This window comes from Coenobita brevimanus, unplaced genomic scaffold (genome assembly GCF_032717465.1).
Source record: "Coenobita brevimanus isolate Jiangsu-jjx unplaced genomic scaffold, ASM3271746v2 jjx.HiC_scaffold_1228, whole genome shotgun sequence".
NCBI lineage: Eukaryota > Metazoa > Arthropoda > Malacostraca > Decapoda > Coenobitidae > Coenobita > Coenobita brevimanus.
Window position 1 is genome coordinate 579 of NW_027642043.1, and position 72,089 is coordinate 72,667.

General features: G+C 42.1%; 1 protein-coding gene and 1 pseudogene across 1 annotated transcript; one reads left to right on the plus strand and one right to left on the minus strand.

Annotated features, from left to right (window-relative positions):
* The first annotated feature begins 9,290 nt into the window (after window positions 1-9,290).
* Window positions 9,291-20,100, plus strand: LOC145389531 (zinc finger MYM-type protein 1-like). Its single transcript, XM_080264804.1, has 2 exons — window positions 9,291-9,345; window positions 18,164-20,100. The coding sequence occupies exons 1-2, from the start codon at window positions 9,291-9,293 to the stop codon at window positions 20,098-20,100; spliced, it is 1,992 nt and encodes a 663-aa protein (XP_080120930.1).
* Window positions 20,101-30,048: 9,948 nt separating this feature from the next.
* LOC145389532 (small ribosomal subunit protein uS10m-like) lies at window positions 30,049-50,006 on the minus strand (annotated as a pseudogene).
* Window positions 50,007-72,089: the final 22,083 nt, after the last annotated feature.

Below are 72,089 nucleotides of genomic sequence, written 5' to 3' on the forward strand. Positions count from 1 at the left end.
TGCAAACAACAGTACAGGGAGTTTCCAAACGCTACACTCTCTCACCAGGGCCACTCCAACATCCACTACCCTACCTTGTACCTCTTTTATTACCCCATCCATGTACAGATTGAACAACCATGGAGACATGACACATCCCTGTTTCAATCCAATATTCAAAGAGAAAAATTCACTTAGTTCACCATCCACATGCACTGCAGCCTTAGCACCATCATACATACTCTTCACAGCATTCAACAACTTCCCATCTACTCCAAATATTCTTAATACTTTCCACAATCCTTGTCTATCCACCCTGTCATATGCTTTCTCCAAATCCATGAAAGCCGCATACAACTTCTTTCTCTTCTCTAGAAACTTTTCCACTAAAGATCTACGAATGAGTATCTGATCTACACAACCTCTTCCCTTCCTAAAGCCTCCCTGTTCTTCTCCAACTAATTTCTCTGTTCTTTCTCTAACTCTGTCAATAAGTATCCTACCATACACTTTTCCTATTATACTAAGAAGACAAATGCCCCTATGATTACCACACTTCTTTTTCCCCTTTACCTTCATACAAGGGAATAATTATACCTGACTTCTAATCCTCCGGGACTCTACCTTCCTCCCAGGCCAATCTGCACATCTTCCACATCCATTCTACTACTATCTCTCCCCCATGCTTCAGCATTTCACCACACACTCCACCAATTCCTGGGGCTTTCCCCAATTTAACTTTCTTCATTGCTTCCACAACTTCTATCCTACTGATTTCTTCCTGTCTTCTCACCTCCCTCCTTTTCCCAGCCATTCCCCAGCCACTTATACTCGCATTACTTCCATCCTGTATGTTCAACAATTCCTTAAAGTGTTCTCTCCATCTGCTCACTTTTTCTCCCTTCTCCACTAGTAATTTACCATTTTTATCTTTCACTCCCCTGCTAACCTCACTTCCACCCTGTCTTACTCTCTTCACCTCTTACCAGAAAATTTTCTTAACAGTCCCTCCACTTTACACTCAAATTCCTCATCCACTCTCTTCTTACTCTCTCTTACTAATCTTTTCACTTCTCTCTTTCTTTCTACATATAACTCTCTCTTCCGCCTCTCAACTTCTTCCACGCCCCTATTTCTCATCCATTCATTGTATCCTTTCTTCTTTTGTGCCACAGCCTGTCTCACCTCTTCAGTCCACCACACTGTTCCTTACACCCCCCTCCGTTTTCTCTTCCCAATTCATATATGCCCAATCGTTCTTCCACTTCTCTCTTATACTCTGTCTTTTTCTCGTCCTCTTGTAACCTTTCCACTCTCCTTGCAACTACTCCTTCCTCTCGTCTTTCCCTTCTTCTATTTCTCCATCTTACTTGGATCCTAATTCTGGCCACCAAGTAGTGGTCAGAAAGTCCACTCCCCCAACCTCTATAAGCTCTTGCATCCATTACACATCTTGGCATCCTTTCATCCACACACACATAATCAATCATTGCCTACCTTTCATGCAGTTCACCATATATATATATATATATATATATATATATAGCTTCAATGAATGCCAGAAAGGTCTCCCTGGAGCGGAATAAAATTCCCTGGAGTAAGGCAGAATTATATACAACATTATATACTATACACTGACAGCAATAATATGATTCAAAAATGCATCACACTGAATGCAACGATTAAAGTGAACAACCCAGCACTTGATGCATCAGTGCCATGACCTGTGGTGTTTCACATATACTGTATAGCCTGTGGGATGGAGCTGAGAATTTCCCAGGACTCAATTATGACTACATAATAGCTATCTGAGTGAGGGAGAAATGGCATAGACTCAATTCTGTATGGAGGAAAAAGAAAGAAGAGTGAGTGAAGGAACAACACACAGAGGCAGTAAAGGCAATTGGACAAGACACCTGGAGGAGTAACAAGGAGTGTGAAAAAGCCAGGAGGAGTACCAAGCATTGGGAAAAAGTTACTCCAATGTACACCAATTTAGGACATACAACTTAGGGTTAAGGCAAAGCTTTCACAGCCCAGAACATTTAACCTTCAAACTGATGATGTATTTTGTATTGTTTTTGTGATGGACAGTAATGCAGCTTTTATCAACCCCATCACTGCTACACAACTACCCAAAGCTGCATGAAATTGTCCAATACTAACATACCCTGTAAAACACATATAACACTGGTTTCAAGGATTAATATTAAGATAGTGACCTGCTGCCTTGCCACAGTTTTACATGATGGAGAGAGAGAGAGAGAGAGAAGGGGCAAGGGGGGCCTGTCCCATTTCCACCTTCAGATCACAGGGGTGTGATATTCTGCAACCTTATTCTTGATCATTCAAGGGTAGGGAGACAGACCAATGTCCCTGGCAACATCTGTATAGAACTACCCCTTGACACCCATGAAGTCATGTGTCGATGTATGTTTCTTAGCAATGCGATACATTGCTATAATGATGAACAATAAGTCAGACACATATTTGGGATAACGACGGCAAAATGGTCACAAACTCACCAGAACGATGACTCCCAGTAAGGTGACTGAGCCAAGATGGTTGCCCATTTGCTGTGGTCATCTGCCTTTCATTCAATTTTGTGTGTGTATGGCCAATGAAATGCCACTGCTATCACAATATAGCAGTGCAAGTAACAAATGGTGCAGTGTGCAATTTTAAACACTGTATACTATTTTTGTTTGACATACTGAAACTTGGGATTTGGAATCATGTGTGGCAACGACAATGCCCCTGGTGGAAAGGGTGGTGCTACTCAGGGGTGCCAAGGGCAAACGGAATGTTTTTATAGATTTTTTATTTGACAGTCAAGGGCACCCTCCCTAACCACAATGAACCCATTCTATCGACCTTGGTACATGATAAATCGTTGTGATAGGTTTTCACCTGACATAATCCCATTGTACAGAGAGACATGAGTGTACAGGATTCAAACCTGCCTTTACAGCATCACTGTTACCCTGAACCAAGAACTCTACCACCAGATCATCAAGAGTCATACAAAAAGGAAAAGGTCATGTAACCAAGTTTAAGAGATAATGCCCACACACCATACAAACAGAGTATTATATGGTACCTTGAAGGAAGTACTGGACTGGTGTGATGTCAAGGTGGTTTGTGATGATGCAGTGTTGACGGCAGCAGTTTGATACTCTCATTCATGGCTCTTACACCTGGTAAATCCACACCAGTCACCTGGTGTCAACTGCCTCTAACCCAAACACGATTCTTCATCTCTTGTACCAACATGTCTCTCTTGGTCATCACATGGTCCTCTGTACTCATCTCCCTCACACTGAAAGAAAAGTGTACAATTATGACACTACACACCAACTTTTTCTCTTTTAGCACCAACAGGGTACTTAGCTATCAATTAAAATTCCTGTACAGAAAACTCCAAAACCATATAAACACAATTTTCAAATACATTTCAATTACTAGGGAACTGTGCAGCTGAAAACAAACTTCATTACTACCCTGATAATTCTCAGCTGATGAAAAGGTGAGGTAAACAACTCAGACCGCGATACAACCCCACCACACCAGAGGGGGGGGGGGTTGGCTGTCGACAGCCGTGGTTTAGGGGTTAATATCTGGGCCAAGTTAAGGTGAAATGATTATAGAAACAGGGTTACTGGATACAAGGCATGACATACCAGATTGTTTATGATATGAATGACGTGCAGTACATACACAATACACAATACAGTATCATCCTGCTGATATTGCTAATGATGTAATGATGTTTTAAGCCTAGGTTATGAGGTTAATGTGTGTGTGTGTGTGTGTGTGTGTGTGTGTGTGTGTGTGTGTGTGTGTGTGTATTTTTTTTTAATGCTTGGAAGAAGGAACTAAAGGCCAGGAGCCTGCAAACCGTAAAAAAAAAAAAAGCGAGCCAAATTCAAGATCCGACCATTTCAAGATGCGTGGACACACTGCGTTTGAAAGACTAGAGATCATAGCTAGCAGGAAATACAGAGGGAGGCAGTTCCAGAGTTGACCTGTTGCATGAGGGACTGGGAGTAACAGTTAACTCTTGCACCGTACACAACTAATTAAAAAAAATCCTATCTACACTATAAATTATAACTAGGAATAAATTCCCATCTCTCCCTACAACTAAAAATAAATGAACAACAGAATATGATGCTAGTCATTCCATACCTTACTAGGTAAGACTGTACTGGAGGATTATGTACAGCCTTCACTAACCTCATACCAGGGGACTGATGCTGGAGTAGGGAACCTTCAAATGGTGGCACTGATGTAATGGGGTGGCTCAAATACCATGTTATACAAATATCTATCAGCTACTACCGTAAAAAAGGCAGCAGGACTCGCAAATAATTTATTGAAGTCCACCCTCTGTTGTGACCGAGATTTTAGGTTGACTTTGTTCAAATCCCACATCAGACCTATCCTGGAGTTTGCCTCCACTGTATGGAATACAGGCTACCATGGAGACCTGAGGCTCCTGGAGTCTGTACAGCGCAGATGGACTAAGCAAATCAATGGCCTGTCTGAACTCAGTTATGCTGACCGTCTGAAAACCTGGGTCTGTATTCTGTGAAAGGGAGACTGATCAGAGCTGACCTCATTAAATGCTGGAGAATCTTCCATCGCCAGTCCCCAATTGCACCGCCAGAGCTTTTTTCTCTTCCTTCATTAACTCACACCAGGGGCCATAGATTCAAGGTGGCCAAGCCCCGCACTTCAGCCGAGTGTAGACACAGGTTTTTCAGTATCAGATGTATAGACCTCTGGAACTCTGTCAGATGATACTGTTTGTGCTGACTCAGTTGCATCATTTAAAAAGTCCCTCCACTCACAGCTAGGTCACATCTTGTTCGATTATATTGAATAACTACGAATCATAATTCGAAGTCCTTCAAGTAGTGCAACTACCGTGCCTATGCCACAAAACTCAGCCTACCTAACCTATTTAACAAAATGAATCTAACCTAACTTACCCTGATGGTCCTTTCTGACTCATCCGACATGCTATCGCAACCTAACCTAACCCAAGATCCTCGAAATTACAAATATTAATAGAAAATAGAAATATTAATTTGCACACGAAAACACACATACACTAAATGACAGCAAAAATCCACTTGGTATGTTAAGATCGCCCGTTAAAGACGCGAAAAAAAAAAATAAATACCTTGAATTATGAGCATCCCATTTCCGTATTTCGTCAATAATCTGTCTCTGAAATATTATGATAATTCGCTGCATATTACGTGGCTATCTTTTGATGCCCCTAATATATAATGGAAATGTTTTTACGGATAGTGTAAGCAAATTTAACTGTGCACATTTGTCACCTGGCCACACCTTACAGTTCCTGGGCCGACTACACACGGACGAATTTCCTCACATTATCCGTAAAATCATTTTCACTATACATCAGAAAAACCACAAGATACCTACCTAATAGGGAGTCAATCATCGCTATGTTTGTGACACAGATTATTAGCGATACATGGTAATTACACCGCACCTACTGTAATGAAGCCTACCTCCATCGTCAACAACCACCTGGTTCCAATAATGGTGCAACATTGCATATTACATACAAGCATTTCTTGTACCTGTAAGTTTAATTAAAACTTTGGCAAGAAGTTATATATATATTTTCTAATGCAATGATCTTTTCTACAGCTGTAAATACGTTCATTAACGGCCGAAATCTTCAAGTGTCTGTATGAGTCGAAGGATTTGCATTTGTTAGAGAGTTATGGGCAGGCGGGAAACCTTCGAATTTTGGGAAAACTTGAATAATACAATACTCAGGCTCTACACTCCTCCCACAGTTCTTTGTGACTAGCACCAAATTCTGCAGATTAAGTTTTTGCTATAGTATTCAAGATGGCAATTTAACGCCTAGCTAAACTGGTTATACTTTAATGCAGCTAATGCCAAAATAATTCAGTTCCCATTAGGCCATAGGAACATAACTATTAACACAGGCCAATATGACAGATCATGAGAGGGTTAAGATGACTATTAACTATCTGACTTATGTAATACTTTTTTTTTATTTTAACCCTACTGAGCTATTGACTATATGAATTTACCTCTGTGCAGTCTATCAGTCAGCCCATCTGTCTGCCTATTAATCTATCTTTGTCTTTCTAATGTGCCTGTCTATTTATATCAGGCACCTTAATGGAGGGATGGAGTGGTCTATGAGAGAGGGGGTGTGAGCTGGGAGCAGGGCAAGATGGCAGGGGACAGGGTAACGTGAAGGCGATTTGTTTGTGGTCACCCCTTACAGGTTTAAGGCGTTTGGCGATAGATAGATAGATCGACCTTTATCAATGATGGGTTTGTTATGAACAAATCACCATGTCATCCTGTCCCCTGCCATCATGCTGCCCTCCCTCCACTACTTAAATTTCAACAACTCACCTGACAATGACTCCCTTCATCCTTTCTCTTCACCAGTGGTAGGTTTACGCCTTAACAAAAAATTTCTAGGAGCAACCAGACAGATGACCGCTTTATGGCACTCACTGCATTCATGCCCTGATGAGCCTAGGGTTACAGCAAGTCTGGCACATACAACCTACAGTAGCTACCTACAAACCCTCAACCACTCATCTGTACTCAAGGTGCCACAGACTTCACAGTGAATTTTCCTTAATTATCATTCACATTATACTACAAACAGAAATTGTGTTATTAAAACTATATACAGTTTTTATTGTCAAGTAACCATAATTTGAAATGTCAAATGGACCCATCACCTGCAGACCAGCAATCGTCCCTGCAGGGCCATCCCTTTACTGGATGGATGTTGCATCTGTCGCCCCACACAGTTAGCAGTGGCACCTTATCAGGCTCCACATAACCTTGCCAGAGGGAGAAGCCTTCTTGTGGTGGCACTGATATAACAAGGCAGCTGTTCTACCCCTCACCTCCCTCCCTATCCCCTGAAAAATGGACTACAAGCAGGAAACATGTCATATGTGACATGTGATTCCACCCATTCCAAATCTATGCTGACAGCTGAAGTGATGTCCTGATATAAGCTTAGGATGTGATGATGTTTGGCAGTGGTGGTGTTAATGAGGGTGGTGCTGATGTTCATCAAGCACAGTACTAAATACTTGAAGTATGCTATGTCAAAAATACAGCAATATAGCTCAGTGATACATTCAAGTTCAATAACATTAAAAATTTACTATTCTTAATGATCTGTGTACACAGATGAATACGCAGGAGGCACAGACAGGACCAGATATGTGGAAAATGAACAAAATAATTAACTCTGGTATGAACACTGTTTACACCTCTGATATAACTTAGCTATTTGAGCACTTAATGTTTGTGTAATGTTAGCCACAACTCACTCCCTGTCCTCCAAAAGAGGTTAGTTTCAGCCTCCGGTCCATTGGGTTCATGTCCAAATGAGCTTAGGGGATGCACCAGCACTGTCTGGCAATTGCTTGGCAATATTAGTTGTCAGTGGGGAACCTTTCAAGGTCTGAGTTATGAAACCATCTTGAATTTACTCTTGAATCTTGAGGGACATCTTATGTATCTTACTTTGGCCCATGTCAAAACTTTTACTCACCACTGGGAACCTCCAGAGGTCTACAGGCTAATTTTTCACTGAAGTAAGCTTCAAATGTTGAATATTCCAGTGAAGATTATCATACTTCCATATTCTGATACTGTCAGCTGTGAGGGAGGTGAGAGAGAGAGGGAGACGACCAACAAAATAACATTAACACTGACCAACACAAGCCAAGTTCTTCTGAGTACACATCCCAGGCATGATGTGAACAATTCTGAGTGACCAATTCATCCATCCATCCATCCATCATCCAATCCTATGTTGCCCCATGAGGACCGTAGAAGCCCGGGGCTAGGCAGTTGGTCCTGACGTTTAAGATGAGACCAATTCGTATGGTAAAATATTCGAACTCGTGCGGTGCAGACACACACACTAACCCTGTGCTTCATTACCTCTGCCAAAGAGGTTATATTTTTGTCTCTCTTTGTCTGTGTCTGTCTGTCTGTCTAACTGTTAGCAACATTATAGAAAAATGTGAATGGAACTGCACCAAATAATGATTACTGACTGAGGACCAGCAAAGGAACAAATGATTAAATTTTGGAAACAAACAGATCAAAGGTCAAGGTCAAAAAGGGTGGTGGTGCTACCTGGGCAGAAGTATGCACTCCCTGAGTGCTGTTGTTTCACCATGTCAATTACATACTTCAGGCAAGTGTGTCAGCGGCCTTATGTGTACAATCAACATGACGTTACCTAGGCCCATGTGGCTCATGATTTGGTAGACAGGTGAAGTGTATATGAGTGGTCCAGGTTGGTGAAGCCTATGGGTGTGTCTAGTGAGGGAGAGAGTGAGTTACCCGAGCACCACAGTGATACACCACACACCCGCCATGCATAGACAAAAAAATCTGTGCTAGACTCTACCCCATTTAAAAAAAAAAAATACTTTGGTATAACTCCACTTTTTAAAAGCTACAAATATTTTGGTACCCTTTGGCAATTTATACACAACTTGAGCATACTGTGAAAAATGATCTGGTGCTAAATAATTCTTTGCCAATGCTGCCAGAATATATCTTGATACATATATTCACTGCTTGTTCTATCCCAAACATCTTTGCTTTTCCTGCCTTTCTCCTGCCCTACTCTACCCTAACCTACTCACCTTTTCATCGTGCAGTCCTGATGCAACCATATAGGCGTCTCCAATGATCTCGATCTTGTACACTTCGTAGAGTTCGATACGAGAGACGAACATCTTGTAAGGTGCATTGAGGAGCGAGATGACCTGTTGATATACAAGCAGGGAGAGAGTTGGTGTTGGTGTTGTTCATCAACCTGTCTGCCTGGCTGAGCTGGCAAGTGGTCTGGGAGAGTTTGTGAAAACTATGAGAAGGATTTAATTGATGTACTTTATTATCTTGTGGTAGGTGGTGGTGACCATCATCCACTCACTTGATGTAGTGCTGCCTACTTACTCCTTCACCTTTATCATTCTTTCTCTGTGTCTGCCTGCCTCACCTTCCCATTTCCCTCATTTTTCCTGTCATTTTTTATTCCTCCTCTTTCCTTAACAGAAGGCTTTACATTGCATGACAAGCCTAATGGCTGCCTGTATGCCAGGAAACCACTTACAAAGCTGGGTGGTAACCATATAACCAACCCACACGTGTTACCTACGTGTCCACAAGTGGTTTGGCGGAGAGTTAGTGCACCTCCCCGTAAACAACTAACTCAAAGAGCCACCCCTTACGGGATCATGGCGTCTGGCTTTAGGTGGATAGACAGTGATGCGGAAATGAACAGTATGCAATGTGAGCTGAAAGAGATGGTATCGTATCATGTTAATATCATCTAACTGGTTTTCTTTTATGTAGCTAATGTATTACGAGAGATGGCATTTGTGTTAAGACTGGTGAAGGAGAGTAAGAAGAAAGTGGATGAAGAGTTTGGGAGGAATCTGAGTGTGAAATGGAGGGAGAGTAAGAAATTGTTTTGGAAGGAGTTAAATAAAGTAAGGCAGTGTGAAAGGGGAAATAGTAGGGGAGTGAAAGATAGGAATAATAGATTGTTGGTGGAGAAGAGAGAGAAATTGAGGAGATGGAAGGAGCACTTTGAGGAATTGTTCAATGTAGAAAGTGAGAGCAGTGTGAGTATAAGTGGTTGGGGAATGGCTGGGAGAAGAAGAGATGAGAAGAGGGAGGAAGAGATCAGTAGGTCGGAAGTAGTGGAAGCGATGAAGAAGATTAAGTTGGGAAAGGCCCCAGGAATTGATGGAGTGTGTGGTGAAATGCTGAGGTGTGGGGATGAGATTGTTGTGGAGTGGATATGGAAGTTGTGTAGATTGGCTTGGGAAGAGGGAAGGGTTCCAGAGGACTGGAAATCAGGTATAATTGTTCCTTTATACAAAGGAAAAGGGGAGAGCGAAGTATGTGGTAACCATAGGGAAATTTCCCTTCTTAGTGTGACTGGTAAAATATATGGTAGAATACTCATTGATAGGGTTAGGCATATGACAGAGGAGCTAGTTGGAGAAGAAAAAGGGGGATTTAGGAAGGAAAAAGGGTGTGTAGATCAGATATTTGTTCTAAGATGTTTAGTGGAAAAGTATCTAGAGAAGGGAAAGAAAGTGTATGCTGCCTTCATGGACTTGGAGAAAGCTTATGACAGAATAGATAGGCAAGGTATGTGGAAGGTATTAAGAATATATGGAGTGGAGGGGAAATTGTTGAGTGCTGTGAAGAGTATGTACGAAGGAGCTAGGGCTATGGTGAGAGTGGATGGTGAGCTGAGTGAGTTCTTTGATCTCAATGTAGGACTGAAACAGGGTTGTGTGATGTCTCTATGGCTGTTTAATATATACATGGATGGGGTTGTAAAGGAGGTGCAAGGTAGGGCAGTGGATGTGGGGGTGGCTCTAATGAATGAGGGTGAGAGTTGGAAGATTCCGGTGTTGCTGTTTGCTGATGATACAGTATTGTTGAGTGAAGATGAATGGGAGTTGCAAGGTTTGGTGAATGAATTTGGGACAGTGTGTAGGAGGAGGAAGCTGAAAGTTAATGTAAACAAAAGTAAAATTATGGTGTTTGAGAGGAATGAAGTCACAGAATGTACAGTGAGGTTGGATGGTGAGGATATGGAGAATGTGAGTGCATTCAAGTACTTGGGTAGTGTGATGAGTAAGGCTGGAACTTTGGGGGATGAAGTGTGTGACAGGGTACAGCAGGGAAGGAAGGTTGTTGGTTCACTGAAAGCAGTGATGAGAAATAGAGAGGTGAGTATAGAAGTTAAGAAGTCACTGCATGATAGTATTGTGATCCCTACCCTGATGTATGGAAGTGAGGCGTGGACCTTGCAAGAGGGGAACAAGTCAAGAGTGAGAGCAGTGGAAATGAGTTACTTGAGAGGGGCATGTGGAGTGACATGGAGGGACAGGTTGACGAATGAAGAAGTGAAGGAACGTTGTGGAGTACATGTGGATGTGGTTGAGAAGATTAGGAGAAATACACTGAGGTGGTTTGGACATGTGGAGAGAATGGAGAATGAACGTGTATGTAGGTGAGGTGGAGGGAGGCAGAGGTAGGGGTAGACCGAGGATGAGGTGGAGGGATGGAGTTGAGAGGTATATGAGGGAGGGGGGGTGAGTTGGGTGGAGGGTAGTCAAATGGTGGGTGACAGAGCTACTTGGAGGCGTTTTGTCTGCGGCCACCCTTTGCGGGATTAGGGCGTCGGGCTATAGATATATATATATATATTTTTTTAATGCAGATAACATATTCTGAGGGATAGTACTGTGTTAGTACAATCTATCAAGGTGTAATGTATGTAGATAGTCCTAATGTGTTAGAAGGTATGATACTTGTGTCAATCTGATCTTTGTAGTTTTATGTTGATACAGTAGCATGAGAAATGGCAGTTTTCATTATGGTATCCTCTATACACTTTCCCTGTGTGCAGATACTGTATTACTAGCTTGGTTTCATCTGAGAGAACTGGGGAACTGAGTCATCTATCTATCTATCTATTGCCAGACGCCTCAATCCCGTTTGGGGTGGCCACAAACAAATAGCCTCCACATCGCCTTGTCCCCCGCTATTTCACTGCCCTGCTCCCAACTCACACCCCCCTCTCTTATATACCTCTCCACCCCATCCCTCCATCTCATCCTCAGCCTCCTCCTCCCTCTTCCTCCCTCCACCTCACTCACATACACTCTCTTCGTCAGTCTTTCACCCTCCATCCTCTCCACATGGCCAAACCACCTCAATGTGTTCCTCATAACGCTTCCTATCACATCCACATCCACACCACAACGCTCCTTTATATCCTCATTCGTCAGCCTGTCTCTCCTTGTGACTCCACAGGGTCCTCTTAAATAACTCATTTCCACTGCTCTCACACTTGACTTGTGTCCTTCCAACAACGTCCAAGCTTCACTTCCATACGTTGGCGTTGGTATCACAATACTGTCATGTAGTAACTTTTTCACTTCCATGCTCACTTCCCTGTTTCTTATCACTGCTTTCAAGGAACCAGCAACCTTTCTTCCCTGCTGTACCTTTTCAAGCACTTCATCCTCCAAACCTCCATCCTTACTCATCACACTACCCAAGTACTTAAACGTACTCACATTTTCCAATTCCTCACCATCCAACCTCGCTGTACATTCACTGACTTCACCTCTCTCAAAGACTATCACTTTACTCTTCCCTACATTCACCTTTAGATTCCGTTTCTTACACACTCTCCCAAACTCATCCACCAAGCCTTGCAGCTCCCCTTCGTCTTCACTCAACAACACAGTATCATCTGCAAACAACAGTACAGGGAGTTTCCAAACTCTATCCTCTCTCACCAGGGGCACTCCAACATCCACTACCTTACCTTGTACCTCTTTTATTTCCCCATCCATGTACAGACTGAACAACCATGGAGACATGTCCATGACACATCCCTGTTTCAACCCAACCTTCAAAGAGAAAAATTCACTTAGTTCACCATCAACACGCACTGCAGCCTTAGCACCATCATACATACTCTTCACAGCATTCAACAACTTCCAATCTACTCCATATATTCTTAATACTTTCCACAATCCTTGTCTATCCACCCTGTCATATGCTTTCTCCAAATCCATGAAAGCCGCATACAACTTCTTTCCTTTCTCTAGAAACTTTTCCACTAAAGATCTAAGAATGAGTCATGGCACCATTAAATTTAATGAGTCTTTTCTGTCCAACTCTAATGCAAGAATTAACTGATACTTCCAGTCCTTCATGAATGCAACAGGTCAACTCTGGAACTGTCTTCCTTTTCCTGTATTTCCCGCCAGTCTTTTCAGCACACTGTGTCTTGGTATCTCTAAAATCTAAATGAACAGATTTTGAATTAATCACTTCTTATTTTTTCCTGAAGGGAACAATTTTATAGGCTTTCAGCCTCTGCTTCCTTCTTCCCTGGCTAAACAAACAGAAGAAAAAAATAAAGAGAGGAAATGGAGGATAGACAACTTATTATTATTATTTTTTTTTTTCATGGCACCTTCAGAGTTCCACCACAGAGCAGCGTTGTTTCAATTTGTTTATACAGGCTCCAACATGCTTAATGTGTTGGCCTTTGTCACTTTATGGTTCTCCATCCTGCTTGATTTCTAACAGCCTCTGTTCAGTCCCTTATCCCTGGGGTCACAATGTATGACTTCATCCCCACGTTTCTTTTCTCTCTCTCTCTTTTTTTTTTTTTTTTTTTTTCATCTCACAACTCTACACTGTGTGGTAATGTATGTGTTCAATATCTCTCTATCTGTTTATGTATTTATCTAAATGTACCTATATGTGCATGTAAATATGGTTGTATATGAATACATATGTATAAATGTGGCTCTGTGTATGTGAATTTCAATGTGACTATGCATATCAAAACATGACTATATGTATGTGTACATAAATGTGCCTGTATCTGTATGTATAGGTAAATGTGCCTATATGTGTATAAGTATGGTACGTAAATTTGGCTGTATGTGTACGTGTATGCAAATGTGCACGTATATGGACCTGTATGTGCATGTGTACATGCATATGCCTGCATTTGTATGTGTATGTAAATGTGCATGCATATACGAGGTCTATTCAGAGGGTATCTAACCTTAGACATGACGAGCTTAGAGCAAATCCTGTATAATACAGTTAGGTAAATTAGAAAGGTAAATACACACACACACAAAATCATCAAGGTGGCTACTTACTTGATAGTGGAAGCAGTTGACTGAGAAGTGGATGACCGTCAAAACAGGTATTTTCAACAACGGAGATTCCATGACCATGCAGCTTCCATAAGGCAGATTCAATGTCAGAACCTGAAGAATATATTATAAATTAACACTTTTCATCCAAGACCCTTGATTAATTCACTGACCCTCAGGTGATAACTATCTTTAGTTAGTATCATGTGATTTTATTCAACCCAAGCAAGGCCTCGTATGTTGGGAGTCGGGACTTATAATCGCACCTCCAGTTTGAAATGCCTATTCTAAGCTGAGAATAAAATGGTTAGAAGATGTTAAGAATAAAATTAAAAAGACACTGGCAGGAATAAACTGAGCGAGATAAAGTGAACAGAAACATGTGATGGTAACACGATTAAAATCACCTTTGGGTAATCAGTCCGATCACCTGGCACTATCGTGCATAAATTAAGTCTATCATGCTGATAGGGGAAAAAAAAAATTCCTGTAAGCTGAATATAACTGCTCTTTTTACAAGGAATAATGCTGCAGAGGGATGCCTTCATATGGTGTGGAACATGTATAGTTGGACAGCTCCCCTCCTGGGTCTACAAACACCCCTAATCCCCTCCCTATCCACCAAAGTGATGGTAAAATACACAAGCAATTTCAATCTTCAGTCCACCAGGTTCACACACATACACACGTTTTCGTTTTTAAAGGCTCCAACATGCTTGCATGTGTCGGCCTTGGTCACCTAATGGCGGCTCTCCACGCTGTACGATCCATTGCAGCCTCCCTGTTCAGTCCCTTAACCCTAAGGTCACACTTAATGACCTCGTCCCATGTCTTTCTCGGTCTACCCCTCATAACCCCACCCCCAATATTAACACTTCTCACCTTCCTCACCCAATTATCATCCCCCATCCTCTTCACATGTCCAAACCATCTCAGTCTACCTCTCCTCATCACAACACCAATACACTCCAGTCCCATCCTACCTCTCAACTCTTCCATTGTAAACCAAGCCCCTCCAGGCCTTGGAGGCAGGGACGCATTGCACATCCACCTAATCATTGTCATTTCTGTACGTCTGAGCCTGCGAATATCTTCCTCCTTCACTGCCATACAGCATTACACTCCTAACACATGCTGCATACAAAGACCCCTTAGCACATAGGGAGAGCCCTCTCAATGTCAGGAGAGGCAAGAGCTCCCTGAACTTCTTCCAACCACTTCTCACCCTAGCCACAGAGCTACCTCCATCACACAACATGTCTCCCAAATAACAAAACTCTTCCACACACTCAAGAGATTCACCAGCAAGTTCAATCCTTTCACGTCTGACAATCTCCACCTGCTCACCCCGGCACGCCGTACAAATAAAATCAGCATTATCTCGTAGTCTACCTCTGATACCACTACATCTCTTATGCACCCATTTATCACACACACTGCACAAGATGGAATTGCTTCCCACGCCCTTGTGGCAAACTGCACATGGCCACTCTCCCTCGTCTTTGACAGTACCGCCACCAACCCTAGATATCATCACTTTTGTTTTATCTGCATTTACCCTTAAACCCTTTTGCCCCATACCATCTCTCCACTTCCTAAACCTTTCCTCCGCCTCCCTTTCATTCTCTGCAATCAAAACCAAATCATCAGCATACAACAACTCCCACGGGAGTCCGTTTCTAAAGTCACGTGAAATGGCTTCAAGTACCATGATAAACAACATGGGACTCAAGACTGACCCCTGATGCACACCAACATTCACAGAAAACTCATCACTCAAATCTCCATTCACTCTCACCTGGGTGTGAGCACCCACATACATGGCCATAACCACCCTAACCAGCCACTCCTCCAAGCCAAGCTTTCTCATTGCCCACTTCACCACCTCTGTAGGGACTCTGTCAAAGGCCTTTTCCAAATCAATAAAAACAAAATAAAGATCCCTTCTCCTACCAATACATTTTTCCTGAAGCTGTCAAACAATGAATATGGCATCAGTGGTCCCCCTACCTGGCATAAACCCAAACTGCATCTCATCAATATTCACTCTTTCTCTAATCATACCTTCTAAAACTCTCTCCATTACCTTCATTATCTGATCTAAAAGCTTTATACCTCTGTAATTTCCTTTTCCAGGGCATCACCCTTCCCTTTATACACATTTACAATTACACTCTTCAGCCAATCATCTGGGACAACACACTCATAAATAATCCTATTTATCAGGTCAGTGACTAAACTCACCCCTGTATCGCCTGAGGCCTTCAACATTTCGGCAGTCAACCCTGACACAACTGCTGCCTTCCCCACCTTCATCCTGCCTATTGCCTCACTCACAGTAGCAGCATCAATCAAAGGGCAAGGGCCAGACACTGGATCTGCTGGCTCCAAACCCTCTCTGTCCCAGTCAAACTCCTTCATTCAACAACCGGTTATAATGCTCTCTCCATGCATCTTTAATATCCTCACTGTTCAGCAGTACCCTTACTTCATCATTCTTCACACACTGCTCACCTATAATATCCCGATTATCCCTCTTCACCTGACCTGCCACCCTAAATATCATATTTTTCCTTTCCCCATGATTTAGGTTATCAATTAAAAGTCTCTGTGACTCAGACTTTGCCCTGTACCTGGTATACCTCTCTTCTAGCCCTATGCTTGGCAGCCAAAAATTCCTCTTTGCTACCAACCTTCTTCCATTCCCGGAAAAGCCTTCTTTTCTCCTTAACTGAAGCTTCTACACCCTCGTCCCACCACCAAGTTACTTTATGTCTTGGTGGTCCTCTTGCCCAACCGCATGTTACATCAGTAACTCTCAAGAGATTGTTCTTGAGGGCTCTGTACTGTTCATTAACGCCTCTGTCTATAGCTCCCTGTTCAGCCACCACTCTCCTCAACTTGCTATAGAAGGCATCCCTTACTACTTGGTTTTTCAGCTTCCATATTTTCCTCCTAGGTACATAAGTCCCCTTTTTCATCAATCGTTCCTTAAGCACCATATCACAAATCAGTAGTTTGTGCTGCTGCACACACTCCTCACTTCCTATAACTTTAACATCCCTCACTAACCTCCTATCGGCCCTCCTAACCAGAAAATAATCTATCTGACTGCTATTTCCCCCAGACTCATACGTAATTAACCTACTGTCTCTTTTCCTAAAATACGTGTCGCACACAATCATGTCCGTTGCCTCCCCAAACTCGAGCATCCTTTCCCCTTCTGCATTCCTTATACCATATGCACATCCCTCTTGCACTCCTTCATAACCTTGTGCTCAGTGGCGGCGCCAAGGGGGGGCTTGCAATAATGAGCCAAGCCCCCCCAATATTGCCAGATTCCAAAGGCGAATTTAGGCAGGACGTCCCTTATTTGAACTTTCAATTTTGTATTACTATTTACAAATAATACACAAAAGTTGACGAAACGAAGTGTTATAAGTTTAGGAAAAGATTCAAGACAATAGATTAAATCGTGATTATTATTTTTAGCTGTTAGCATTTAGCAGATTCTGAATTATAGTAATTTCACGGAAATTACGGAAAATTTATCAGTTGACTCAACTTCTAAGGAAAACTTCCAGCCTAGTTCTAATACTAAGGGTAACTTATGTTATAATATATTCTGTGAAATTCTTGTAATTCAGATGGTTAGTTTACATATCCTATAATGAAAATGATAAGTGAAAGTAAAATACAGCATTATTTTATTAAACTACATTAGCCATTCTTTTAGTGTATTACGACTGTACGATTATTATCTCGTCTTCAGAAATATAATTGAATGTCGATTATGTCATAATTCGAGGCAGGAAGTTAATAAATTTGAATATATTTGATTAAAATGAAGTAAAGGATTCACACTGCTATAGGGCCTACATGGTCCTAGGCTCCTAGCCTAGCCCAGCATTCACGAATCAAGTGCACGATGAGCCATTCCTGTTCGATTCCCGTCAGCTACCAGACCAGTCTACCACGCGACGCGGTTGTGTGTAGATCTCCGAGTCTGTTGGCTGTTAATTGCTTAGTGCAGTAGACACTGAATTACTGAGCAGCTGAGCTTATTAGTTGTGGTTTTCGTCTTGCACTGATTTACAGGTATGGTGTAAGTTGATTTTTTTCTACTTACAAATGTATATAGGCTACTATAAGATTATAAGAAGCTGTGGAAGGAAGAATAAAATAGTGTGAAAATATCTGGTCTGTTGTAATGCTAATATGCAGTTTTATGCTTCTGTGATCTGTGTGCTTGTTTATGCTGTTTTCCCTGTTTATGAAAGTAACTGATGGTGGTTTATCATATTTGATCACATAGGCCAGGTTGATCATGGAACGCTACCTGTTACCCAAGATTCCCAAGAAGAGGCCGTGAGATGATGATCCTCCTACAGACACACCTGCTGTTAATGAGGACCTGGACAGTGGTGATCGTGATTGTGAGTCTGCAGCCTTACTAGGTGAGGCTAGTGCAGAACCCCAGCCACAAGAGGGCACTTCTCACACCCATGGTGAGAAACTACTACCTGGACCCAAGGACCTGAGCCAGCTTCCAGATAGTGGTCCCACCTGTCCAGACTTGAAGAGATACCCAGCCACAGAATACAGTGGCCAGTCAAGGTCATTCAACAAGAACTGGCGTGATCATCATTCGTGGCTGGAGTACTCCACGACCCTAGATGCTGCATTCTGCTTTGCATGTCGTCATTTCGGTCATGTACACTTAAGCAAATGTGAGAAGTCCTTCACCCATGACGGCTTTCGGAACTGGAAGAAGGCAACCTCATCTCTGAAGTCTCATGTTAATTCAGCAGGACACAAGTTTTCTATGCAAGCTTGGACAGAGTTTAAGATGCAGAAAGCAACAGGTTCTAGGATCCTACATGCTTTTACTACCAACCATGAAAAAACTGTAAAGGAAAACAGACATTACATTAGAGCAGTAATAGACGTACTGCTCTACACAGCCTGCCAAAATGTTGCCCAAAGAGGTCACAAGGAAGACACTGATTCTGGCAACAAAGGTAACTTCCTGGAACTGCTGGACCTGATTTCCAGGTATGATGACATTGTCAAAAAGAAACTGAGTGGTGGTCCTGGCAATGCTAAATATACGCACCACGATATCCAAAATGAACTGCTCGCCATCATAGCTTCAATAATCAGAGAGGACATCAGCAACGAGGTCCTAAGAGCAGAGCATTTTGCCCTAATGGTGGATGAGACCAAGGATGTCAGCAAACAAGAACAGCTGTCCATTGTGGTGAGGTATCTCCACAAACAGAGCCTTCATGAGGTGTTCCTTGACTTCACAGCAGCCGAGGGTCTGGATGCAGACTCATTGCTCAACAAGATCTTGGAGACCCTGGCCAAATGTGGTACTGACCACAACGCCTGCATTGGCCAGTGCTACGATGGAGCTGCAGTCATGTCAGGGCACATCAGTGGTATACAGGAGAGGTTTAGGAGAAAGGTACCACAGGCTGTGTATGTCCACTGTTATGCTCACAGGCTCAACCTTGTGCTCGTTGATTGTGTACACAATATCCAGGCTATACAGAGCTTGTACAAGTTCTTCTCTACGTCAGTAGTACATGAAGAATTTATAAAGGTGCAAAAAGAATTAAATCCCACAAGGCAGCACATAGAGTTGAAGCAACTGTCTGACACAAGATGGACCTTCCAACATGCTGCTTGTCTGGCAGTGAAAAGAACCCTACCTGCCATAGTGACAACCTTGAAACGTCTCATGGAGGGAGACAATGCACACAGAGCCACTGAGGCAAAGGGCCTGTGCATCCTGCTAGATCAGCAATTTGTGACAATTCTGATGGCCATGGAAAAAGTGTTACTGATGACCAAACAACTGTCAAACCACCTCCAGTCACATGACCTTCAGCTGGCCTCTGCAGAGGACTTGATGCAGTCTGTCATGTCTGGACTGACAGAAATGAGGACTGAAGCTGCCTGGAAGGAGTTAGAGGAGGCTGCTGAGGATTTGTGCAAGGTAGTTGGGATACGCACTGAGACTGAGCGTCCAGGTAGACAACGATCTGCTCCCAGACACCTGGATGAATTCATCATAACATCCAGTACAGGTCAGAGGGATGGAGCTATACCAGATGCCAGGAGAAGGACCTTCTATGCCATCATAGATAGAATGCTCAATGAGCTGAGCAGGCGATTTTCATCTGATGCCTGTAATGTTCTGATGGGTGCTGCTGCCTTGAATCCTAAGCACATTACATTTCTGGACAAAAAGCGCTGTCAGGAATGGCAGCCAGTTATGGAGTGGCAGAGGGTGATCTTGCAGTGGAGGTCCACCAATTGACAAGACTAATAGCTAGGAAGAGAGACAATGGCCTGGAAGTGTCCACACCACTTGAGCTCGCAGCCATGCTGGAGTCAAACAAGGACGCCTTTATAGATCTGTATAAACTTGTATGCATTGCAGTGACCCTCCCTGTCACCTCAGCTGCCTGTGAGAGGAGCTTCTCATGTCTGAAACTCCTCAAGACATACTTGAGGAACAGCAGTGGCAACAACCGCACCAGCAACCTTGCTGTAATATCAATTAATTCTAGGAGGGCCAAACAGCTGAACATTGATGCCATTATAGACACATTTGCTGCCAATCACCAGAACAGGCGCATAGTTTTAAAGTAACGTGACAGTCGTTACACCTTGATTTAAAAATTCTTCTGATTCTTCAGATTGTATTAACTTCATAACATAGAATTTTTTTCTGTCATGTTAACTGCTTGCTTACACATGATGTCTAAATTAATTGAGTTAAACTTCAATCTTATGGAATAAACTGGAAATAATAAATGTTATTATGTTGCGTATACATTAATCTGAATTTCCTTGCTAGTTTTATGTATTTCATTTGGCAGAATTTTTGATGAGATAAGAAATGTTATACATTAACACCGCAGTTTCAAAGAGTACAGGTGTCTAAAATGAACCTCAGTACATTCGGATATTATGAATATGTACATATCAATTTTCCATCAACACTTCAGTTTGATGACATTTTGTGAAGCCCCCCCACATTTTACCCCAGCCCCTCCTCAGCCCCCCAATGAAAATTTCCTGGCGCCGCCACTGCTTGTGCTGCTTCACCTACATGACCATTAAGGTCCCCTCCCACAACCACTATCTCATCATCCTGCATACCACCCACTACATGCATTAAATCATCCCAAAATCTATCTTTCTCTGCTTCATCCAATCCTGGCTGTGAAGCATATGCCGATATAATCACAGCTATCCTTCTACCGAACAGAATTTTCACTACCAATATCCTATCGCTTGCTCTCATAACATTCATAACATATTCCACCCATTTCTCCGCAACCATCACACCAACACCTCCATATCCGTCTGTCCCCCCTTGCCAAAACAACTTATAGCAACAGTCCTTCCCAACAATCTTTCTGGCTAATAATAAAAAAAAAACTGGACCACCAAATTCATGTCCAGATGGGCCTAGAGCCAAAACATAACAATGCAGACACATTCAGACACTTACTAGAGAATGAAGGCAGAAGGTGGAGTTTTGTTCCACTTTTTTTCTCACTTCCTCTTCTCCTCTATGACAAAGTCCATGAATGACAGTCCAAACAGCTCCTGAAAAAATCATTTCAGTTTTAGAACCTTGATTAAGCTGAATAAAAATATCTGATGGCAGCAAGAACATCATCATCTAGAGATAATGAGTTGAAGTCCAGATGACTTAACCATACGAAAAGCTTCCTTAATTGCTTTATTTTTAATTTTTTTTCTGGAAGACAGCAGGAGGTGAAAGAAGAGGGACTGGGTGGAGTTAAACTGGGGAGGAGATGAGGTGAGAGGAGGTGTAATGGGAGTGGAGGGAAAAGGTGCAGTCAGACTGGGGAGGGAGATGTCACAATATAAAGAGATTTCACAAAATAAAAAGATGCCACAATGAATTGAGATGTTACAAAAATGAGAAGGGTCACACAAAGGTTTACGAGACTCCCTATCATCTTCTTACCATTATATTTCTCTGTCATGTGATTTGATGCATGTGATTTGATAACCACATTAACTGAGTTATCGGGTAAAAATACAATTCATTATCTGATAACTTATTCTGGACTTATAAATACACAGTACAGCAATGCTGTCTTTATAAATGTCACACATATCCTGTCTTTTCAGTGTCAGAGTTTATAATGTTCAGTAACTCTGACTTCATCATCCAAGGATACTTTCCATCATAATACTGTATTGTAAGCAATATGCAGAAACCATAACATAGCTGGTTCTCAAATACATCAATTATAAGTTACTATGTACAGAAGTAGAGAAGCAAGCCTTACATTCAGTATTAACACATTCCTGCACCCGGCCTGAGGTGATTCTAATCCTCCATCTCGCACCAGTGTTTTACTAATGAGCGTACCTCACTTTTTTTTTTTTTTTTTTTTTTAACAGATAATGGATGTAAAAATTACTGGTGGAATAAGTCACGACGCTGGGAATTTTAACCTTACTGCCCCACCCTGCATACATTTTTTTCTTTTTTAACACCTTTCTAAAGCTCTGATTTTAAGCTGAATGCAAAGCAAGGAAAACTCACTTCTCTGGGAAGAAAGTATGGATGAGGAAAAAGAAACCTAAAGTAAATGAAGATAAACATAACTGTAAAGACACAGAATGCAGAGAAAAAAAATTACCATGCCATCCTGATCTTCTTTTGAAAGGAATCCAGACATGGAGGTGATATGTGAAAGGGGAAGGAGTGGAAACGGATTGTTCCAGTCAATCAAATGTGCTGGTCATGGAAGTGTGGGAATTTGTACGGAAAGGGGAAGGGGCTTGGAAATATCTTATTCAGCACAGTATTATTCTTTGTAATAAAACAAAAAGTACTGACTGCCTAATAACCTTTGTACAGTTCTCCTAGGCAGTGGAGGGGTGGCAAGCTTTGCAAATTTGTGGAGGATAAATCTTACTGAGGGGCTGGGTTGATGGGCAGTAAACACAGCAGGGAACAATGCCAGACAAAATCTTGGCTGCTGGCTTTATACTACCATTCTAAAACTGCTTTTGAGCCATTTTTCAAACTAATGTTTTTTGGGTGTGATATCACTGTTGCAAAAGTGGGGGTGAAAAAGTAAGATGCAGAGATGACATCATAGGTACAGGGAAGTGTATAACAATGCTTTTATCATTGTGAAAGTCTTGACCCTTCATCTGCTCATCCATAATAATTTCTTGAACATTCTGAAATTTATGACTGATAAATATATTGTTCTCTAAAGAAATCTATCTATCTATCTATTGCCAGACGCCTCAATCCCGTTTGGGGTGGCCACAAACAAATCGCCTCCAAGTCGCCCTGTCCCCCGCCATTTCACTGCCCTGCTCCCAACTCACACCCCCCTCTCTCATATACCTCTCCACCCCATCCCTCCATCTCATCCTCGGCCTCCCCCTCCCTCTTCCCCCCTCCACCTCACTCACATACACTCTCTTCGTCAGTCTTTCACCCTCCATCCTCTCCATATATATATATATATATATATATATATATACCCCAAAGTTAGTTAACTCTATTACTACTAGGGGTTTCCAAGCAACAAAAATCTGGCATTAACCAGAATCAAATAACTACTGTAGATGTGGAAGGACTTGGGTTATTCGGTATGGTATCCTTAGTGATATACAGTAATGTCAGGATACTCTTGTGCCAGAGAAAACTTAAGCAATGAATCACCTTCCCTCCCTCTTGACAGGTTACAGTGCCTATAACCCTAATGCACTGCAGTTTGTATATTTCAATATTCCTTGTACTAGATCAGGTTTGGTTCACATTTAATTCAATAGTCAATATCTTATCAAAATCTACTGACATACAAAAAATTCATACAATTGGCAACATTTTGATTTACTCACCCACTGGACATAGCCGTTTTATTAACTTCCTAACATCTTTTCTGTATACAATTCATGAACTTATGTACAGATTCTCAAGCAGTACATTACAGTACTGTATACGGTTGGCAAATGCACCTCAGAGCTGCAGTGTTTAAAGGTAAAATTGCTAATTTTTTGCCAACCTTTATGGTAAGAACATTATTTTTTGGTGTAGAGTCTCAAGACTGCTAGGAAATATTTATATTTTTGAGTGATGTAGATGGATTAGTCTGTGCTGACTTGCACTGTTATACAGTGTCTGTGCAGCAGAGATTGTACCAGTAAAGAAAATTATAGTACTGTAGAAGGGACATTCTTAGTTTCTAGATAATGTCAAGAGACTGTATTGTGTATGGAAGTGTGTATGAGTACTCACACAAAAAAGCAAAGCAACATTCCAGTGGTAAACACTAGAGCAATTTATGTTCCAAATGTAAATCATATTCTGTTCAATATTTTCCTTTCATATATTGTTCTAAACATTGTAACACAGACTTGTTTGGCTGTGAGTGTGTGTAGCCTATGCAGTGGCCATCCCTTGACAGTATACCACTATTAATTTTTAGTCTCCCTGAGCACAGGAATTAACACTCCTCAGATACCTTACACAGATTAACAGTAATGAAGGAAGAGGTGTTTGGTTCCAAGTGATAAGTTTGCCATGCTGAAGGAGACGAGACATTTAAAGACTGTAAGTGGTAGGGAGAACCCGTACTAATGGAAGCTTGTCTGTTAATATCGTTACCACAAGACAAAATGTAATGTTTCAACACCACAGCTGTGAAAAACCTTGGTAATATCTCATTTACAATAATTAGTGTTCAGTGGGTGAGGGGAAGTTTGGCGTACAAAGTAACCTGTACAGTATACCTGATACTGTAACAAAGCTGTTACAGTTATTAGGCAACTTATATACCATAAACTCTCCATTCACAAGGTCAGTAGTCAGATTCAACATTTTGATGTCTACCTGATCAATCAAACTCAGTGTGTGTGTGCGTGCATGCATGCATGTCTCTGTCTTTCGCTCTCTGTCTGTCTCACTTTAAATGTCTGAAGTGAGTCGTCTAGGCCTGGGTCCCTACACTCTGACTGGGGCAATAAAGGATTAGATGATGGATGGATGAGTATACAATCTCTCTTTCAACCAAGATGAATGATTTAAGTAGGTACCACTGAGTTACATACCTCAGTTATTACTGCATGTTAGTCCCAGATCTTTCTAATCAAACACAGCAGCCAAAATCAGAGTTTATGGTCTGTTACCAATGTGCAGTTACACCACTTTGTACTAGGCATATAAGAGGCAAACTTCCCCTTTTAGAGCTGTGAGCAAGAAGATAATTATAAGCCTGTATATAAGACAGATATTTGTGCAGAAACTTCAAGTAGATTTTACCATCAAGTATCAAGAAAATTGTCTGACTTAATGATTGTGATGGAAATGTACAAAATTGTCCAGTATGTCTGTAGGTTATAGGAAAGCTTTTAGTGTCTGCCGTGCTTTTACAAACATGTGACAGTGCTCTAATCACGACAGAATTTTAATGTACAGTGTGTGGTTACTTGTAGTAGTTTATATTTCCTCTCTGTTTTAAGTCCCTACAATCACCAAACCAATGTTAACAGTAACCTTCCTAGTAATCTCAATTCCGTGCTGTATTTCTGTCATTTTGGAGATTTCATAATGCCTCTTTCTCAGCAAAATATTTTGCCTATTACATCTTATTTTCCTCTTGTAAGATGCTGTTATTGTGAATGCCTAATGCCAATCTGTCTGGCTGAGCAGACCCACTGACCACAGGTAAGCAACTGGTTCTATGGATCCGTCCTACAGGTACGGTATAGTACATACACTGTACAGAGAACTGGTACCCCTTATTGGTAAAAAGTGTTTCACCGGGATAGGACCAGGGTTGTTCTCAGGGCAAGGTGCAGGAAGCATGAGGAGGTTTGGCTCCTGAGTGGACAACTCAGCTGCTCCACCCAGGGTCACAATGCCACCACATGCAGGCTCCTCTTCAGCACCTGCTTTTGTAAATTACTGATGCAAACTAAGGCCATACTTGAAATAAAGAAATATTAAGGAGAAAGATAAGGTGTAATATGCATACCTTAATTGCAGAGAAAAATGTACTGTATTATGAAATCTCCAGAGCCATTCAAAATATGGCCCTTAGTGTAATGGTTATGTGTAATGATTTGTACAATATCCTGACCATTACCCCTGTACTGCACCAATACACCCACAACATTTGGGTTATGGAGGCACTTGTATCACACCTATCAACAGCCTTACCCTTCTCTACATACACACTTTTATACATCTTGGCAGTTCACATCACTACACATGCACACACACAAATGCTCATCACAACCATACACAATAGACCTGGCTCACTTACTTGTACATCCCCCTACCTTTACATAATACATCCCTCACTTCCTGGTACCTTTGTCGTAAATTGTTTCTGAAGCCCTATCCACTCGGTTATTGTCGGGTGTCAGTAACTGAACATAATCTATCTATCTATCTATCTATCTATTGCCAGACGCCTCAATCCCGTTGGGGTGGCCACAAACAAATCGCCTCCAAGTCGCCCTGTCCCCCACCATTTCACTGCCCTGCTCCCAACTCACACCCCCCTCTCTCATATACCTCTCCACCCCATCCCTCCATCTCATCCTCGGCCTCCCCCTCCCTCTTCCCCCTCCACCTCACTCACATACACTCTCTTCGTCAGTCTTTCACCCTCCATCCTCTTCACATGGCCAAACTGAACATAATGAGCCCATAATTAGCTAGTGAGCAATCATAACGAGTCCACACTAGAACATCTCGCTCATCCGCACATAACTTAGTGACAACAAAATTACTCTCTTGTGGCTCTATAAACAACAGGATGCTGTTGTGGGGTTCAAATAAATATGTCAATAAAAAATAAATCAATAAAAATCCCAATATCAAGAATGACACTGAGGTTGAAGTACGTCACCAATATGGAATGGAAGAAAAAGCAATTGGACCGGAGATGTGGAATTAGTGAGCTGAAGAGGGAGGGGGAGGCCGAGGATGAGATGGAGGGATGGGGTGGAGAGGTATATGAGAGAGGGGGTGTGAGTTGTGAGCAGGGCAGTGAAATGGCGGGGGACAGGGTGACTTGGAGGCGATTTGTTTGTGGCCACCCCAAACGGGATTGAGGCGTCTGGCAATAGATAGATAGATAGATAATAATAATATAATAAATAAATCAAGTGAGGTGGTAGGGCTACAGAGGTACATAGTATCTGGTACAAACACATAAATACACAAACCTATACAAGCCATATCTACATCACAACTTTTAACTCCCTCACTCCAATAATATTCATATTTTATTGTTGCTACCGTACTTTCAGAGGTTTGAATTAAGTTTGGCTGAGACTTTTCACACTGGATGGGTTAAGTGGGGCTTGCAATAACCTTTTCAATATGAGAGGCCTTTCTTAATATGAATTTGGAAGTAGCAAGACTAATTTTAACTAACTGATCATCACTGAGTTGTCTTTATCTGTGGCAGTGCGTATGCACCTCTAGATCCTACTAGATATTTTGAACTTTTCTACAAGTTAGCTAGTCAGATCACCAAATATTTTCATGACTCAGAGGCAAATATCTCTTGCCTCTTTCAGGTTTAGAATTTTGTAGAATCAACTGCATTTTTTTTTTTTTTTTTAAATAGGTAAATTTTGCACTGTTCAACCAAAGTGAAAATTCAAACTGTCACTTTACCTAGTTCCAGACTGTGTTATTAGGGTAAAATATTTAAATTTTCTGTTGTGTGTTTTGTCTGATGTGAATGTACTCAGTGCAAGAAGACTACAGGTGTTGCTAAAAATAAGGCTTGTGGAATTTAAAGAATGGCATGCCAGTGTTTATAAGATTTAGAGCATACTGTGAGTTAACTGTACTCAACCATATTAATTTTAGGTCAAACAAAATGAATAACAGGACATGCTGCAGGTTGTACACGAGTGACTACATCATTACTGTAAAGAAATTCAAAAGAGTTACCAGTACTGCACCGTGACTAATCCCTTCAGCCTAACAACTGCTCTGATATTTGACTTTTACTAACCTCCAGACCATTATATTTAATACAGAAGATGTGATAGGAAGCGTTATGAGGAAAACACTGAGGTGGTTTGGCCATGTGGAGAGGATGGAGGGTGAATGACTGACGAAGAGAGTGTATGTGAGTGAGGTGGAGGGGGAAGAGGGAGGGGGAGGCCGAGGATGAGATGGAGGGATGGGGTGGAGAGGTATATGAGAGAGGGGGGTGTGAGTTGGGAGCAGGGGAGTGAAATGGCGGGGGACAGGGCAACTTGGAGGCGATTTGTTTGTGGCCACCCCAAATGGGATTGAGGCGTCTGGCAATAGATAGATAGATAGATAGAAGATATTTTTAAAACTTGGGGGGGTTCAATATCAGACAAATTACCTTCTTCTCAGCTAAAGATCCGCCCTATACTGAATAAAATTATCTGGTGGTGGTGTGCTTAGAATACCAAATGCTATCACGTTGAAGGGGTTAACTGATGAGAACCCACTTTACTGACTGGCAAAAGTATGCAGACCCAAGAGCCATTCTTTCTGCACACCCTCTACACACACTTTAGCTGGAGGGTAATAAAGGACAAGACCCTATACCTAATGCATACTTATCTAAAGTTAACACCACCAATGCAGATGGCTGTTATTTTACTCTTACTATCTCCAAGTGATTTTATTTAGCTCAGGAATGATGTTTCAACCTGGGGACACAGATATAGCCTACAATAACCCTATATGACTAAGGTTCTTAAGCTAAATGAAACTGTTCAGCAGCCACAATAATAAAACGTACATTGTTCCGCCCTACCTCACCACATCCTAGGGTTGGAAAAGAGGTTTAGATGATGATGAGGATGAATTATTTAACCGAGTCCAACTGTGAAGTGTTTGGCAGCTCCTGGATATGTAAACAATCTCACACACTACTTAAGCAACAGAAAATTAATGAATATACCCCAAGCCATTTGTAACTCAGTGTACACCTTGCTCATACGTTACTCCTGAGAGGCGTAGTGTTGGTGCTGATACTGTCAATACCTGCAATGTATGGTGAGCAACTGTGCTGGTGTGTGTACGGTAGTGTATGGAAGGAGCGTACTTGGAATACCCTGATATAGTATTAATGATACTCCTGTAATATAAAAAAATACTGGTGAAGCACTTAGAAATAACTGAGTATAAAACCAAACACAACATACTTAGTTTCTACTCAACTAGGTCAAATTTTTATAACTTATATTGTACTTATTTCTGCTTCCACATGTTTTTTCCTGACTGTAAGTCTGTGTGTGCCAAAGACAAAATGCATAATAAAGGTCATTGTGACTACATGACTCTTTCTTATCCTATTTTTTTACAGGTAATGAGAGCACTATTTTACAGCATAACACTGGTTTATATTTCATACATACATATTAAAATAATGTTTGCCACAGAGAGGTATGCAAACACAGAATCCATCCATCCATCATCCAATCCTACATTGCTCCATGAGGAGCGCAGGAGCCCGGGGCTAGGCAGAAAAGTTCTGGTAATCTGAAAATTTGTACTTATCAAGAAGTCATGATGGAAATGGCAAAGATGAAAAACATCACTGTTTAAAACAGCATTATTTTTCACGGTCATTTGCTTAGTTCATATGATGCACGTTTTTATACTGGCATAGAGTACTTTATGTGTGTTCAACTTTTGTGATTCTCTTTTTCAGTGACAAATAAAAGGTACCATATCCAGTCTTTCCTTTACATGCAAAGCCCCACATCCACTGCGAGGCTGGACTGCACTGAATTAGGTCTGGCTTACGGAAAACAAGTCTACAGTATTCATTACATGCCAATTCTCCCACCAGTTCTGAGGTTGGGCTATGTGGAATTTGTTTTGACTAGTGGGAAACAAATCTGTAGTGTCCTTCATTGACTTTCATGCTGCCTGATGTAAGCCAAGTCGAATGGGGCCCAGTAAATCTCACAACCACCTACACACACCTCTGCTCATAAATGCTCAAAAGCCTTTACTGCTTTTGCTGAGTACCTGTACTTCAGCACAAATTACATTATGTAATCTTGTACAATACAATCTACTAAATCCACAAAACTGTCTGAACATAGTGGTTACCAGTTAGGCAAAAGGGCAATGGCCAAAGTTGAAAACATGACAGGATGAAGGACTAAAACAACAACAACTATATATACATTACTAACCTACTGATGAAGCAGTGATGATGCAGGCGTCTGATGATCAAACCGACACTTCTGATGATGGTTTGACATGTTGGGGAAGCTTCTGGAGTTCATGCTGTGGATGATACACTCATTAGCAAAGCAAAAACTATTCAATATTAGGCAATGTCAGCATTAAAAATAAATTACTTGACTGCAATCCAATACACTGATGTTAGTAACAAACCATACAAAGTATGGCTGTATGCACAAGTTAGAGTAAGCACTTCACTCATGCATTAGAAATGATTCTGCTAATTTAGTGCACTCTGGTATGTATTGTTTACTGGCTTCACTTCATAACTCTAAAGTTCATGACATGGCACCTGACGCTCCATAGCTATGCACTCCAATGCCCAGCAATTTCATTACCAAATAATATTTTCTTACACGACAGATGGGAGCACCCATCATCCACTCACTCAGTGAAGTACTGCCTTCGGGTCTCTCTACACTACGTGACAGGCCAAATGGTTTCTTGTGAACCAAGAAACCATTTACAATGTTGGGTTGGGTAGTGCCTCGCTATGCAGTCCCTTATCCCTGGGGTCACACTCAATTACCTCATCCCCGGTCTTTTTCGGTCTGCCTCTTACAACCCTACATCAGATGTTCACTCTTCTCACCTTCCCCACCCAACTGTCATTCTCCATCCACTCCCCATGCCCAAACCATCTCAATCCATCCCTCCTCATCACAACACCAATGCACTCCAGTCCCATCCTTCCTCTCAACTCTTCAATCATAATCCCCCCACGACTAGAAGAAAATGACAAATCCCATTTTGCCTTCATCCAAGTGTAGGGACCTGAGATTAGGCTACCATTAATTCAGACCAGAGCCCCTGGTGCCTCAACATGACAGAAAAACCCCTGGCCATCTCCTGGACTTCAACCACAGCATATGCCACAATATGCTCTGACCAGGGCACTCTACTAATTGCACCACCAGATGTAATTTACTTGGACCTGGTAGGGGTGGGGGAATGGGGACTTATTGCATAATGATTCCTGACCTTCAGCTCAGATGCACAATGTTCACAACCACCCTGGCTTTCATTCATCAAACATTCAAATTTCAACAATACGCTTAAATGGTTCTCACCCTGGTAACTTTCATAGCGACACCCTCTGGAAGATTACGCTGGATATACTCAAGGTAGGTGTAGCAGTAGACTGTGTGAGGCGCGGGAGTGATAAAGTGAGGAAATGGGTTCTGGCTTCATACTGCACTCGGTGTTTCTTGTGGATGTGCACCGACTTCAGTAATGTCCACCGTTTTATGTGCTTTGTGGGCCAAGCTCTGTGAAAGATATAAGCTTTTATACTGATTTATATTTTTCTCTATTGGGCTATAGAGTTACTTGTGGAAAGGCATACAGATATTTCTTAAACTATATTTCAGTTAAACAGGGAGGCTTGATCCTGCAGCTGGATACCTTCACATGGTGGAACTGACATAGCAAAAACTGCCTGGTTATTCAAACATTCTCAACTCCATCCCAATCCCCCTAAAAGAGGATGGTGAACTGTAAGAGAAATCCAGTTTCAATCTACAGTCCACCCAGATCACATTCAGATAAACCTGGGGTCACAAGTTCACAACAACAACAACAACAACACAGAGGATTCAACTTTTGTCTTATGGCTTACAGCCTTGGTGGGGAGAAGCTGAGTTTTCAAGTCTGTAATTACTGAAACTTTTTTTTTAACCTAGGGATAAAGGAGACTAAATGCCACCAATGAATTCCACATGTTTCACAAGAAGCTACCAAAAGAGGTGAGAGTAGGAGTTTGGAAGTACTGTGCCCCCTTCCCCTTTGTCCGGTGTGTAGAGATACGACACGCTCACCACCCAACACCTGTGTTTTGAACAACCTCATTCCTCTTATACCATGTAAGGGGAGAATGTACAACTGCAGATGAAATTACCACTTCACTCTTTCGTCAAACGGTTAGGTGACCCCACCATAACATTCTGAAACTTTGCTGGGCACCACAGATTGCACCACTGGGTTTTAAAACTCACTGTTCACTAACCTCATTATTTATCCTACTGATTTATAGTATTGAAATGTATCAATATTTATGCCTATAATTCTACCTCAAGATTTCTTTCTCCTTGGCACAAAACAGATGCAACAGCCTTCTTAAACATTTTCCCACCCTATGTGAATGCAAAAAAAACTGCTCTAAAATGATGGTGATACTGCCACAATTACAATGCTACTGAATAAGGTAGGTATAAGACTAATCTACTGCCTATCTTTAGCTAACAACCTTTATCCACTACCCAGAAAATGTTACAAAGACAATGAAGGTGTGTAAAAATTAGTCACCAAGTCTCTACGATTACATATTGTTTGTATTACAGTATTTCTTCTGCCTAAAGACATTTACATTCAGCTAGGGCAAGATTTAGGATGGGGGTTGGTAGAGATATGTTTACCATGTTGAATAAAACCATCTGAAGGTAACAAGAACAAACTATAAAAGGACGAAGCCATATGGAAAGGTTACGTATAAATGAGGCTTGGGGTGGAAGACAATGAAGTGGACTTATGATTAACAGGAAGGTAGGTGGTGGCGACCATCATCCACTCACTTGATGTAGTGCTGCTTACTTCCTTAGCTTTTATCATTCTTTTTCTGTGCCTGCCCTCCTCTCTTCCTATTTCTCCTATCTTTCCTGTCACTTCTTATGCCTTTTCTTTCCTTTACAGGTGGCTTTACATTGAGTGACAAGCCAAATGGTTTCCTGTAAGCCAAGAAACCATTTACAACGCTGGGTGGTAACCGTATAACCAAACCATACGTGCTCCCTACGTGTCAACAAGTGGGTTGGTGGAGGGTTGGTGCCCCTCCCTGTAAAACAACTAACTCAGTGTCAAATGGCCACCCTTTACGGGATTATGGTGTCTGGCAATAGATAGAATGAGCATAAGTAAAAGAGGGTCACAGTGTCAAGACAATGGGGACATAAAGAGAGAGAGAGAGAGAGAGAATGTGTGTGTTTAGGGGCTCTGAGTTTTGCTTCCTCATTCTCCAGTGTTTCTTTGGATGTTATTCATGGAAGTTGGTATTTATCAACTTTTTATGTTCACCAAAGGATTGCTTAAAAAAAAACTGCACTGATATTTTTGCAACTTAAGCACATATGACGTAGTTCATTTACATAATGTTTTTGACATATCAGATAGAGCCAGGATATCGGGGGCTTGAATGGTGAGCGAATCGAAGCGTGGCCCATTGGATCGGGCAAATTTGGCCTGTCTGGACGTTGTTACTGTGCACTCTGCCCTAGGGTGGGAAAGGAGGTCCGGATGATGATGATGACTGACCTTTTTTCCCACATGGCTAGGGTAAGGTATGATCCTTAACATAATGGATGGATGGAGAAGCTGCAATGAATTATAAATGATATGAAATTGGAGATGCTATGGAACACTTGGAATGAGGAGATGCCAAGAGAGGGGTGGAAAAGTAGTAAGACCAACCCTCCACCCACCTATGTCTCTGTTATGCAATCTTCTCCTCCCCCATCAGGAGCACAGGGGCCTGGGATGGGCTAATTAATTTAGATAATTAAAGCAAGAGTCATTATATCACTCACACTTGAATGGTATTCTGTATGCAATAAACCCCAACTACATCTCATATTTAAAGCCTGATGTGTCACATATGGTTAATAAGACAAAAAGTAGGTTGAACTAACATGTCCTGAACTGTACTTCCGAGGTGAGATGCAGCGGTGGAGAGGAAGGTGAGGTATGATGGTAGCACCGCTGGGTCATGTCCTCGGCACTCCACATCAATTACGCTATACAGACGGTCAGGCTCACCATCATCCACAACCTGCAATAATATCATTACCTATTAACACTTTCACTCCAGTGATGTACTTTATGTTTCTGCTAGCCCTAGATGATGTTATTTAGCCAAGGCAACACTTTTTCACAGTGGAAGGCAAACAACGTATACCTTCAGCCCTTTGCCAAAGGTTAAAATATGCTGCATTAATAAATTTGTCTAGTTTTAGCAAGAATACAATAAAAATGTCACCTGACCAAAGGTGTTAAGAGGAAAAGCTGGTACCGTAACTACTGATCAACATCTTTTTCTTGTCACACACCAGTACAGGGTAGTTACATAAGTCTTGTCATACACAGTCATTCATAATTAAACATGCCTGATATACTGTACAGCATATATACAAAATATTGTATCCAACTGGAAAAATTAAGCCAAAAAACATAGTACAGTGCTATACTGTACACTTACAACACAATGACATACATCTGCAAACTCTGGTTATATGCAGGATTGTCATTACTTACTTGATTAACTCTGTGATTTACAGAAATCTATCTACCTATCTATTGCCAGATGCCTCAATCCCGTTTAGGGTGGCCAAAAACAAATCGCCTCCAAGTCGCCCTGTCCCCCGCCATTTCACTGCCCCGCTCCCAACTCACACCCCCCTCTCTCATAATTTCCCTGTTCTTTCTCTAACTCTGTCTATAAGTATCCTACCATACACTTTTCCTATTATACTAAGAAGACAAATGCCCCTATGATTACCACACACTTCTTTTTCCCCTTTTCCTTTGTACAAGGGAATAATTTTATGGTATAACTAACAGCTAAACAGAGCATCTTCACACTGTCTTGTATGCAAACAATATCCATATTAAAATTATAAAACATAAAAGAGAACATTAGGCTGAAAGAGATGCCAAAAAGTCTCTTAAGCCCACAAGACTCTGAAAAAAAGACATCAATATTCTTTATGTTATGTAAGCAGTATACATCAATAATAAAGACATGAATGACATACTGTAACAGGGTGTATAAAAGCCTGCACTGCCTAGATGCAAAGAGGAGACCCTCTCATTGGCTCAGTGGTAACGTGTGCGTGTATCAAGCACGAGGGTCTGAGATCGAATCTTGGTCAGACCAGTGATTAATTTGTTAAGTTTCAGTTCGGTTATTACAATACCACTGTATATTTGAGTGTAATGTACTGTGCAAATTAAATAAATGAGTATGAGTACCAGGAAGTCTCCTAAGCTGACGAGACCATAATCAAATGGCAATATTCATATGCTGTCTATCATACAGTACTGGAAGATGCTAAAGATATTGGAAGATGCTAAAGGTGATCAGAAAGAAATTATTATTCTCATATATTATTCTCTTTAGGGAGAAACATCAGCATCATCATCACCATTAAAATCACAATCATCATTACCATCTTCTTGGCCCTTTTTTCCACTTAAAGACAGGGTTATGTAGGATCCAGAAACAAGGAAATAATAAGTACAAAGGTGGCAGAATTATGAACTTTTGTTATTCTTACTCAGTGCAACTTTGCTTATTCACTCTAACCAGGCCTATATGTATTCTGCCTATCTTATCTTGGCCTAAAACTGCCATCTCCATCTTGCATTTTGATCAGTATCATGAGATTAACAATTGAATATGGAGCAAGTCATAATAAAGTGCTATGGAAATGGTGTAGAACCATACTATTGCTGTTATAGAAAAATAAGCTGTAACAAGAGATTAACACTAGATTATGGTGCTAGTTACAAAGAAGTGCTATGGAAGGGCTGTACAACCTTAGTTACGTATACTGTCTTACTTTGCAATGAAGTGGAAAGAAGCTAAGTTATGGCAGACATACTGTAGACCAGCCTGTGCTTACCACAAGCTGGTTAGTGTCCTTCCTCGCTTTGTCTTCCGACAGCTATGCATCAGTCATACAAGCTCCATTAAACACTGTGACAAATTACATATTTTCGTTGGAAAAATGTACATAATCATGGGCCCTAAGAAGATCAGTGAGTCAGCTGGAGCTAAAAGGAAAGCAGTGAGAACAGAAATGCCCCAACCCCAAGCATCTCCCCAGCCCCAAGCATCTCCTCGTCCAAAGAGACAGAAAAGAGAAAAAACACCAGAAGGGCAGTTTCCTACAGTTTTCATGGAAGGTGACTCCCCTTCCAAAAACTAAAACCCCTCCTCCTCCTCTCCATATGCATCCACTTAAGCCATCAGCTCTCCTCAGGACTGGTAAGATGCAGTGAAATTTTTATGTATATAATCTACAGGGTATATGTCTTTATTTTAAAGGTTTTATGTACAGATTAATGCAAAATACATTGTTTCTTATGGAAAAAAATGATTCGGTTTTCAAACAATTCGCAACTCGTACAGCCTCCAGGAAAGAATTGTGTACGAATTCCGGGGTTCTACTGTATACAGGATGATGAAGATGGTATACAGTATATATATACTGTATACAGTGCTGCACACCCTCGATTTAATGAACTAACTGGTACCAGACCCCTGATGTTAAAGCCGATAGTTCATTAAAGCAAAACACCATGCTGTTCGGCAATTTCCCAGGTGTCATGGCTTTTACCGAACAAAGATCGTTAAATACAGATCATCGTTTTGCCGTAGTGTCGTACACAATCAGAGACAGCTAGGTCTGAATGGTCTATCTATCTATCTATTGCCAGACACCATAATCCTGTAAGGGGTGGCCATTTGACTTTGAGTTATTGGTTTTACGGGGAGGGGCACTAACCCTCCACCAACCCACTTGTTGACACGTAGGGAGAACGTATGGGTTGGTTATATGGTTGCCACCCAGTGTTGTAAATGGTTTCTTGGCTTACAGGAAACCATTTGGCTTGTCACTCAATGTAAAGCCACCTGTAAAGGAAAGAAGAGCAACAAGAAGTGACAGGAAAGATGGGAAATATAGGAAAAGAGGAGGGCAGGCACAGAAAATGAATGATAATGGCTAAGGAAGAAGTAGGCAGCACTACATTCATGACGTCACATGATGGTGTGGTAGTAACAGCACACTGTGACTGCAAAGCTGGTCAAGGTGAAGATTATTTTTGTTTGGATATTATTCATATCAAAACACAAACAATATTACAGTAAAAGTCCAATTCTTCGGCATCCAATTCCCCGCAAATCTGACATTTCGGCAGTTTTGAGAAATAGTCCCATTTACGAAAATCTCTGATCATTCAGCAGATTTTCCGATTTTTTTCGTCAGTCTTGAAATTCTCCATGAGGACCCTCTACTGCTGGGGACTTCTTCCAGCAGTAGCAGAGTCCAATCAACCCCTTCTATTGTACATATGTAATTAAGGAACCTACTATAAGTTTAGGTAAGTGCATGTGAACTTGTAGGCCTACTGTACCATTACATTTATATACAGTATGTTCACTAATTTCTTTATTTTTCATATTCATGTATAGTACTGTATTCATTACAGTATTGTACAGTATCAAACAGTATACAGTACTCTCTCCAAGCACATTTGTAATGATATGAGTAGTGATGATAGTGTTCACCGAAACATATAAGGTATTGAGTGGGTAGGGTTTTTGATAATTCGGCAATTTTGATTTTTCGGCACTAGCCTGGTCCCATAGATGCCGAAAAATAGGACTTCTACTGTATTATGTGGTTTCTATAGTTATTAGATAGTAGTTCAGTATTTGTTTTTATATTCATGATTCTTATCTTACAGTAGTTGGCATTTCTGAACACAAAATCCAATTCTCCATAACAGTTACACATCCTTCCCCTCAACTATCACCTTTTTGGGTGCACCACCACCTGTCCCACCCCTCCATTCATTCAACAATATTTACAAATGCTTCTGTCCCCCACCACAACAACTTTAGTTTCCTGCCAATAACCCGAACCCATGAATCGACAGTACCCATTCTACCCCATTTCAGCCAAATACTCATCCTACTGCACTCTTCCACCTTTTCTAATCTTTTTTACCTTTATTACTACCCATTCTACCTATTCTCCCACCACTACAAGCAGCCAACACCCTGCCACAGGTCTAAAAAATAAAAAATGCTTTTTCAAGCTCACCATTCCCACAACACACACACAATCGTAACCCCAACATAACCTTCTCTTCATCTACCATTCTTTTCCTTTCCTGGTACACTTTTTTCTGCACTACATTCCTATTCATTAATCCTACAGCACCTTCCACCCACCATAAATCCAGATCTTGAAAAACCGAACCCAAAATCACCACACCTAACACCAAGCCAGCCACCTCACTTTTCCAATTACCTTATCCACCCATTCATTTCTCCCTTTTATTCCCATTCATCACCTTTTAGCACATTTCCCTACCTCTACATGCACCCATTTCTCCAGCTCACAGCCAGCCAAAAAATGCATTTCCAACTCACCACCCTACTTCCCAGCTCAATTTCCACTACTTCCACAAGCTCTCTCCCCTAAACTTCCACCTTATTGACTAAACCTTTTACCCCACTACCCTCCTATCCACCCACATTAATTCATAGATGCTTCCACTTCCTCCAAATACAATTTTAGTTCTTGCAAATCCAAACCAAATTACCTTAAACAGCATCCACCTGCCATCTCACTTTTTTTCACATTTTACACCTAACACCCACTTATTTCCTCTTTTTCATCCCTGTTATCACTTTTCACATGTCCACTCTACCCCAATACCCACCTCCTTTAACTTACAGGTGTCTGTACTTTCCCCCACCAACACTCCAGTTTAATAGGAAACCCGAACCCGAATATCCACACATAGCTCCCACTATTTCACTTATCCTACTGCATTCACCCATTCAGTTCCTCCTTTTACCCCCATTCATCATTTTTTAACACATTCCTCTCTCACTATAGGCACCCATTATTCCCACAAGCTTTCTCTCCACAACTTCCACTTTATTGAGTGTAGAGAAACAAATTACTCCTATGGAAAAACCAAAAATAACAAGAGACAGAGTGAGAAAAGTGGCAGCAAAGATGAAAAACAAGAAGGCAGCGGGACCCGACAACCTAAAACCAGAATTTTACAAGGCCTTAGTAAAAAGTGAAAGATGCTTAGAGAAAATTACACAATGTTATGAAAAAGCACTAGAGAAGGAGGAGAAACCAGAGGAGTGGAAAGCATCCAAAATAAAAATAACAGAGAAAAAGAGAAACCCCACAGTTAAAGATCTTAGACCAATAGCTCTGTCAAACATTTCATATAAAAATTTTATGTCTCTGTTAAAACAAGATATCAAAAATCACCTAGAGACGAATAATGAAATAAGAGAAACACAAGCAGGCTTCACGAAAGGAGGGAGAGTGGAAGACAATTTGTTTATACTGCAATATTGTGTACAGGAAAGCTTAAAAAGGAAGAAAGCACTGATAGTAACAGCTGTGGATTTTAGAAAAGCATATGATTCAGTAAAAAGAGAAGCGTTAATTAAAGCACTGATGGAATACAAAGTACATCCAACAGTAATAGATGCAATAAAAGAGATTTATAAAGATGATAAGATCATAATAGAAGTAGGAAAGGATGTGAACAAAGAAATAACAGTAACCAGTGGTATCAGGCAAGGATGTACGGGGTCAACAACTCTTTTCAAAATACTTACTTACATAATTATGAAAGAACTAGAAAGCAGAGGATGTGGATTTGAAAATGAGCTGTTCAGAATATGTACACTATTCTATGCAGATGACGGGTTGTTGTTGAGTCCATCAGTGGAAGAAACGGAAAGAAGCATAAGAATTCTAACGGAAGTAGGAGAAAAATGTGGTTTGGAAATAAACAAAGAAAAAAGTGATGTAATAGTGTATAATATGAAGGAAAAACCAGCTGAAATTGCTGGCATACAAGTAAAAGAAAATATATGTTACCTAGGTGTGATAATAGACGATAAAAGGAGCATGTTTAAAACTCACAAGCAGAAAATGATTGAAAAAAATGCAGAAAATGGCAAATATAGTATACCCGATTATCAGTAAGAGCAGCAATAAATTATTAATTGGAAAAACGTTTTGGAAAAGCATAGCACTCCCAGCAATACTGTATGCTAGTAATGTAATAAATATAACAGAGGGAGAGAGAGAAAATATGCAGAAAATCGAAAATAGCGTGTGTAGACAGATTCTGGGAGCTCCAAGATGTGCAACAGTGTGCTCAATGAGAGGAGAAATAGGTATTTCAAATATGAAATCAAGAATTGTGGAAGGTAGGATAAAATATATAAAGAATATAGAAGAAAGAGGAAATGAACTATTGGAAAAAATATGGACTGCAATAAAAGAGGACCAGAAAAACCAGTGGAGAAAAATATCACTGAAATATATGGAAGAAAGTGGAATAGAAATTAGAAACCTGAAAAAGATTATAGTGGAAATAAAGCAAAGAATTAGAGAGAAAGATACAATAAAGTGGAAAGAACAGATGGAAATTAAAGAGTCATTAGTGATATATAGAAAGTGGAAGGAAGAAATAAAAGAAGAACCATGTTATGATAACAGACCCTCTTCAGTAATATGGTATAGAGCTAGAAGTAACTGCTTACCCCTCCAGAACACAAAGAGGCATCAAGGAGAACACACAATATGTAAGCTGTGCCAGGTACAAGAAGAAAACCTGCCCCATTTTATACTATTTTGCCCATGTTTACAGGAATAAGAAACAGGATTGTAGAGCTACAGAGACCCAGAATAGAAGACGAAGAACTGGTGATTGGACAGTTTTTATTCCAGGCAGAGAATATTGAAAAAAAGAAAGAACAACTGTAAGATATGTGGAAAAAGAGAGAAAAGGAACTGAAGGAAAAAAAACATAGAGAAGTGACTGGCTTTGTCACCAAGCCGGTCCAGCATCCTATATTCTTCAACAGACACCTTGACTTCCATTATGGATCCATGTCCTGCAATTATCACATTTTAAGCCATACTGGCCACCTCTCACTGCTGCAGGTACCATGCGTATCACCCACCTCTTTCTCGGAGTCATCTGATCCACGTGTTGTCCCTCCTGCTTTGTGTGGGTTCCATATTTTCTTCATTTCCTTCCTCCCTCCTCCTTGGCGTTGTGTCTCTTCTTCCTCGATTACTCATTATCTTCTTGCATGCAGCTTGAGTCGGCTACACAACACACAAAATACAAGAGCGTCGCCACGAGCACATGATCGCCACCTCATCCTCGCCAGTAGTACTAACCACCACCCGTCTGAGGGCCCGGGCACGAACGGGACCCCGTGGCAGTAAACCGCGGTCAGTTCAAATCGTTTCCTGATCTCCGTCGACTACAGTCTTTTTCTGAAGTGAAAGGGAATAATTCATAGGACTATAGTCATAAAGCGCAGCGAAAGGGTTATGTCAGATTAGTGTAGGTTCAGTTACGTTAGATTAGTGTGGGTTGTTAATGGTAGATTAGCGTAGATTGTTACATTAGATAAGAAAAATGCAAGAATTATCATCCTGAGAATTACGTTAGATTAAAGAAAAGAAAAAAAATGTAAGAATGATCATCTATTACCAATTTGGAAGACCCTGGTCCTCCCTAAACTGGAGTACCCGTCTCAGCTGTGGTCTCCACACAAAATTGGTGAAATTCAGCAAGTGGACAGAGGGTCTTCACCAGAAAACTGAGACTCATCGGTCTAGATATACAGATGGCAGTTTTGGGCTGTTTAAAGTGAAATGAGTAAAGCAAACTTTGAGCTTTTGAAATCGGCGGGTTGGCGCCAAAATTCAGCAGGTGCGCGTGGATAAGAATGTTTTATCTTTTTATATTTTTTCTTTCACTGCAACCAAGGTTGGGAAATATTAAACTGGAAAAAATTAGACCAAACAAGTCTTTTTCGGTTAATAGTAAGTTGCTAATGGACATTTTATGAATGCCAAGCAGATCCCGACGCCATTTTGAGAGCGCAGGACAGCGTGGTAAGCATCCGACTTTAATTCACCTTCTTTTATTAGTCACAGTTAATTTGCAAGCATTACTTTATTTACTGATTTTAGGTAGGCTATTGGTGATCACTTGGAGGTGAGTATGGTAGGGAAATAGTTTAATGGTGACGCTTTTCAGATAATTGATGAGATTGGGGGCTGGGGACGCCGAAGAATTGGCTTCGTAAGTAGCCGTCCTAATTCAAGTTTTTGACTACTTACACATGTTTTGCCCCCTTTATTCTTGTTACTAGTTTTAGTAAAGGTAATAGAGATAACTTTGAATGAGGTATCATAAGGGTTATTGGTGTTTTGAGATGGTAAATGGTGATGGAGTGAACAGACGCCTAAGAGGCCGGCGTCTCACGTGAACAGATGCCAAAGAGGCCGGCGTCCCACGTACTTGGCTTTGATTTCAACCATTTTCAACCAAGTTAGCTACATTATTGCACTTGTTAAATTTAGACAAGTTAATATTGTTTAGAGGTTAGAATGGTCAGGAAGTTTTATTGTTTTATGGTGTAAAATTGTTGACTGCTTTTCAGGTTACGTCCCCATCTGAAGGGAGAAACCTGTATTTCGTCCCGGCAAGGATGCTGCACCGCACCAGTTCCCTTCCTTCCCATATACAGGATACAGGTAATTGACTTACGTTTATCTACTTAGTATAATTAGATAACAGCCGTTTGCACTGATGGTGCAAAAGCAATGACAGGCCCAGTAAAAGGTGTTTTGGCTCTTATTAGAAACGTTGCTCCATCAGGCAGACACTTGCCTTAATAGACGTGCACTTGCAGTAATGAGGATGCCATGCGAACTAAAGTTATGCTGGATGAGGTATTCAAGGTGGTAAATTTCATCAGAGCTAGACCACGAAATTCGCAGCTGCGTACGGCTCTGCTAGGAGATGGGGCCCAGTCATAGTGCTTAGTTACTGCACACGGAGGTGCGCTGGTTATCCCGCGGCAAAATTCTTTCACGTGTGTGTGATACGAAAGATGAGTGATCTTTCTTACAGGAAACAGCTTTTCTCTGTTAAATAGTGACGAAGTCTGGTCAGTGAAACGGCTATCTTACTGTACAGATGTTTTTAAAACTAAATGAACTGCACTTGTCATTGCAAGGCTCAGATGTGACATACTGAAGGTTCAGGACAAAATTGAATCTTCTCAAAGTAAACTTTTAGGTTGATTGTGCAAAGGCAAAACAAAGTGAATGTTTTCCAACTCTTCATCTGTTCCTGACTAAACATTCCTTGCAGTTGGATGGAAGTTCAGGAGAATGCATTGTTCACCATTTAAAGCAATTAAGTAATACTTTGAGGGAATAATTTCTCAGGCAGGCAGACCCTCTGTCCATTTATGGATTCTGGTTCTGTAATAGGACAAACCCTGTCTGTGAAGGAAAATTAGCAGCTGATTGAAATGTTAATAGATCAAACGCTCAGAACAACATTTGATAAAGACTCGCTGCATACCTTTTGGGCAAAGCTCTTGCACGAGTATCCTGATATTACAAAACGAGCAATGAAACATCTGATGCCATTTGCAACACCGTATAGGTGTGAAGCTGGTTTCTCACGCTATATTGCCACTAAACACAAATACACAAGCCTGCAACTAACAAGGATCCTCTCAGATAGATAGTCTTTGTCACCAAAAGCAAGCCCATACATCACACTGAAGACTGTAAGAATGACGAAGCTATGCAATGATTTTCAGTTGATTCACATCATTAAGTGTGTGTGTGTGTGTGTGTGTGTGTTTTCCCGCGCGCGCCAAGAAGCGACAAATTGTGTGTTTTCCCGCGCGCGCCAAGAAGCAACAGCGATTGTGTGTGTTTTCGCGCGCGCGCCAAGAAGCAACAGCGATTGAGAAGCGTTCCGGCAGATGTTAAAGTTTGGGAAACACTCTTAGATTTCAGTTAAGGAAATCTTCGTGTTTTTACGAGAATAAATGTAAGAAAGTGTAGATAATTATCCACCTATAAGTCTGTATATATTGACTTCTTGCGGGTAATTTATGTACAATAATATGCCTGCTAGTGTTAGATAAGCAAATGGAGATAACTAGGATATAAATGTTAAGGGAATTTTTATGTTTTAAGATGAAATTGTGTTACTGTGAGGTGATGAAAGTTATCTTGATATCCTGATCCATTTTTCTACCTTGTTACAGCCTCTTTATTCACCTTTTTCTGTTATTCATGTTAAATAAGTTATGTAATAGGGGTAAGGAGGATGAGAGTATGGTAAAGAAATTGGTGTTTTGTGATAAATTATTGACAGGAATAGATAGATTTTAAGTTTTTTCTAGTTGCAGCTATTTTATGAACACGTTCCTGTTTACTGGTAATTATAAGTAAGTGGAAATTAGGATGGATTGAGGATACGATTGGTGCTATTGTGAGGTGAAGTCTAAGAAAGTTGTTAAGTCCCCATCTCTAATTCCACCTTTTACCTACTTACTGGCACAGCCTGTTTATTCAGCTATTGTGAAATCAGTTAATGGAGGTAAGAAAGAGGTGAGTATGGTTAGGGTATTTAAGTGATTATACCCTTTTTACCATAACTTGTCCTAAAATTGTCACATCTCCGCCTTGAATACTGGGTTTTAACGAGAGATTAACCCAAGAATACGGTGCCAGTCACGAAGAAGTGCTATGGAATGGATGTAGAGCCGTAGAATTGTCTTTTTCTATCATTAAGCTGTGTGAAATATGCTGCAAAGGACAAATATCTCAGCCAAGTTAGTGTAATAACTGTATAGTTATTTAGTGGTAGGTGGTGGCGACCATCATCCACTCACTTGATGTAATGCTGCCTACTTCTTCCTTAGCCTTCATCATTCTTTTTCTGTGCTTGCCCTACTCTCTTCCTATTTCTCCCATCTTTCCTGTCACTACTTAATGCTTTTCTCTCCGTTACAGGTGGCTTTACATTGAGTGACGAGCCAAATGGTTTCCTGTAAGCCAAGAAACCATTTACAACGCTGGGTGGTAACCAAACAACCAAAGGATAAGGGCAGAGGAACCGAGAAGCCAATGAGTCAAGTGGGTTGGAGGAAGGGTAGAAAACAGGAGCAAAGAAGACTGGCAGGAGGAGTGTATCAAGGCACGGAGGTAAGGATGTAGTGAATGGAAAGTGTACAAGGACTGGAAGGAGAAAAAGGGAAGACAGCAGGATAATAACTGGGGTTTTAGGGGAGGAGGAGGGTGAAGGAGGCTAGAAGGTCAAGAAAACAGGAGGAAAGGAGGATGGCAGGAAAACAGGACAGGACGTAGGATATAAGGAAAACATGTAGGACTGTACCAGACAAGGAAAAAGAATGGAAGAGAAGAACACACAAAAAGACAGTAGGAGGATGCTAGGAAGACAGGAGAGAGGCTGTACAAGACAAGGAACTTAGAGGTATTTTGCGCACACTGTTATGCTTACTAATGTTTGAGAAGTGAATGGAGATTAGTAGGATATATGTGAAGATAATCTTGGTGTATTATGTGATGATTTATTGTGAGAGGTACACAGAAGATGGTTGCCTTGGTAATTTTTCTATTCTGATCACATTTTGACCACATGAATAATTTACTTACATTAATTATACTTATTAATGTTAGAAAAGGTAATGGAGAGACCTAGGATATAAGTATACTAAGGCATTTTTGGATTTTAGGTTGATGAGTTAGTGGTAGGTGGTGGCGACCATCATCCACTCACTTGATGTAGTGCTGCCTACTTCTTCCTTAGCCTTTATCATTCTTTTTCTGTGCCTGCCCTCCTCTCTTCCTATTTCTCCCATCTTTCCTGTCACTACTTAATGCTTTTCTTTTCGTTACAGGTGGCTGTACATTGAGTGACAAGCCAAATGGTTTCCTGCAAGCCAAGAGGCCCGGGCCCTGGGCCACCCACCAAGAGGGGGCCTCCCACCAGAGCAACTTGTGTTCATTTCATTTCGTGTTTATGCATTACATATTACAGCATTGGATGAATAGTCCCCGTTCAGTATTTCCTAACTAAAAGTGTCCTATTTATATATTAGGATTTAGGTTACCAGTCTGTGGTGTATGCCATTGGGGGAGTTGGAAAGGGGGCCTCCCTTCCAAGCGGGCCCCGGGCCTCCCACATGCTTAACTGGATTGTAATGCGTTGTTAGTGATACGAAAAAGATGGTAATGTGTTATTGGTGATGCTCAAAAGATTGGAATGGGTTCATGTGTTACTGAAAAGATTGGAATGTGTTAATGTGTTACTCAATGATGGGAATGTGTTAATAATGTTACTCAGAAGATTATAATATATTAATAATATGTTACTGAAACGATATGAATGAATGATACCTCCCCTGCATACAAAGTTATTGTTTGTTTATTATGTTCAATAGATGAATTGATTGTTAGAAGATAGGTAGAGTGATTGTTTACTAGGTAGATACATGAATAGATAGATAAGGTAGATCAGATGGATAGATAGGTAGATAGATGGTTAGATAAAACCTACCATGAGAGAGTTCCTTAACTTGATATCGTTTGCTAAAATCAGATTATTTTTTCAGTTGTTGGTTACCCCAGTTGTCTAAAGGAGCAGACCCATGAACTACAGGCAAGGAGCCCTCCTGCAAGGCCATCCTGTGTAGTGACGATGATAAGGAAATTGTCAGCACTACTACTACTATACTACTACTGCTGCTGCTGTTACTACTACTACTACTGCTGCTACTACTACTACTACTACTACTACTACTGCTGCTACTACTACTACTACGGCTACTACCACCACTACAACTACAATGCATCAAAATCGTGAGTTATTCAATATTTCTTTCACTTTAACTTGGCCAATATATTTTAATTTTGTGGTAATACATTCCCACTTAGCACTTCTTTGTGACTAGCATCATATTCCAGTGTTAATACTATGCTGTACAACCCCACATAACACTTCTTTGTGACTAGCATCATATTCTAGTGCTAATACTATGCTATACATTCCTCCATAGCACTTCTTTGTGACTAGCATCATATTCTAGTGTTATTACTATGCAATACATCCCTCCATGGCACTTCTTTGTGACTAGCAGCATATTCTAGTGTTATTACTATGCAGTACATCCCTCCATGGCACTTCTTTGTGACTAGCATTTTCTTTGACCAAGTTAAAGTGTGTTGACAGTTGCACCACCACTTATGATAGATATATTGATAGATAGATAGATGTTAGTTTCTCCACCATATGAGCTCCTGTGAAATAGATATGTTAAGTTGCTGCATCTTTTAGATAGACTGATAGGCAGATAGATAAGTGTAATAGATAGACTGATAGATTGGTGGATAGGATAGATAAGTGTTATAGATAGACAGTGATAGATTGGTGGATAGGATAGATAAGTGTTATAGATAGACAGACTGATAGATTGGTGGCTAGGATAGATAAGTGTTATAGATAGACAGACTGATAGATTGGTGGCTAGGATAGATAAGTGTTATAGATAGACAGACTGATAGATTGGTGGCTAGGATAGATAAATGTAATAGATAGACTGATAAATTGGTGGCTAGGATAGGTAATGTTATAGATACATAGTGATAGATTGGTGGATAGGTTGTGTGTAAAGTTTCTTCACCTTTTAGGCAGACTGATGGGCTGATAGATAAATATTATAGATAGATAGACTGACAGATAGTTTGATCGATATGTTGAGAGTTGCTTCACCACTAAATTGAGTTCCTCTGATAGATAGATAGGTGATAGATACAATTGTGATGGATAATGATGGATAGACAGTTGTGATGATGGTGATAGATAGATAGATGGTGATAGACAATGAGGGACAGTTGTGATGATGGTGATGATAGATACAATTGTGATAGATAATGATGGCTAGACAGTTGTGATGATGGTGATGATAGATACAATTGTGATAGATAATGATGGATGGACAGTTGTGATGATGATAGATAGATATATGGTGATAGATAATGATGGCTAGACAGTTGTGATGATGATAAATAGATGGTGATAGATAATGATGAATAGACAGTTGTGATGATAGATAGATGGTGATAATGATGGCTAGACAGTTGTGATAGGTAGTGGTGATGATAGATCGGTGGTGGTAGATAATTTATAGTGATATAAAAACTAATATAGATAGATAAATGAACAATGACTTGATAGATAGATAATGACATTGATGATGATAATTATAATTTCATAAGTGGAGCAGCAGCTTGTCATTATTGTTATTATTATTATTTATTATTATTATTGTTGTTGTTTTGTGATGTGCGATTTTTCTGATTACTCATGTAGATTTTTTCCTGTTGTAATTTCCATTGATATATTTGCATTATTATTGCTGTTGTCTTGTATATGTATATGGAGTACAGAGAGTGGATAGGATACGAAATAATGTGATTCATGAAAGACTGACGAAGAGAGTGTATGTGAGTGAGGTGGAGGGGGAAAGAGGGAGGGGGAGGCCGAGGATGAGATGGAGGGATGGGGTGGAGAGGTATATGAGAGAGGGGGGTGTGAGCTGGGAGCAGGGGAGTGAAATGGCGGGGGACAGGGCGACTTGGAGGCGATTTGTTTGTGGCCACCCCAAACGGGATTGAGGCGTCTGGCAATAGATAGATAGATAGATGAAAGTCGCAGAGTGAGGAAGTTTGTGGACACCAGAATCGAAGAGAGTGTACTGAGATGGTATGGTCATGTGGAGAGAATGGATAACAATAGAGTGGTGAAAAAGGTTAACCTGAGTGAATTTAAAGGACGGAGGAGGAGAGGTAGGCCAAGGAGAAGGTGGAGGGATATGGTGGATAAGTGTGTGAGGAAGAGAGGTATGGAAGTTGGTGAGGCTAGGGACCTGACAAGAGATCGAGCTGGCTGGATGAATTTGAAGGAGGGAGGAGGCGAGGTAGGCCAAGCAGAAGGTGAATATTGTGAGAAGTGCATGATCAGGGAATTGGCAACCCTTTTTTTAATGTGACAGTGTCCAGATTGACTATTGGATATGTTTAGGCTATGTGAAGCCACAGAACATGTTGAATGTTTTTGCATAATTATCCGATACAGCCAGGATTCCGTGGGCTTGAATGATGAGTGAATGGAAGCGTGGCCCATTGGATTGGACAAATTTGGGCTGTCTGGACATTTCTACTCCTCACCCTGCCCTGGGTGGGCAAGGAGGTCCCAATGATGATGATTATAAAATAACAGAACAGAGGAAAAATATTAAAAAAATAATCCGTACACCAGATGACAGGTGCTTGTTAACCTTGCAGGGAATCATGGGTAGATGGCAGTTTTAGGCCAAGTTAAATTAGAAGGAGTATGTAACCTTTTAACCCAGCCATTGAGTTGCGTTTGATCCCAGGAGGATGCCGGCTCAACTCAATGCCGGTCCCAAGCCCGGATGAATTGGGGAGGGTTGGTGTCAGGAGTGGGTGTCCGGCCGTAAAAATTTGCCAAGCCCAGACATGGTATGGTTTACCGTACCGTTTAGCTGACTGAATATCAGGTGTTTTCCCTGGCTGAGTCATGTCCCCCCCTCCCTCCCCTTTACCTCTCTCTCACTGTCTCTCTTCGTGTGAGGCCTGGATGGTTGGGTACTTAGAATAGCCCACACATACATAGCCTCCCAGTTTCTGTCAAATTGATGTCGTCTCGCCATGCTTGCTAGTTGTGTGGGGATGGTCTTCTTACGAGGGGGTCGCTAAGAAGGGGTCTTAAATGTGATGCCCTGGCCCTAGGTTGTACTGCGCGAACCCACAACTGGCACGTAAGGTGAACGGCGAGATGTCACAAAGGGAGGACGTTCCGGCAATCACATGCACTCGGCCCTTGCGTGTGACAATCACGTGGTTGTTTTTTTTATACTTTTTTCCATTGAATAATGTATTTTCAATTTTGATTTTAGTAATTTTTATCACAAATGTTTATTATGTGCCGTGTGGGTGTTGGATGTACCTGAGAGGACGCTTTTGAGGCCATAACCCCTGGGTACAACAAACAATCGGACTATATGCCATTTTCACCCTGCCTGGCACCATATCTGTGGGGTCATCAACACCTAAGGCACTGATGTCATTCCTGATGGTGTCGGACTTGTTGAATTGAGTATAGTCTGGGCCGATGTGTTGCTCGTTAATCAGGGCACCAGCACTTATCTGAATGTCATACGTGGGACGCTGATACATATTTCACATCCACCCAGTCTTCACACACCATTGCTCTGATGGCTATGGTTCACACTCCATTGCTCTGATGGCTCTGGTTCACTCCATTGCTCTGATGGCAATGATTTATGCGCCATTGCTCTGATGGGCATGGCACCCCAAACACCCCTTGAGTTAGATCGCTTTTGATCACAGCCACATGTACCACCTGAATATTCTGTAGTAACTGGCAAGCCTTTAGAAAGGCAATTGTGTGTGTGTGTGTGTGTGTCTTCCAGGGTGCCTCCAATTCATTAGCTTCCTAAATGGATGAGATTTTTAATTGTTAAAAATGTCACCAAGCTGCTAGGTTTCCAGATTAGATGTACTTTTATATATTATAAAAGTACGATGTCACCGAAACGTCACCAAGGTATTCTAAAGTACGATGTCACCAAAATGTCACCAAGCTACACTGTATAAAAAATATATCCGGATAAAGCCTGTGGTATGGGCCAGCTTGATTCGCTAGCTAGAACTTTTTCGATGCACATTGGTTTGGAAGGTGCTAAGCGTGCACCAGCGGGGATTGCTTTTCGGCCAGCATTCGATTCCGTTCCCAGCGTGAGCTTACAATTCCACACACCCACCAGTTCCTGTTCCTGGTGTGGTTTCTTTGCGTCACACCCACCAGTTCCTGTTCCTGGTGTGGTTTCTTTGCGTCACACCCACCAGTTCCTGTTCCTGGTGTGGTTTCTTTGCGTCACACCCACCAGTTCCTGTTCCTGGTGTGGTTTCTTTGCGTCACACCCACCAGTTCCTGTTCCTGGTGTGGTTTCTTTGCATCACACACACCAGTTCCTGTTCCTGGTGTGGTTTCTTTGCATCACACCCACCAGTTCCTGTTCCTGGTGTGGTTTCTTTGCGTCACACACACCAGTTCCTGTTCCTGGTGTGGTTTCTTTGCATCACACACACCAGTTCCTGTTCCTGGTGTGGTTTCTTTGCATCACACACATCAGTTCCTGTTCCTGGTGTGGTTTCTTTGCATCACACACACCAGTTCCTGTTCCTGGTGTGGTTTCTTTGCATCACACATCAGTTCCTGTTCCTGGTGTGGTTTCTGTGTCTCACACCAGTTCCTGCTCTTGGTGTGGTTTCTTTGTCACACACACCACTTCCTGTTCTCGGAGTGTTCCAAAGACAAAGATCAAGAAGAAATTGAAGACTAAATGCTTCCAGTTTGAAACGTTTCTCCAAATGTCAAACGTCTATTGCCATCGTTCAACACAGATTTCAGCATATCAAACTGCAGGGCCTATGCAATGATGATGATGATGATGGCAGCATGTCCAATGGAAGGGTGGTTGGGACGGGCATGGTGTGGGTCCGAGCAGCTTACCTCCTCGTGGTGGACCTGGGTAGAGTGATCTTCATGTATATTGTTGCTGTGGCTCCAGGTTCATTAGAAATATAAACCCTATGGATTGCAGCCTGAAATTGCGTTCCTGCAGCCCACAACCGTTGTTTGAAAGATGAGGCGAGGGGTGTTGAAATTGTTCTCCTGCAGGGTACGACTAATGTTTGGGAGATAGTTGAGGGATGTTTGTGTGGGTGGGCAGTAGAAGCACCCAGTTACATCAGCGCCACCACATGAAGGCGTCCCTCACTATGACCATATTTTAGAGCTGCTAGAAGCATATGAATGAAGATCACTCTAGCTGAAAGCTGCAATTTTTGACAAAGTTTGTTTAGTAACACAATTACTTAGTGGCATTATAAAATGGTTGTTGGCATTAAAATCTATGCTTGGTGACTAAGTACCAGTATATGCTTGGTGACATAATACTTGGTGACGAAGTACAGTATATGCTTGGTGACAATACTTGGTGACGAAGTACCAGTATATGCTTGGTGACATTACAGTATATGCTTGGTGACAATACTTGGTGACGAAGTACCAGTATATGCTTGGTGACATTACAGTATATGCTTGGTGACAATACTTGGTGACGAAGTACCAGTATGTGCTTGGTGACATTACAGTATATGCTTGGTGACATAATACTTGGTGATGTTACTTAAAGGTTTAGTCATAAGAGGTACTTGGATTATCTTGTCGTTTGATGATATCTTATAATAAGGGTGACATCCTAAAATGATTGTTTCATTAAAAGAAAAAAAAATCACTACAGCAAAGCATGGTGTGATAATTTTGTATTTTCTGTGCATACTGTGTGTGTGTGTGTGTGTGTATATATATATATATATATATATATATATATATATATATATATATATATATACACTATGTCCATTTTACACTGACTTGGCCCATAATTTCACAGCCTTGCATTGCTTTTCATGACTAGCCCAAATGCTGGGAAGAACCGCCTCCAGCATCAGTGTGTTCTACGTCCCATGTCATTGGTAGTGTATGTTAAATGATAAACAAGTGTCCGGTGGGCCCAGAGTCGTTCAGTTGGTCCACTTGGTTTGTCCCATTTAACAGGATATCTGGTATGTACAATGGTTTGTCCAGGGATCTCAAAGGGTCCATTAAATCCCATGTCTGGTGTAGCGAGGGTTTAGTGTAGTAAAAACAGCTTCAGTACATGTATGTGGGAGTTTAAACCTGGTATCTGGTCTAGTGGGGTTTGGGAAAGCGGGGGTTTACTCTTCTGAAAACAGCGTCAGTATATACTTGCCCCTACCCGACTAATTGTTGCCATCACTTACAGGTACATGATTACGTGTTGGAGTGTGTTATGCAGATGGGGGCAGAAGAACAGTGTGTTACGACAGTGCTACTCAGGAGATCGGCGTGTGTTATTAGTGTTATTCAGAGATCAGAATGTGTTACTAGCATGTTACTTGTACTGTACCTTACTGTGTTACTCAAAAGATCAATGTGTTAATATATACTGTTACTGAAAGGATCAGAACGTTTTACAGGTGTGTTACTGAAAAGACTGGGATGTGTCACTATGTTACTGAAAAGACTGGAATGTGTTGATGTGTTACTCAGTGATCGGAATGTGTTAATAATGTCACTCAAAGTAATATGTTAATAATTTGTTACTGAAAAGATCGGAAAATGTTAATAATGTGTTACTCAAAGATCAGAATGTGTTACTATATATACTCCATTTCACCAAGTTTGGCACCATGAGTGATGTCCTCAACACCTGTAGTACACACATACATTCAAACGTAGCCAGAGTTAATAAATCATGTGCACATGGTTATGTATGTACGTATGTATGCAGTGTCATGTGCACCAAATCCATTACTTTTGGTTACTTATGGAGACTCATTACCTTTGGTTACGTATGTATGTAAATATGTATGTAGTCATGTGTACATAATGATCCATTTCCTTTGATTATGTGTATATGTATGTATATATGTAGTCATGTGTACATAATGATCCATTACCTTTGGTCACGTACCGGTATGTATGATGTATACATGTATATACGCACATACGTATTTTAGTGTCATGTGTACATATTTATCCACTGACTTTGGTGGTTATGTATGTATGTAGGTAGGGTCATGTGTACATATCGATCCATTACCTTTGGTTACGTATGTATGTACAAATGTATGTAGTGTCATGTGCACATAATGAGCCATTAACTTTGGTTACGTATGCATGTATGTATATGTATGTATGTAGTGTGGTTACGTATGCATGTATGTATATGTATGTATGTAGTGTAGTTACGTATGCATGTATGTATGTAGTGTGGTTACGTATGCATGTATGTATATGTATGTATGTAGTGTGGTTACGTATGCATGTATGTATATGTATGTATGTAGTGTAGTTACGTATGCATGTATGTATATGTATGTATGTAGTGTAGTTACGTATGCATGTATGTATATGTATGTATGTAGTGTGGTTACGTATGCATGTATGTATATGTATGTATGTAGTGTAGTTACGTATGCATGTATGTATATGTATGTATGTAGTGTAGTTACGTATGCATGTATGTATATGTATGTATGTAGTGTAGTTACGTATGCATGTATGTATATATATGTATGTAGTGTAGTTATGTATGCATGTATGTATATGTATGTATGTCTATATGTATGTAGTGTGGTTACGTATGCATGTATGTATATGTATGTATGTAGTGTAGTTACGTATGCATGTATGTATATGTATGTATGTAGTGTGGTTATGTATGTATGTAGTGTAGTTACGTATGCATGTATGTATATGTATGTATGTAGTGTAGTTATGTATGCATGTATGTATATGTATGTATGTAGTGTAGTTACGTATGCATGTATGTATATGTATGTATGTAGTGTAGTTACGTAATCATGTATGTATATGTATGTATGTATGTAGTGTAGTTACGTATGCATGTATGTATATGTATGTATGTAGTGTGGTTACGTATGCATGTATGTATGTAGTGTAGTTACGTATGCATGTATGTATATGTATGTATGTAGTGTAGTTACATATGCATGTATGTATATGTATGTATGTAGTGTAGTTACGTATGTATGTAGTGTGGTTACGTATGCATGTATGTATATGTATGTATGTAGTGTGGTTACGTATGCATGTATGTATATGTATGTATGTAGTGTGGTTACGTATGCATGTATGTATATGTATGTATGTAGTGTAGTTACGTATGCATGTATGTATGTAGTGTGGTTACGTATGCATGTTTGTATATGTATGTATGTAGTGTAGTTACGTATGCATGTATGTATATGTATGTATGTAGTGTGGTTACGTATGCATGTATGTATATGAATGTATGTAGTGTAGTTACATATGCATGTATGTATATGTATGTATGTAGTGTAGTTACGTATGCTTGTATGTATATGTATGTATGTAGTGTGGTTACGTATGCATGTATGTATATGTATGTATGTAGTGTGGTTACGTATGCATGTATGTATGTAGTGTGGTTACGTATGCATGTATGTATATGTATGTATGTAGTGTCATGTGCACATAATGAGCCATTAACTTTGGTTACGTATGTATGTATATGTATGTATGTAGTGTCACGTGTGCATAATGTTCAATTAACTGGTTATGTATGTATGTTTGTCACCAAGGCCGACACATGCATGCATGTTGGAGCCTTTAAACAACGACAACGTACAACTGCGGACAGATGACTGGAGGCCACCCGCTCCATCACCTCGTCGTGCTGTGGTGCACATCTCACTGACAACTGAGTAGCGTCGTGGCTCTGCACTCAGGGGTCCAGCGTGCTACCGTTTCGGAACATAGCTCATTACGTGTCTGACTCAGGCTGGCTTACTCTCGTCTGAATGTAGTAATTCTTAAAAACTATACAAACTGTGTTATGAAATAATATGAAATACTTGTTGTCATCCTTCATTTAAATAACTTTTTACGGTTAATTATGTGTGTAATGGGCGTCAAGAACTGGCCAATGGAGTGGCTTGTTATCGTCGTGCCACAGTGAGCTATTACTGAGTTCATTAGTCATTCCTGATGTCTAATTTGCGCATATTGCTTGTACTTATCTAAAGTGACAAATATAAGGTTATAAGGTTATCGCCCTTATCAGCTTAATGGCTTATGTGCACATGACACTACATACATATACAGTATACATTCATTCGTAACCAAAGGTAATGGATCGTTATGTACAATGACTACCAACCTGCCTACCTACATACATACATACATACGTGGCCAAAGGTAATGGATCACTAAGTGTACATGACTACATACATACATATTTACGTACATATATACGTAACCAAAGGTCATATGCACATGACATACGTAACCCAAAGTAATGGATTATGTGCACATGACACTGCATACGTACATACATACCTAACCAGGGGTAATGGATCGTTATACACTACTTAGATACATACAGACGTAACCAGTCAGTGGATCATTATGTGCGGTTCGTACATACGTACATAAAGTTATTGGATCATATGCACATGACTACATATAAATACGTACATGCATATATAGAGACAACCGAAGTCAAGGGATCATTATGTGCACATGACACATAGATAGATACATACATAATGGTAATGGATTATGTGCACATGACACTACGTACATGCATACATAGGTATACACGTAACCATAGGTAATGGATCATGTGCACATGACATACATACATACATAGGCTAACCAGAGTTAACCCTAGGGAAGAAAATTATACCAAAAATACAAGACTACATTTTATCAGTACAAATTAAACCATATGGAAATGTAAATATAAGACATCCTTGATATATTTACCAAAAACTAGTAAAGAAATGGTGCCATTAGTACTAGTTTGGACTAAATTCTAAACAGGAACTATAACAGATTAGTGGAATTTGAGTCATTTGTATTGCATTATGAATTAGGGGCAACAAGGCCCCAATTAACCCTTGTTGAACAATCATGGAATGTCAACATGGCTGTCCAGCGAACGCAGCCGTCTACCCTAAGTGAATGATAGTTGGCATTTATTGTACGTGCGTTTTCAGGTTTATGATAATGATATATATGTTATGTACTGTAATGCATTTTGTATGTGAATTTATTGATACATGTGTATTGTGTCATTACAACATGTACACTCGCTCCTGAGAGTATCGGTGCAGAATATGTGTTAAATATTATGACACACTGAACAAAGGAAACTGGAAATTGCGATTCTGTCCTCTCACACGCAGGCATCTCTGACGATAGATAACTGCTGTATCAGATACCTCTTATGTCCTTCATAATGAGTAGGCAATGGCCGTCAATGTTATAATATATACAGGTCTTAACGGGCTGTCACTGCCACATGGTCGAATCATTCCCGATGACATCGGACCCACAGTGCACCGATACTCTCTGCAGCGAGTACACATATTACATATATGTATATTTTTCTATTTTCTTATCGGTAAAACTACATACACATTCATAGATACATGATTACATACATGCATACATTCTTGCATACATACATATATACGTAACCCAAGGTAAGGGATGATGTACACATGACACATACATACAGACATAACCAAAGGTAAGGGATCATTGTGTACACATGACATACATACATTACTAAAATTAATGGATCGTATGCACATGACACATACATACATGTCTAACCAATGTTGATGGATTGGTATGTGCACATGGCATACAATTATACATACGGTACATAAATAACCAGAGTTATTGGATCATGTGCACATAACACTATATACATACATACATATAGACAGAGTTAATGGATCATTATGTGCACATGCCATGGATACATGTGTACTTCACACCAGAAATTCAAGGCCTCATCAGACAACGGGACACACTGCGACACTCCCCAACACTCCATACACAAGACACCGTACAACAAATACAAATGCAAGAACACAACACTCAAATAAACAATAAAATATCAGAACAGCAAGCACAAAACTGGAAAAATTACCTCCAAACACTTGACCGCAAAACATCAGCAAAGTCTACGAAACACTAAACAGCATCACACTTTCCAACAGCAACACCACACAGTCACACGCTGTCATCACAACAAAGAGACACCATACCCTCAAACAAACAAGCACTGTCATCAATCACTTTTCACAAGTCAGCCATCTAAACCACCATCCCAAAGACCGGCGTATCATCCGACGTAAGCGACAGTTCCCCACAAACTCAGACTACGCACCTTTCACTTATAACCAGACGAAGCACGTCATTAACAACCTCAAGCACTCATCTGCCGGTGGACCAGACAACATAAGCAACATTCACCTTAAACACCTATGACCACAAGGCATACAAGCACTCGCCAACATATCAAACAACAGCTACTCACACAACATAATACCCAACATCTTGAAGCATGGCAATATCATCACTAACCCTAAACCCAGCAAAGACTCCACGTTACCCTCGTCACATCGCCCCATCACACTCCTCTGCACCCCTTCTTAAGTCACTGAACGACTGATAGTACAACAAGTCACACCTTACATTCCCCTAGCCCAGTCACATCATGGCTTTAGGCCACTACACTCCACAAACACCCTTCTTACAGACCTTACACAGAGAGTTTTCGATGGCATGAATTCAGCTAGGCCACCACACAGAACAATCCTAATCACACTAGACATTAGCAGAGCTTTTGATGCCATCCCCCGCCACAACCTCACAAACAAAATACTCAAACATGCACAATAAGAAAACGATGGCTGGCAAACTACTTAGCAGGCAGATGTGCACACGTAACATTTGCCGGTCAGTCTTCTGACCCCTACACTCTTTAACCTATACATACACGACGTACCCGCACCCTACACACCACAGATACACATAGCTTGCTATGCAGATGATATAACACGTACGCACCAAAACGCAAACACAGCTGCACACATCATTCAACCTTACCTCAACACTGCACGAATGGTTCACCACAAACAGGCTCAAACTAGCCCCAGCCAAATCTACAGTGACTCTTCTCACAAACTGGACAGCAGAACATTCACATCCCACACCTCACCACAAACAACACTCCCCTACCACACACACACAAAATCCTTGGTGTAAAGCCGGGTACACACGCGAACAGAACATCGTAACTTAACCCCGTCGTGTAACAAAAACGCCTATGTGGACGGGACCTCGTAACGTCACTGGTAACAACCGAGCGAACATATATGTTATGCGTTGAGCTTCGCTACCGATCCACCAATTGTCGGTTTTTGCGCGTCGCATCAAACGATGTTACAGGGTGAGGTTACGCAATGTGTGGACGGGACGTGTGTCCGACACCTATCAACTGGGTACAGCCGCTACGCCGAGTCTGCTCAGTAATCAGTATGAGGCTGGTCCCTAAACAAAAATATATAACACAGGTTTTTAGAGTAATGTACCACTGTGACTGCCCCCATTTTCTTTCCTTTCTCCTCTTCACTGTATGATAATGTATATAAATATACGCGGCAGCTGCGACAGGTAAACTTGCCATTGTGAGAACAACCTCCAACACGGACTGACTCCGACTGTTAGAGGTGGGACGCATGACAGCTAATGACGCGACGAGGTTCGGTTACGAACTCATCATTTCCACACCTTGTTACCCCTATCTTCGTTGCCCAACACGGCCTTGTTACGATACGGTGTTCTGTTCGCGTGTGTGTACCCGGCTTAACATACAGTACATCAGTGTCATTTAAACAACACATCACAAACATTAAAGTAACACCAAGACTCAGTGCCTGGAGGTCACTTGCCCATACAACATTCGGACACAACAAAGAAACCATCACCACAGTATACAAACAATACATACGTACAGTGATGAATTATGCAAGCCCTGCCTGGGCTTCTAACCTCACCAAAACACACTACAACACTCTACAGACCATACAGAACAAGGCCCTAAAAATACTCACACGCTGCACAGCTACCACACCCACAGCCTGGCACTGCTGAGCCACTCACGGACATTGAGGGGACTGGCACCGCCTCTTGTGGTATCACACTAACATTAGGAGGTGCCTTTTGCGGCGTCACTATAACACGAGTCAGATATACCTGTATCTCCCACATTTTCAGTACATTGTATCACAGTCTCCGGTTCTTCACCATCCGTGTCAATATCGTGGCTATCTAGGGGTTCCATTATAATTTCCTAAGGGAAAATGGTACTATTGACCATATCCTCCAACTGCTGGTCAGTCAACGCCCGTGGTCTTGAGCGTGACATAATGACTTATCGTGACTGGTGTAAAAATAGAAAACAAAACACACGCAAATTAGCCACACACACTGTTAGATGTTACGACTAGTAATATCAAACCATATTTCAGCTCTAGACACTCACTGATGTTCAGTAGATTAGCACACAAGCGTAGGTAATGACTGTCAAAATATTTGTGACAGACAAGGTCTCCTTCACTATCGGTAAGGGTACCACTGCTACTTGCCACGACGTAAATTTACGGAGGATGTGGGGATCACGTGTACTCCCTCGCATCTGATCCAGGACTGCTGGTCCTGCATGCCATTGTTGCTATGAATGCTTCAATTGTCGTGTTATTGGCGGAAGTTCAAAGCCCCGAATCACTGTGGTATCAATTGGATCCAGAGTACTTGTCATTCGATCGTTATGTGCATATGACAACACACATACATTCATAGATACATGATTACGTACATGCATACATTCTTGCATACATACATATATACGTAACCCAAGGTAAGGGATGATGTGCACATGACACATACATACAGACATAACCAAAGGTAAGGGATCATTGTGTACACATGACATACATACATTACTAAAATTAATGGATCGTATGCACATGACACATACATACATGTGTAACCAATGTTGATGGATTGGTATGTGCACATGGCATACAATTATACATACGGTACATAAATAACCAGAGTTATTGGATCATGTGCACGTAACACTATATACATACATACAGACGTAGAGTTAATGGATCATTATGTGCACATGCCATGGATACATGTGTACTTCACACCAGAAATTCAAGGCCTCATCAAACAACGGGACACACTACGACACTCCCCAACACTCCATACACAAGACACCGTACAACAAATACAAATGCAAGACCTCAACACTCAAATAAACAATAAAATATCAGAACAGCAAGCACAAAACTGGAAAAATTACCTCCAAACACTTGACCGCAAAACATCAGCAAAGTCTACGAAACACTAAACAGCATCACACTTTCCAACAGCAACACCACACAATCACACGCTGTCATCACAACAAAGAGACACCATACCCTCAAAGAACAAGCACTGTCATCAATCACTTTTCACAAGTCAGCCATCTAAACCACCATTCCAAAGACCGGCGTATCATCCGACGTAAGCGACAGTTCCCCACAAACTCAGACTACGCACCTTTCACTTATAACCAGACGAAGCACGTCATTAACAACCTCAAGCACTCATCTGCCGGTGGACCAGACAACATAAGCAACATTCACCTTAAACACCTATGACCACAAGGCATACAAGCACTCACCAACATATCAAACAACAGCTACTCATACAACATAATACCCAACATCTTGAAGCATGGCAATATCATCACTAACCCTAAACCCAACAAAGACCCTACGTTACCCTCGTCACATCGCCCCATCACACTCCTCTGCACCCCTTCTTAAGTCACTGAACGACTGACACTACAACTAGTCACACCTCACATTCCCCTAGCCCAGTCACATCATGGCTTTAGGCCACTACACTCCACAAACACCCTTCTTACAGACCTTACACAGAGAGTTTTCGATGGCATGAATTCAGCTAGGCCACCACACAGAACAATCCTAATCACACTAGACATTAGCAAAGCTTTTGATGCCATCCCCCGCCACAGCCTCACAAACAAAATACTCAAACATGCACAATAAGAAAACGATGGCTGGCAAACTACTTAGCAGGCAGATGTGCACACGTAACATTTGCCGGTCAGTCTTCTGACCCGTACACTCTTTAAGCTATACATACACGACGTACCCACACCCCACGCACCACAGATACACATAGCTTGCTATGCAGATGATATAACAATACGCACCAAAACGCAAACACAGCTGCACACATCATTCAACCTTACCTCAACACACTACACGAATGGTTCACCACAAACAGGCTCAAACTAGCCCCAGCCAAATCTACAGTGACGCTTCTCTCAAACTGGACAGCATAACATTCACATGCCACACCTCACCATAAACAACACTCCCCTACCACACACACACACACACAAAATCCTTGGTGTAAAGCGGGTACACACACGCGAACAGAACATCGTAACGTAACCCCGTCGTGTAACAAAAACGCCTGTGTGAACGGGACCTCGTAACGTCACTGGTGACACCCGAGCGAACATATATGTTATGCGTTGAGCTTCGCTGCCGATCCACCAATTGTCGGTTTTTGCGCGTCGCATCAAACGATGTTACAGGGTGAGGTTACGCAATGTGTGGACGGGACGTGTGTCCGACACCTATCAACTGGGTACAGCCGCTACGCCGAGTCTGCTCAGTAATCAGTATGAGGCTGGTCCCTAAACAAAAATATATATAACAGGTTTTTAGAGTAATGTACCACTGTGACTGCCCCCATTTTCTTTCCTTTCTCCTCTTCACTGTATGATAATGTATATAAATATACGCGGCAGCTGCGACAGGTAAACTTGCCATTGTGTGAACAACCTCCAAACACGGACTGACTCCGACTGTTAGAGGTGGGACGCATGACAGCTAATGACGCGACGAGGTTCGGTTACGAACTCATCATTTCCACACCTTGTTACCCCTATCTTCGTTGCCCAACACGGCCTTGTTACGATACGGTGTTCTGTTCGCGTGTGTGTACCCGGCTTAACATACAGTACATCAGTGTCATTTAAACAACACATCACAAACATTAAAGTAACACCAAGACTCAGTGCCTGGAGGTCACTTGCCCATACAACATTCGGACACAACAAAGAAACCATCACCACAGTATACAAACAATACATACGTACAGTGATGAATTATGCAAGCCCTGCCTGGGCTTCTAACCTCACCAAAACACACTACAACACTCTACAGACCATACAGAACAAGGCCCTAAAAATACTCACACGCTGCACAGCTACCACACCCACAGCCTGGCACTGCTGAGCCACTCACGGACATTGAGGGGACTGGCACCGCCTCTTGTGGTATCACACTAACATTAGGAGGTGCCTTTTGCGGCGTCACTATAACACGAGTCAGATATACCTGTATCTCCCACATTTTCAGTACATTGTATCACAGTCTCCGGTTCTTCACCATCCGTGTCAATATCGTGGCTATCTAGGGGTTCCATTATAATTTCCTAAGGGAAAATGGTACTATTGACCATATCCTCCAACTGCTGGTCAGTCAACGCCCGTGGTCTTGAGCGTGACATAATGACTTATCGTGACTGGTGTAAAAATAGAAAACAAAACACACGCAAATTAGCCACACACACTGTTAGATGTTACGACTAGTAATATCAAACCATATTTCAGCTCTAGACACTCACTGATGTTCAGTAGATTAGCACACAAGCGTAGGTAATGACTGTCAAAATATTTGTGACAGACAAGGTCTCCTTCACTATCGGTAAGGGTACCACTGCTACTTGCCACGACGTAAATTTACGGAGGATGTGGGGATCACGTGTACTCCCTCGCATCTGATCAACGACTGCTGGTCCTGCATGCCAGTGTCGCTATGAATGCTTCAATTAACGTGTTATTGGCGGAAGTTCAAAGCCCCGAATCACTGTGGTATCAATTGGATGCAGAGTTACTTGTCATTCGATCGTTATGTGCATATGACAACACACATACATTCATAGATACATGATTACATACATGCATACATTTTTGCATACATACATATATACGTAACCCAAGGTAAGGGATGATGTGCACATGACACATACATACAGACATAACCAAGGGTAAGGGATCATTGTGTACACATGACATACATTCATTACTAAAATTAATGGATCGTATGCACATGACACATACATACATGTGTAACCAATGTTGATGGATTGGTATGTGCACATAACACTATATACCTATACATACATATAGATGTAGAGTTAATGGATCATTATGTGCACATGCCATGGATACATGTGTACGCAAGAACTCAACACTCAAATAAACAATAAAATATCAGAACAGCAAGCACTAAACTGGAAAAATTACCTCCAAACACTTGACCGCAAAACATCAGCAAAGTCTACGAAACACTAAACAGCATCACACTTTCCAACAGCAACACCACACAATCACACGCTGTCATCACAACAAAGAGACACCATACCCTCAAACAACAAGCACTGTCATCAATCACTTTTCACAAGTCAGCCATCTAAACCACCGTCCCAAAGACCGACGTATCATCCGACGTAAGCGACAGTTCCCCACAAACTCAGACTACGCACCTTTCACTTATAACCAGACGAAGCACGTCACTAACAACCTCAAGCACTCATCTGCCGGTGGACCAGACAACATAAGCAACATTCACCTTAAACACCTATGACCACAAGGCATACAAGCACTCGCCAACATATCAAACAACAGCTACTCACAACATAATACCCAACATCTTGAACCATGGCAATATCATCACTAACCCTAAACCCAACAAAGACCCTACGTTACCCTCGTCACATCGCCCCATCACACTCCTCTGCACCCCTTCTTTAGTCACTGAACGACTGATAGTACAACAAGTCACACCTCACATTCCATTAGCCCAGTCACATCATGGCTTTAGGCCACTACACTCCACAAACACCCTTCTTACAGACCTGAAATTCAACCTTACCTCAGCACACTACACGAATGGTTCACCACAAACAGGCTCAAACTAGCCCCAGGCAAATCTACAGTGACTCTTCTCACAAACTGCACAGCAGAACTGTCACATCCCACACCTCACCATAAACAACACTCCCCTACCACACACACACACACACACAAAATCCTTGGTGTAAAGCGGGTACTCACACGCGAACAGAACATCGTAACTTAACCCCGTCGTGTAACAAAAACGCCTATGTGGACGGGACCTCGTAACGTCACTGGTAACACCCGAGCGAACATATATGTTATGCGTTGAGCTTCGCTGCCGATCCACCAATTGTCGGTTTTTGCGCGTCGCATCAAAGGATGTTACAGGGTGAGGTTACGCAATGTGGGGACGGGACGTGTGTCCGCCACCTATCAACTGGGTACAGCCGCTACACCGAGTCTGCTCAGTAATCAGTATGAGGCTGGTCCCTAAACATAAAAATATATAACACAGGTTTTTAGAGTAATGTACCACTGTGACTGCCCCCATTTTCTTTCCTTTCTCCCCTTCATTGTATGATACTGTATATAAATATACGCGGCAGCTGCGACCGGTAAACTTGCCATTGTGAGAACAACTTCCAAACGGACTGACTCCGACTGTTTGAGGTGGGACGCATGACAGTTCGCGACGCGACGAGGTTCGGTTACAGACTCATCATTTCCACTCCTTGTTACCCGTATATTCGTCGCCCAACACGGCATTGTTACGATACGGTGTTCTGTTCGCGTGTGTGTACCCGGCTTAACATACAGTACATCAATGTCATTTAAACAACACATCACAAACATTAAAATAACACTAAGACTCAATGCCTCGAGGTCACTTGCCCATACAACATTCGGACACAACAAAGAAACCATCACCACAGTATACAAACAATACATACGTACAGTGATGAATTATGCAAGCCCTGCCTGGGCTTCTAACCTCACCAAAACACACTACAACACTCTACAGACCATACAGAACAAGGCCCTAAAAATACTCACACGCTGCACGGCTACCACACCCACAGCCTGGCACTGCTGAGCCACTCACGGACATTGAGGGGACTGGCACTGCCTCTTGTGGTATCACACTAACATTAGGAGGTGCCTTTTGTGGCGTCACTATAACACGAGTCAGACGTACTTGTATCTCCCACATCTTCAGTACATTGTATCACAGTCTCCGGTTCTTCACCATCCGTGTCAATATCGTGGCTATCTAGGGGTTCCATTATAATTTCCTAAGGGAAAATGGTACTATTGACCATATCCTCCAACTGCTGGTCAGTCAACGCCCGTGGTCTTGAGCGTGACATAATGACTTATCATGACTGGTGTAAAAATAGAAAACAAAACACACACAAATTAGCCACACACACTGTTAGATGTTACGACTAGTAATATCAAACCATATTTCAGCTCTAGACACTCACTGATGTTCACTAGATTAGCGCACAAGCGTAGGTAATGACTGTCAAAATATTTGTGACAGACAAGGTCTCCTTCACTATCGGTAACCATGTTTCCAAATGGTACCACTGCTACTTGCCACGACGTAAATTTACGGAGGATGTGGGGATCACGTGTACTCCCTCGCATCTGATCCACGACTGCTGGTCCTGCATGCCAGTGTTGCTATGATTGCTTCAATTAACGTGTAATTGGCGGAAGTTCAAAGCCCCGAATCACTGTGGTATCAATTGGATGCAGAGTTACTTGTCATTCGATCGTTATGTGCATATGACAACACACATACATTCATAGATACATGATTACATACATGCATACATTCTTGCATACATACATATATACGTAACCAAAGGTAAGGGTCATGTGCACATGACACATACATACAGACATAACCAAAGGTAAGGGATCATTGTGTACACATGACATACATACATTACTAAAATTAATGGATCGTATGCACATGACACATACATGTGTAACCAATGTTGATGGATTGGTATGTGCACATAACACTATATACTTATACATACATATAGATGTAGAGTTAATGGATCATTATGTGCACATGCCATGGATACATGTGTACGCAAGAACTCAACACTCAAATAAACAATAAAATATCAGAACAGCAAGCACTAAACTAAAAATTACCTCCAAACACTTGACCGCAAAACATCAGCAAAGTCTACGAAACACTAAACAGCATCACACTTTCCAACAGCAACACCACACAATCACACGCTGTCATCACAACAAAGAGACACCATACCCTCAAACAACAAGCACTGTCATCAATCACTTTTCACAAGGCAGCCATCTAAACCACCATCCCAAAGACCGGCGTATCATCCGACGTAAGCGACAGTTCCCCACAAACTCAAACTACGCACCTTTCACTTATAACCAGACGAAGCACGTCATTAACAACCTCAAGCACTCATCTGCCGGTGGACCAGACAACATAAGCAACATTCTCCTTAAACACCTATGACCACAAGGCATACAAGCACTCGCCAACATATCAAACAACAGCTACTCATACAACATAATACCCAACATCTTGAAGCATGGCAATATCATCACTAACCCTAAACCCAACAAAGACCCCACGTTACCCTCGTCACATCGCCCCATCACACTCCTCTGCACCCCTTCTTAAGTCACTGAACGACTGACACTACAACAAGTCACACCTCACATTCCCCTAGCCCAGTCACATCATGGCTTTAGGCCACTACACTCCACAAACACCCTTCTTACAGACCTTACACAGAGAGTTTTCGATGGCATGAATTCAGCTAGGCCACCACACAGAACAAGCCTAATCTCACTAGACATTAGCAAAGCTTTTGATGCCATCCCCCGCCACAACCTCACAAACAAAATACTCAAACATGCACAGTAAGAAAACGATGGCTGGCAAACTACTTAGCAGGCAGATGTGCACACGTAACATTTGCCGGTCAGTCTTCTGACCCGTACACTCTTTAACCTATACATGCACGGCGTACCCACACCCCACACACCACAGATACAAATAGCATGCTATGCAGATGATATAACAATACGCACCAAAACGCAAACACAGCTGCACACATCTTTCAACCTTACCTCAACACTACACGAATGGTTCACCACAAACAGGCTCAAACTAGCCCCAGCCAAATCTACAGTGACGCTTCTCACAAACTGGACAACAGAACAGTCACATGCCACACCTCACCATAAACAACACTCCCCTACCACACACACACACACAAAATCCTTGGTGTAAAGCGGGTACACACACGCGAACAGAACATCGTAACGTAACCCCGTCGTGTAACAAAAACGCCTATGTGGACGGGACCTCGTAACGTCACTGGTAACACCCGAGCGAACATATGTTATGCGTTGAGCTTCGTTGCCGATACACCAATTGTCGGTTTTTGCGCGTCGCATCAAAGGATGTTGCAGGGTGAGGTTATGCAATGTGTGGACAGGACGTGTGTCCGACACCTATCAACTGGGTACAGCCGCTACGCCGAGTCTGCTCAGTAATCAGTATGAGGCTGGTCCCTAAACAAAAATATATGACACAGGTTTTTAGAGTAATGTACCACTGTGACTGCCCCCATTTTCTTTCCTTTCTCCTCTTCACTGTATGATAATGTATATAAATATACGCGGCAGCTGCGACAGGTAAACTTGCCATTGTGTGAACAACCTCCAAACACGGACTGACTCCGACTGTTAGAGGTGGGACGCATGACAGTTCGCGACTCGACGAGGTTCGGTTACGGACTCATCATTTCCACACCTTGTTCCCCGAATCTTCGTCGCTCAACACGGCCTTGTTACGATACGGTGTTCTGTTCGCGTGTGTGTACCCGGCTTAACATACAATACATCAATGTCATTTAAACAACACATCACAAACATTAAAGGACTTTGGTTTCTTGATGCCTCGAGGTCACTTGCCCATACAACATTCGGACACAACAAAGAAACCACCACCACAGTATACAAACAATACATACGTACAGTGATGAATTATGCAAGCCCTGCCTGGGCTTCTAACCTCACCAAAACACACTACAACACTCTACAGACCATACAGAACAAGGCCCTAAAAATAATCACATGCTGCACAGCTACCACACCCACAGACCACCTACATCAAGAAACCAAAGTCCTCAAAGTCAAGGATCACCTGGACAGAGGCACCCAGTTTCTTGCTGCAGTCTCCACAAACCTACAACATCCACTACAGTACATGGCAGCACATCCAACCACACCAAGGAACATCAAAACTACACCCAGCACACGATACCATACACAAATACTGTCATCTCTCCCCTCTCGCCCACCGCAAACCAGCTTCCAGAAGCATATCCACACTCATATCACTCGCCGCTCCATTCAGTCTCTTAAAGACAATACACAGCTGCATGCACGGGCTCCTGACATCCACCCTTCTGAATCCTATCTTCCTCGTGAGGACATGGTCCACCTGGCCAGGCTGAGATGTGGGCACCATCCAGCCCTCTTAAACTACCATAAGGGGCTGGATGACTCCGTCGCTGATGCCTGTCCAGGATGCAACACAGCACCCCATACTATTAAGCACATTATGGAAGACTGCATTGCATACAATCACCTACGCCAACAACACAACATACACTCTTGGAGAGCTCTGTGGGAAAGCCCGGTCTCGGCCATGGCCTTCCTAAGGGACTCGGGGGGGCTGTTCGGCCAGACTGCCTCGGGAACAACAACTACTACAATTGTGTACTTAATGGATGATGTGCACATGACATACATACGTAACAAGTTAATTGATCATTATGTGCACATGACGTACATACACATGCATATGCACATGGATCATTATGTGTACATGAATATGTGCACGACACACACACATCCACTCACACAAACACCGATATTACGCAAGTATTGTATGGAAGGGGGTATGAAAAACCGTATACTTTTTTGTATGAAGGCTTTCACCTATTTGTTCCTATTGAACGCCGTTGTTTTTAGCATATTTATTGCTTGGATTCGATAGGTAATGCCTTAATCTGTTGGGTATTTCATTTTGAGACGAATATATTATATATTTACGTCACAAATTCATGTTTATGTTCCAATATTTTTCCCATTTGTGCCTATTGAACCCAATTGGTGTTGGCATATTTATTAATTGGGTTCGATAGGTAATGCATAGATCTACTACCTGTTTCATTTTGAGACGAATCTGTAAGATATTTACGTCAAAAAATCATTTTTAACCAAAATTGCCTATTACCTATTTCCCCTTGAGAGGTAGGTTGATGAAACCTTGCTCAGTCGATCGGGAAGGAAAAAGTAGGTCCAGGTTATAAAAAGGGGCGACCTATTCGCTCCATTTTGCTCTAAAATGCACCGTTTTCGAGATATGGCCGATTTTCTGTTTTTTGCCTCAAAATCGGCCTCCAAACCGCTGATTTTCACCACGATTTTGTGCAAGGTGACCGTCATCCTCCTCTCTTTTTCCCTCACCTCGTCCTCCGTATCATTCCTTCTCCCCAAGTCCCCATCCTACGTCTCCTGCTCCTCTTTTTCTTCCCCCCCACCTCCTTCCTTTCCTCCTCCAACCCCTTCTCATCCCCCTTCCCTCCCCCTCCTTTCCTTTCATTTCCCCTTCCCTCCTCCTCCTCCTCCCCTCTCCTCTCCCTCCCCTTCTCCTACCCCCTCCCCCTTCTCCCCTCTCCCACCTACGCTCCTCTCCCCTTCCCCTCCGCTCTTCTCTCCCTCTTCCATTCCCCCCTTCCCCTCCCTCCTCCTCCTCTTCTCATCCCCCCCTTTCCTCCCCCTCCGCTCCTCATTCCCCCTCCCCCTCCCCTCCTTTCCCCTCTTCCTTCCCCTCCGCACTTCTCTCCCCCCTCCATTCCCCCCTCCCCTCCTCCTTCCCCTTCTCATCCCCCCCTTTCCTCCCCCTCCGCTCCTCATTCCCCCTCCCCCTCTTCCTTCCCCTCCGCATTTCTCTCCCCCCTCCATTCCCCCCTCCCCTCCTTCCCCTTCTCATCCCCCTTCCCTCCCCCTCCCCTCCTTCCCCTTTTCCTCCCCCTCCCCTCCTTCCCCTTCTCATCCCACCTTCCCTCCCCCTCCTCATCCCCCCTTCCCTCCCCCTCCCCTCCTTCCCCTTCTCATCCCCCCTTCCCTCCCCCTCCTCTCCTTCCCCTTCTCATCCCCCCTTCCCTCCCCCTCCTCTCCTTCCCCTTCTCATCCCCCCTTCCCTCCCCCTCCTCTCCTTCCCCTTCCCTCCTCCTCCCCTCCTTCCCCTTCTCATCCCCCCTTCCCTCCCCCTCCCCTCCTTCCCCTTCTCATCCCCCCTTCCCTCCCCCTCCTCTCCTTCCCCTTCTCATCCCCCCTTCCCTCCCCCTCCTCTCCTTCCCCTTCTCATCCCCCCTCCTCTCCTTCCCCTTCTCATCCCCCCTTCCCTCCTCCTCCCCTCTCCTCTCCCTCCCCTCCTCCTACCCCCTCCCCCTTCTCCCCTCCTCCATTCCCCCCTCCCCCTCCTTCCTCCTCTTCTCCTCCTCCCCTTCTTATCCCCCCTTTCCTCCCCCTCCCCTCCTTTCCCCTCCGCACTTCTCTCCCCCTCCCCTCCTTCCCCTTCTCATCCCCCCTTCCCTCCCCCTCCCCTCCTTCCCCTTCTCATCCCCCCTTCCCTCCCCTTCTCATCCCCCCTTCCCTCCCCCTCCCCTCCTTCCCCTTCTCATCCCCCCTTCCCCTTCTCATCCCCCTTCCCTCCCCCTCCCCTCCTTCCCCTTCTCATCCCCCCTTCCCTCCCCCGCCCTCCTTCCCCTTCTCATCCCCCCTTCCCTCCCCCTCCCCTCCTTCCCCTTCTCATCCCCCTTCCCTTCCGCCTTCCCTCCTTCCCCATCTCCTCCCCCCTCCCCTCCCCTCCTTCCCCTTCTCATCCCCCCTTCCCTCCCCCTCCTCTCCTTCCCCTTCTCATCTCCCCTCCCTCCCCCTCCTCCCATTCCCCTTTTAATCTGCCCTTCCCTCCCCCTCCCCTCCTTCCCCTTCTCATTCCCCTTCACTCCCCCTCCTCTCCTTCCCCTTATAATCCCCCTTCCCTCCCCCTCCCCTCCTTCCCCTTCTCATCCCCCTTCCCTCCCCCTCCCCTCCTTCCCCTTCTCATCCCCCCTCCCTCCCCCTCCTCTCCTTCCCCTTCTCATCCCCCTTCCCTCCCCCCCTCCTTCCCCTTCTCATCCCCCCTTCCCTCCCCCTCCTCTCCTTCCCCTTCCCTCCCCCTCCCCTCTCCTCTCCCTCCCCTCCTTCCCTCTCCCACCTCCGCTCCTCTCCCCTTCCCCTCCGTTCTTCTCTCCCTCCTCCATTCCCCCCTCCCCCTCCTTCCTCCCCTTGTCATCCCCCTCCTCCTCCGCTCCTCATTCCCCCTCCCCTCCGCACTTCTCTCCCCCTTCCCCTTCTTCCCCCTCCTCTCCTCATTCCCCCTCTTCCTTCTCCGCACTTCTCTCCCCCCTCCCCTCTTTTCTCCTCTTCCTACCCCTCCGCACTTCTCTCCCCCCTCCCTTCTTCCTTCCCCTTCTCATCCCCCCTTTCTCATGAAGTAACATGTTGGCTATACACCAGTACTTATGACACAGAAAAACCATTTTGTATGCATCAATTTATTTTGTACTTTTGTCAGTTACAATTTAACAATATACTCTTCATCTTAACCTGGCCGAAAAGG

Excerpts from the sequence above, each read along its gene's own strand:
- LOC145389531 (XM_080264804.1), top strand. The coding sequence starts at position 9,291 with ATGGCGTCTGGCTTTAGGTGGATAGACAGTGATGCGGAAATGAACAGT. Across the intron at positions 9,346-18,163 it reads GGAAATGAACAGTATGCAAT|ACACACCTGCTGTTAATGAG; the intron begins GTGAGCTGAAAG and ends ATCCTCCTACAG.